This window comes from Quercus lobata, chromosome 6 (assembly GCF_001633185.2).
Source record: "Quercus lobata isolate SW786 chromosome 6, ValleyOak3.0 Primary Assembly, whole genome shotgun sequence".
Lineage (NCBI taxonomy): Eukaryota > Viridiplantae > Streptophyta > Magnoliopsida > Fagales > Fagaceae > Quercus > Quercus lobata.
This window is the reverse complement of record NC_044909.1, coordinates 20,450,157-20,522,245: the sequence shown is the minus strand read 5'-3', so window position 1 is coordinate 20,522,245 and position 72,089 is coordinate 20,450,157. Positions and strand designations below refer to the sequence as shown.

At 35.5% G+C, this 72,089-nt stretch overlaps 2 protein-coding genes across 2 annotated transcripts; both read right to left on the bottom strand.

The window, feature by feature from the left end:
- Positions 1-5,506: 5,506 nt before the first annotated feature.
- Positions 5,507-20,077, bottom strand: LOC115994348 (tuberculostearic acid methyltransferase UfaA1-like). Its single transcript, XM_031118452.1, has 14 exons — positions 19,881-20,077; positions 18,079-18,181; positions 15,430-15,525; positions 15,301-15,356; positions 15,073-15,196; positions 11,561-11,623; positions 11,408-11,467; positions 11,145-11,306; positions 9,804-9,877; positions 9,359-9,452; positions 8,532-8,668; positions 8,381-8,461; positions 7,610-7,715; positions 5,507-5,822 (listed from the first exon to the last, which is right to left on the bottom strand). Exons 1-14 carry the CDS (start codon positions 20,021-20,023, stop codon positions 5,715-5,717), a joined length of 1,407 nt encoding a protein of 468 aa, XP_030974312.1. The 5' UTR covers positions 20,024-20,077; the 3' UTR covers positions 5,507-5,714.
- A 29,403-nt stretch (positions 20,078-49,480) lies between these two features.
- On the bottom strand, positions 49,481-66,947 carry LOC115950900 (tuberculostearic acid methyltransferase UfaA1-like). Its single transcript, XM_031068177.1, has 14 exons — positions 66,841-66,947; positions 65,893-65,995; positions 65,608-65,703; positions 60,150-60,205; positions 59,910-60,033; positions 55,856-55,918; positions 55,689-55,748; positions 55,427-55,588; positions 54,788-54,861; positions 54,615-54,708; positions 54,174-54,310; positions 54,024-54,104; positions 51,417-51,522; positions 49,481-49,645 (listed from the first exon to the last, which is right to left on the bottom strand). The coding sequence occupies exons 1-14, from the start codon at positions 66,921-66,923 to the stop codon at positions 49,538-49,540; spliced, it is 1,347 nt and encodes a 448-aa protein (XP_030924037.1). The 5' UTR covers positions 66,924-66,947; the 3' UTR covers positions 49,481-49,537.
- Positions 66,948-72,089: the final 5,142 nt, after the last annotated feature.

Here is a 72,089-nt window from a genome sequence, read left to right as displayed (position 1 = left end):
TTTTTTTTTTTTTTTTTTTTTTTTTTTTTTTTTTTTTTTTTTTTTTTGTAATCGACCTTCTGTATAGGCTTGTTTAAGCCCTTCTTTGTACATGTAATACCTCTTTATATTAATAAAAGTCGTTGTTGCTTTATTTCACATGTTCTATCTCTTTATTTCTGAAATGGTTACATCGTGAATAGACATACTATCTTATGAATTCTTTTTATTTTTACATTTTGACCGATGCCTAGGACCGATACCCCCACTAATAAAAGGAGCTTGCTCCGTGCTTACTGAAGTTGGTCGGCGTAAGAATGCGATTTGAACAAATGATAATTTAAGGCCGAAATCCTTACTAGGAAAAAGAAAAGTGTATTACGATGGGTTTATTTAGAGTTATCTGGCGCAATAATGCCGACCCGAGAAAACGATACTTAGGGCCGAAAATCCTTATTAAAGATAAAAAATACTATTATAAATGTATTGGAGGTACTGTATACAAAAAGACCGACCTGAAAAATGGGTGGTATGCCCCAAACTTAAACGAGGTGATGGCAGAATGCCTGATGCCATGTAGGAAATAATCACCCGAGGATACCCAAAATGAACAGCACCTGTAGGTTGTTGAATAATAAGGCGTTTTGCCATCTTCCTAATGACTTTCGTAGCCTTAACCTTTTTCTGGTGTTTGGTCTGAGGATTGAGTAATTTAAAATTCTCCTTGAATAGTTGGTTTCCCAATGGGTTTGAGTTCGAAGACCATGCAACACCTTGGTTCTGTCCAAAACTCAGGTCCTTCAAGTAATTGGTTTACCCATAGGTTTGAGTCCGAGGACCATGCAATACCTTGGTTCTGTCCAAAACTCAGTTTTCCTTCCAAGTAGTTGGTTTCCCCATAGGTTTGAGTCCGAGGACCATGCAATACCTTAGTTCTGTCCAAAACTCAGTTTTTCTTCCAAGTAGTTGGTTTCCCCATAGGTTTGAGTCCGAGGACCATGCAATACCTTGGTTCTGTCAAAAACTCAGTTTTTCTTCCAAGTAGTTGGTTTCCTCATAGGATTGAGTCCGAGGACCATGCAATACCTTAGTTCTATCCAAAACTCAGTTTTTCTTCCAAGTAGTTGGTTTCCCCATAGATTTGAGTCCGAAGACCATGCAATACCTTGGTTCTGTCAAAAACTCAGTTTTTCTTCCAAGTAGTTGGTTTCCCCATAGGTTTGAGTCCGAGGACCATGCAATACCTTGGTTCTGTCCAAAACTTAGTTTTTGATAAGTAATCGGGAGAAATAACCCCTCGTCTATGGCATGAGACCTTGGTTTTGAGGGAATTAGCTCTTCTGCCGAGCCCCTAGAGCCATCTGTGTGGCTGACGCTACAAAGCGTAGCCCCTAGTAAAGAAACATAGCCCCTAGTAAAGAAACATAGCCCCTAGTGGAACTTTACGCTAGAACACAGCAACCGGCCGCTAGAAATGACAAGGGAACTATCTCGACCTACCGCCTATGCCAACACACAAGCCTTCCCCACAGACGGCGCCAATTGTAAGGACACGATTCCTAATGACCCGTAACAGTGTTGGGTTCGTACGTAAAAAGGCCCAAACAATATCATTTGTAGAGCGTAGGTTTGAAAAGCTAGGCCTTGGTCACCAAACGATGGGTTTTTCGTGGTATTCATACATGGTTTAAATCGTGTTCGCCTCGGGAGTCCTTCTCCTGGAGGCGGGCTGGGAGGCTCTGGTTTTTGGCCATTTTTCCCAGCCTCCTTTCTGGATTGCTTATTTTTCCTTTTATACTAGCCTGTGTTCCTTATCCTTCGTCCACGTGTAGGATCGACATTCCAAGACTAATACTTGTCCCATAAGCCCATACCCAGAGTGGTTGGGGGTGGTTGTAAAAGCTGGAGATTATGGCTCTGTCAGGTGCAGAGTATTAAATGGCAGTAAGGGCAGCTTTCCCTGGTCGTTAAACTATTCAGGGTGTCCTTCCCTATTGACATAAATATTTTTAGATTTTTTCCAGACTGTTTCTGTTCCATTTTTGTCCTTCCTTCCAGGGGGCCCTCGGACATGCCGAGGATTGATTCGTCCTCGGCTGTGTCCCAGGACTATTTTGTACTTGTATTACGTATCCTGGGCTATAACTCTCCTTGGCTCGGGCCTTGGGCCCCAATGAATAAATGGGCCAGGGCCTCAAATCATTAGACCCCACAATAGCCCCTCAAAACCCTGCTGTCCGACCTCTTGGTTGGAGAGAAGGGTTTTGGTGATGCTAAGCATTTATCATGGCTCGTTTAACTCTATCCTTCATTAATGTTGGTGTCCCTTTATCTACCCAGGAAACATTCCGAGCTACGAGACATTTCCTTTTGAATTCATTCATGATGCGTTCCTGCCGTTTGATTATCCAAAATGCGCCTTTAATGATTTTCCTTTACGAGACCATTTAAATTTCGACGATTATTATCAGTATGGGGAAGTGGAACAGGTATTTTCTCGTTTACAGATTTTCTTGGAAATCTGGACGGATTAAATACCTTCTGTTCTGCTTTCCATATAAGAAGGAAGGTAAGAGGTTATTTCTCTTGTACAGAGACCCTTTTAATCCTTCTGAAATCTGAAACCCTTAGCTTCCTCCAGAGTTTACTTTATCCGTTAGCTGCATCTTAACTTGTGATACATTCGAGATAGGAGTAAGTAATGAAGGAACCATACCCTTCCCAGAAATACCATGTTCTTGTGAAGCTCAAAATGGCTCGGTTAGGGCAGGGATGGCAGAGACTTAAGATCCTTCTTACCCTCCTTTCAGCCAAAATCCGAAGCAGGGGCTCGTCATGTCAAACTTTTGGTGTGACTGAGCTAGGGTCACCCATTATTAGTACCAGCCGCTCTCTTACGAGCATAGCTAACATGGCACCAGCGTGTTAGGAGTCAGGACTGATGCAAGGACAAAATATCCCTGCTTCTTCCTCTCTTCCTTCACTGGTGCCTCCTTTTACCTCTCTTTCTTCTTCTTTCCACCGCCAGATCCATCATGGAGCTTTTCCTTCTTCCTTTTCTTCTCCTCCTTCTTTCTCTTCATCTCCTTCCTCTTCTTCTGAAGAAGGTCCTCCTCTCAATATGGGCACTACTGGGGCAGAGTTTGGAAGGACTTCGTAAACGAGTTTAAAAAGACATCTGACTGTTTATTTGTTATATTGTTGTTGTTTGCTTTTTTTTTTTTTTTTTTTTTTTTTTTTTTTGTAATCCACCTTCTGTATAGGCTTGTTTAAGCCCTTCTTTGTACGTTGTAATACCTCTTTATATTAATAAAAGTCGTTGTTGCTTTATTTCACATGTTCTATCTCTTTATTTCTGAAATGGTTACATCGTGAATAGACATACTATCTTATGAATTCTTTTTATTTTTACATTTTGACCGATGCCTAGGACCGATACCCCCACTAATAAAAGGAGCTTGCTCCGTGCTTACTGAAGTTGGTCGGCGTAAGAATGCTGATTTGAACAAATGATAATTTAAGGCCGAAATCCTTACTAGGAAAAAGAAAAGTGTATTACGATGGGTTTATTTAGAGTTATCTGGCGCAATAATGCCGACCCGAGAAAACGATACTTAGGGCCGAAAATCCTTACTAAAGATAAAAAATACTATTATAAATGTATTGGAGGTACTGTATACAAAAAGACCGACCTGAAAAATGGGTGGTATGCCCCAAACTTAAACGAGGTGATGGCAGAATGCCTGATGCCATGTAGGAAATAATCACCCGAGGATACCCAAAATGAACAGCACCTGTAGGTTGTTGAATAATAAGGCGTTTTGCCATCTTCCTAATGATTTTCGTAGCCTTAACCTTTTTCTGGTGTTTGGTCTGAGGATTGAGTAATTTAAAATTCTCCTTGAATAGTTGGTTTCCCAATGGGTTTGAGTTCGAAGACCATGCAACACCTTGGTTCTGTCCAAAACTCAGTTTTCCTTCCAAGTAATTGGTTTACCCATAGGTTTGAGTCCGAGGACCATGCAATACCTTGGTTCTGTCCAAAACTCAGTTTTCCTTCCAAGTAGTTGGTTTCCCCATAGGTTTGAGTCCGAGGACCATGCAATACCTTAGTTCTGTCCAAAACTCAGTTTTTCTTCCAAGTAGTTGGTTTCCCCATAGGTTTGAGTTCGAGGACCATGCAATACCTTGGTTCTGTCCAAAACTCAGTTTTTCTTCCAAGTAGTTGGTTTCCTCATAGGATTGAGTCCGAGGACCATGCAATACCTTAGTTCTATCCAAAACTCAGTTTTTCTTCCAAGTAGTTGGTTTCCCCATAGGTTTGAGTCCGAAGACCATGCAATACCTTGGTTCTGTCAAAAACTCAGTTTTTCTTCCAAGTAGTTGGTTTCCCCATAGGTTTGAGTCCGAGGACCATGCAATACCTTGGTTCTGTCCAAAACTTAGTTTTTGATAAGTAGTCGGGAGAAATAACCCCTCGTCTATGGCATGAGACCTTGGTTTTGAGGGAATTAGCTCTTCTGCCGAGCCCCTAGAGCCATCTGTGTGGCTGACGCTACAAAGCGTAGCCCCTAGTAAAGAAACATAGCCCCTAGTAAAGAAACATAGCCCCTAGTGGAACTTTACGCTAGAACACAACAACCGGCCGCTAGAAATGACAAGGGAACTATCTCGACCTACCGCCTATGCCAACACACAAGCCTTCCCCACAGACAGCGCCAATTGTAAGGACACGATTCCTAATGACCCGTAACAGTGTTGGGTTCGTACGTAAAAAGGCCCAAACAATATCATTTGTAGAGCGTAGGTTTGAAAAGCTAGGCCTTGGTCACCAAACGGTGGGTTTTTCGTGGTATTCATACATGGTTTAAATCGTGTTCGCCTCGGGAGTCCTTCTCCTAGAGGCGGGCTGGGAGGCTCTGGTTTTTGGCCATTTTTCCCAGCCTCCTTTCTGGATTGCTTATTTTTCCTTTTATACTAGCCTGTGTTCCTTATCCTTCGTCCACGTGTAGGATCGACATTCCAAGACTAATACTTGTCCCATAAGCCCATACCCAGAGTGGTTGGGGGTGGTTGTAAAAGCTGGAGATTATGGCTCTGTCAGGTGCAGAGTATTAAATGGCAGTAAGGGCAGCTTTCCCTGGTCGTTAAACTATTCAGGGTGTCCTTCCCTTTTGACATAAATATTTTTAGATTTTTTCCAGACTGTTTCTATTCCGTTTTTGTCCTTCCTTCCAGGGGGCCCTCGGACATGCCGAGGACTGATTCGTCCTCGGCTGTGTCCCAGGACTATTTTGTACTTGTATTACGTATCCTGGGCTATAACCCTCCTCGGCTCGGGCCTTGGGCCCTAATGAATAAATGGGCCAGGGCCTCAAATCATTAGACCCCACAAAGCTATATTTGAAATTTGGGAGGGGGGGGGGTCTAAATCGGTATCTAATTTATTAGGTTGGTACTTCCAAAATATTCCATGGAATTTGAGTACAATCTCATACCATTCATAAGTATTTTATCCATGATTAAATAATTTGAAATTTGGGGGCTCTAAATCAATATCAAATTTATTAGGTTGGCATTTGCAATAGATGTCATGGAGTTTGAGAACAATCTCATACAATTCTTAAGTATTTATCCATGATTCAATTACCATTCTGAAGAAGCAAACAACGATATTAAACACTTCTAATGAAAGCAAATACATGGAAAGGAACCAATTATAGGTTGGCCTGACATTAATATGAAGGACTGATTTCTCTCTTTGGAACAGAATCAAGATCCTGATGGAAACTTTGATACGGATTGTTCAGCGTAGCAACATTGCTTGGACGTGAGAATACAACCTACAGTGTAGACATAAACCAAATATTTTTGAGATATATGACTAAGAATGTGCTACAGAGTTTTCAAAGATAGATGCAAGTTCATAAGTCAATAATAATAGCAATTTGCCTAAGTGGAAGATGTGTGGTTTCATGAGTGAATATATTTATCCAATGGTAAGCTTTTGTACAATTTAGCAATTTTTAACCACTTAGTGTGCGTTTGGAACACATTGAAAGTGTGCGTTTTTATGTTTTGCTGAAAAATGGTGGGTCTCGTGCACTGTTCACGGGATCCGTAACTACAGAATTCAACAAATTTTACTTTAAAATTGGATTCTATGGTACTATTTACACATTTAAAAATTATTTTGCTACAATGTTTTCAGTTTTCAGTTTTCAGTTTTCAACAGTAAGCAGTATCCAAACAAACTCTTAAACTCTTAAATAAAACTACGACTAATCAAAATGTGTGGCATTTTTTATTGATAAACTCTTCAAATTTAGTCTTTATCATTGAGATAATAAAATGGAAATTTTCTTCTTAAAAAATCAGAGGAAGATTCACAAAGTTTCCTAAATATGAGTTCATTTAGAATTCAATTGTGACACATTATTATTTAAGTTTCTCCATAATCTTAGTTAATTACAAATATACCTTCATATAATTAAAAGTTATAAAATCAATTTATATATTTAATAACAAATGAACATTAGAAAACAATCTAAAAAAAGAAATTTAAACATAAAATTGGATTGTCAAAATTAAATTGAAAAATAAGAAATAGTTGCGAAGCATTAAAGTTATGACAACATCTAAAACGTTTTTCTATGCATCTTGATGGGTTTTAAAACTTTGTATAACATCCAACCCAAAAAAGTAATTTATTTTTTTATACGTTTATATGTGATTTTATAATAATATTTTAATGTTACATAAAATTAAACTCAATTAGAATTGGTTTTGTACGTGGGAGATGAAGGTTTATTTATTTATTTATCTTTTTAAGTGAGGGAAAGGATGATTGTCCCTCCCGGCCAACTCCACCTATAATTATGGTGTCAATAGTGGTAAGAGGAGTGAAGGGAAGAAATGAAAGTGGTGGTGGGAGGCGTGAGAATGGGGGGGCGTGGGGGGGGGGGGGGGGTGGGGTGTTTTGTGGAAGGAGGAGAGGTGAAGGTGGCAATTTATCCAAGTGGGTGGGAGATGGTTGTATTGATTGTTGACAATGCAAGGGAGGAGAGAGGAAGGTGGTGGTGGGGTGTGGTGGTAGGGAGAGTAGGAGGAAGGAGGAGATGGTGGTGGCAATGATGATGTGGAGAGTGGAGATGGGGAGAGGTGGTGGTGCTACTGGTATAAGCAGTGTAGAGGAGGAGATTGATGTTGGGAAATTAGGGAAAAAATAGTGGCAACAATTAAGCATATTGTGGGAGGGAGGTGGTAGTGATGGTGGTGTGAAGTGTCCAGGGAGATGATGGTGCTGCTGATGTAGAGGAGAGGGTGAGAGAGATGAGGACGAGGCACATGCTTGTTCTAGAAAATAGTACTTTAGGCTTGAAGCATGAGCCATTTTTTACAAATTTTATATAATTTCTTGATCATGAAAATTATTTCTATTAACTATTTTAGTTTGGATCAAATATTTTTTTATATAAATATTTTCTTAAAAAATACTTCGGTAAATGGCACTTCACGCTGAAAGAAAAAGTAGCTTTAGTTAAACTTTCCATGAATCTTAGCAAAATTCTACATGAGTCAATATATTCTTTTAATTATAGCATAATATCACTGTAGGCAAGAAACATACCTGATAATTTCCAAGTGTACGTGACTTAAAACCAGCTGCAGAATAATCAAAGTAATATTCCCACGTTCGTATGAACTTTTCGTCAAATCCAAGAGCAAGAATTTTGCTGAACACAGAAATTAAAGCCCACACATCAATTAAAAAAAAACCATGTGGTTAGCTTGATATCATGATCAGTTTTGCAAAGTGCGTACAACAATCATAAATTTGCCACGTTCCCCATAAAAAGCTTCTTCCTTTTCTATTTTCTATAAAGTAACAAAAATATGTCCATGTCCTAATCTTCAACCTGTAACAAAAATAAATTTTGAAATATGTGTTTTCCAAAAATTGATTATTTTCTGTCTAACATTAATTGCAAGTTACAAGGGAATACGGCTATTAGTTTAGTGAACTCCATAACGGCCTTTTTGCACTTTCAAATTTGCCCTACATTGTAGAAAGAAATTGTAAATGCTCTAGGATGGCTATGTTTCTTTAGCATATAAAAAATTCTAAGCATGTCTCGGGTGGAAGGCTAATGGAACACGGGAGTGCATGATAACAACAATGGGTATTGTTAAAATATTAAGAGCCCAAATCTCTTATATATCTTAGGCCGAATTGATAATATATTTTTTCTGCAAATAAAGAACCTAATTGAAAAACTTACGGTTTTTTTCGCTAGTCTAACCACAACTTGGTGAAGAAATTATTTTAGTATTAGGAGGCGTCTTTCTTTGAGACAAGAGAAGTAAGAGAAGAACCATGATATATTAACTGTATTCTTACCTCTGATTGTCCATAAAATTTTTTCTCCAACATTTGAGTGTTTGATAGTAATGAATCCCTATGTTCTCCACGTGTTCCACGCTACACTTACAAAACTTTGAATTAATTTTCTAGAGAAAAATAGTTTAACCAAATAATAAAATAATAATACCAGAGTCTGGATGCGTTAGCCATGGCTGATGTTATCCTGCTTAATGAAGGTAGGCATCCACCAGGAAATATATATTCCTTTATAAAATCCGAACTTCGCCTGTACTCGTCGTAACGTTGGTCTGGTATTGATGTGAACTATATAAAGAAGAGACAACCACAAACCAACTTCAATGGTTAGAAGTATATTTAAATCAAACGCATAGAAGAGTAATAAAGACCAAGACATTATAATAAAACTGGGAAAAAGATATATATATATATATATATATATATATAGGACATCATTTGTTTAATTACCTGCAGAACAAAAAGCCCGTCTTCTGCTAATAATGATTCACAGCAACCAAAAAACTCTTCCATATATTCATGGCCGACATGTTCTATCATCTCACTGAAAAATTAATGTTATCAAAAGATTTTGTTTTTATTTTATTTTTACTTTTTTGTAATGATTAACGTTAGATTATGTTCAAGTTAGCTCATATTTGTTTTTGAGCCAAAGAACCATATGGATGTAGCGTAGTAGGGTATATATATATAGGACATCATTTGTTTAATTACCTGCAGAACAAAAAGCCCGTCTTCTGCTAATAATGATTCACAGCAACCAAAAAACTCTTCCATATATTCATGGCCGACATGTTCTATCATCTCACTGAAAAATTAATGTTATCAAAAGATTTTGTTTTTATTTTATTTTTACTTTTTTGTAATGATTAACGTTAGATTATGTTCAAGTTAGCTCATATTTGTTTTTGAGCCAAAGAACCATATGGATGTAGCGTAGTAGGGTATATATATATAGGACATCATTTGTTTAATTACCTGCAGAACAAAAAGCCCGTCTTCTGCTAATAATGATTCACAGCAACCAAAAAACTCTTCCATATATTCATGGCCGACATGTTCTATCATCTCACTGAAAAATTAATGTTATCAAAAGATTTTGTTTTTATTTTATTTTTACTTTTTTGTAATGATTAACGTTAGATTATGTTCAAGTTAGCTCATATTTGTTTTTGAGCCAAAGAACCATATGGATGTAGCGTAGTAGGGTAAGTGGAGTGGAACATCATGAACCGATATAATATATAAACATTAATTTCAGTAACTCCAGTTTCTCATATAATGGATTAATTGCTTCTCACTCTTGTAGACGTAGGCACATTGCTAAACAACATAAAATCATTTTGTTATTTTTCTTTCTTAACCTTACTTAAACTGATTATATTCATTACGGATTAAAATAGTTGGTGGAAAAGGAACTCACCAGGATATAATTCTGTCATATTTGTTGGTATCGGGCAATTGGCGGTAATCACAAAGGAGAAATTTAATGCGGTCCTGAAAGTAAAGTTGATTAAGGTTAATTTTGAAGTAACTAATTGACCTTGAGAAAAAGAATAATTTCATAAGATGTGCCATATTTAACCAGATGGTTTCTTGCTAGGACAAGAACCAATTATTATGTGCAAATTGTAAACCTAAACAAGGCAAAACAGATTTATATATTCTTTGCTATGTGCTTGTTAAGTATGTGTCAATGACCACAATAAAACAACGATCGTGATTCTATTCTTTTACCTCAAAAAATGGTCCTTGATTTAGTTTTTTGTTTTCATGAATTTAAGATTATATATATAGCGCAACATCATTAAAATTTAATTCCACCAAATAAAGAGTGATGACTCTTTTTAAATGATGTAGTACAACATTTAGATTTAGATTTATTAACTATCATATTTTTACCATAAAATAGGTCCAATATTATAAAGCATTGATGATCATTATCTATATAACAAAAATAAATGGATAAAAATTGTTAGGTATACACATGTGAGTGAAATCTCACATTAAATAATGATGGGAAAGTTGAATGGATAATATACTGTAGTCAGTTCCAAACTCAAAGGCTTTAAGCCTTTTGAGTTAAATGGTATCTTTATATGTTATATTAACTAATGTTTCCCAATGTGTTCTTTGCCCAACAAATGATATTAGAGCACATGAGGTTGTATGGGAAAAGTTGCAAAGTTATCAACATTGCTTTTACAATTGGAGTGGAATGGTATATCGCACAAAGCCCATAAAACTCACAAAAATGATTATGGAAAAAGAGCCAACAAATGAATATTGCTATTAGTGCTAATGTTGTAGTGTGAGGTTCTATGGACTTGAAAGTGCGGGCCAAGTTCCCATGGATAAATGTGCAAGGTTGACACATGGTTTACAAAGATGGAGTAAGACCCATAAATGATGCATTGATAAAAAGAAATAAATAAATAAATAAAATAAAATAACCCATAAGGCAAGGGGGAGCAAGTAAGGCCCATGAATCATGAATGACCCATGAAGAAGTTTTGAAGCCCACAAGGAAGAAGAGACTCACATGTAAGGGGTTGAGGGATTGTCAAGTATACACGTGAATGAAATCTCACATTGAATAATAATAAAAAGAATGAGTAATTAATATATAATATTTGACCCAAACTCAAAGGTTTAAACCTTTTAAGTTAAGTGGTGTCTCTATATGATATACTAAGTACAATCAGAATTTTATTTTTTATTTTTTACCACCTTTTATGGTAAATGTCATTCATCAAATTAATACCTGAAGGCCAGCATCTTTCACTTTCTTTTCCGCAAGTTTTAGTTGCTCTTTAGACAAAGTGATGCCAGTGTATTTGCATCCAGTTCGATTGACAACTTCAATAGCAAAGCTTCCCCAACCACACCCAATTTCAAGAACTTCATGCTTCTCTTCAATTCTTGCCTAAGTTGATCGAAAAAAAAAAAAAAAAAAAAAAAAAAGGAGATCAGTTTAGGGCCGGAAATTTTTAAAAAATTTGATATAACCCAGTAGAAAAGTCTCACCTTTTCAATCAAAGTAGACATTTTTCTCAGCTGCGCAACCTTTAAGTCCTCATCTTCCTTCTAAGAAATATTGTCATAAAGGTGAATTTAAGTTAAAGATAAAGCTTAAAAAGGATGTCATTATATCATGAAAAGGTTAATTTTGATCCTGACCTTAAATACAGCGGTGGAGTATGTCATTGTTTCGTCCAGGAACAGAGCGAAAAGTTCATTACTCTAGAAACACAAACAAAATGAATAATAAGCTTATGCTTGATATCAATTATGTCACTAATCATGTTTGAATACTATCATTCTATCATACAACGAATTAAAAAGGTTATCATTAATCTAAACGTATAGTCTCAAGTGTCAGCATGTGAATTGAACTCACAAGCCCATTAATTAGCTTTAGCCTCCGTTTAGATTGTGCTAAAATGAAATTCTAGTGCATTTGTGTCTATGTCAGTGAGTCCCGTGTACTATTCACGGGACTCACAAGTTGTCTAATTCAGTAAATTTTTCTTCAAAACTGAGTTCCACAGTACTCTTCACACATTTAAAAATTATTTTGCTACAGTGTTTTCAATTTTCAGTAATAATCGGTTTCCAAACAAACCCTTAGTCTAGTATTTTTTGCGCGCATGAGAACCCTAAAATTTTTAAACTGATCAAAAGCAAAACGCCACTTAGCTGACTTTCACAAAATAGTACTCCAACATAAATTTATGGATAAATTTTAGTTAGTTACAAAATTAATTGTAACCTAAGGTTACAACCTTACTTTATATCTTTTTATTGGAGGTGACTTTTGACAAATCCACCATTGAATTACATTTTCTTCTTACATCCTTCATACTTGCAAAATTTCTACAAAATTAAAGATCAATAGCTATGTCATCGATAAATTGTTAAAATTGCAAGTTTTTATAGTTTAAAATTATGCATAAAATATTATCTTATAAATCATATAGTAAATAATATCCGATTGACACAAAATTAACATCCGATTGGCACAAAATTAACATGTATATTAAAAGCATAAAGAATATGTATTCTAATGGTTAGATTTACAAATTATGTAGTAATAATAATGATATTGAATAAAGTTGTAGCGTTAAGCTACAACCAATTTTGTAACTAAACTTTTTCCATTGGTGTTAATTTGGATTTTTGTTAGAATCCCTCTATATTCTACACCATTTTTCATCTATTCATATTTGTTATTGAAATTTTCAGGACGTAGGTCAAAAGCCAAATCACGTATATTCTTGGTATTATCTTTCTTTTCTTTCTTTTTTTTTTTTTTTTTCTTTTTGTGTGTGTGTGTGTGTATTTTTATTTTGGGTTTTCTTCACTTCTCTTATATATTTTTTAGATATGGCAAAACCAATAGAAAGTTGTTGACTCGACCCGAACCCAAAATTTTCGACCCAAATAAAAAATGGGCCAACTCATGACCCGCCCTTTTTTACGGGCCAACTTGACCCGGCTAACCTATGACCTAACCTATTTTTTAAAATTATTTAGACCACATGCCAAAGTGCTAGCTATTTAGTAGCCACCTGTGGTAGTGGTCATGTCCCAATTTATTAAAAAAAAAAGTTAATTAAAAGGGAAAAAAATACAAAAGGAAAAAGCTTTTTTAACTACATGTCTACACTACTAAATGTGTAACTAGAACCCAAAAAAAAAAAAAAAAAAAAAAAAAAAAAAAAAAAACCTAAAGTAAAGGAAAAGTTCAAAAGTCCAGTGAACTTTGAATCTGAAGTGTGTAAACTTTAAATATATAATTTTTAGTGCTCCTTAGAATCTACTTCTCTTTCAAGTTGTAAAATTGTAATTATAAGCATTCTGGTTGTGAGTTTTTAACATGGAAGATTTTGTGTTATCATGATTGTAACGAATTTTAGTCATGCTCAAAACTATCAAATTCGAAAGGATATGGAGGGCTTTATCTTTTTTGTTTTGTTTGTTTTTTTCCCCTCACATGTATAATAGTAATACAAATAGTCTAATAATAAAGGGTTCCCAATTAATGAGGAAAAACGAAGGGTATTAGGTGCAATTCCTTTCCTCGATTTATTCATACATTCTCCCTAAAAATTTGGCATATTTTATTTGTTTTGTTTTGTTTTTTTTTTTTTTTTTTTTTTTTTTTTTTTATGTGAAAATATGGGTCAACCTGACCCATCCACAACACGATTTGCCCAACTCATTTTCAACCCGTTTCAAAATGACCCGTTTTTTTAACTCAACTTGTTCTCGACTCGCAACCCGATTTACCCAACCTGACCGTTTGTCATATCTAATATTTTTTGAGATCATTCTAAAATTATAATATTTTCACAATTAATCTTGTATGGTAGTTTTATCTAAATGGACTTTCTCACAACAAATTGGTATCAAAATCAAGGTTCACTACCTATACCTTTGGATTGTTCCCTTTGGAAAATTTTCTAATTGGTTCGAGGATCTAATTAGTGGGAAGAGAGGTGTCAAGAGAGTTCTCTACAAAAACTTTGGCAAATTCATCTGAATCCTTTGGTAGTCAAGAGACTTATGACTATGGTTTTTAATACCAAATTTGAAGTAGAGAAATTTGATAGAATGAACAGGCAATTCGAAGTTATACATATCTTGATACAAGAGTTAGATACTGTTTTGGAAGACAAACTTGAAGATAAAGACAATGGAGTCAATACCTGTTCCACTCAGTTTGGGCTATTAAGAGCAAAACTTGTGTTTCAGCTTGGATTGCTTTTGCAATATTTTTTTTTGCCAAAAAATAGAAGAAGAAGAAAGGAGCAGGGTGATGGCAACAGGACTAGGCCATGTGGTGGTAGGAGAAGTAGCAAGCGGAGCATATTTTTGAGCAGTGTTGTTGAGAAATTTGAAATGAAAACTGTGTTTGTGTTGCATGTGTTGAGAGAGAGAGAGAGAGAGAAGATGAGAGGGAGAAGTGAGAGAACAAGAGGGAGAGGCTCAAAGTTAAAAAGGGAGAGAGAGAAAGGGTGAAAGAAAAAAAAAAGTTTTAAATTTAATATGTTGCCATAATAAACTGCTATCTATTGCTACAGATAGCAATTTACTGCAAATGATTGAAAAAAAAAAAATTATTTTAGCTTTAGCATCACTGATAATGCATGCTTTTTGCCTTTTTGAGTGGCAAAATAATTTTTTTTGTTAAAATACCACCATCAATGTGGATGCCCTAAGAAAATCAAGGAGAGAGATAAAAGTGGAGAGATTCGGTCAATTTGAAAATAATAAGGCATTTAAAAAGTAAATAAAAAAAACATTAGGAATTTATGTGATCAGCCTTTAGCCTACATCCATGAGTTTAAATGAAAGGAAAATTTCATTAACAAATTTGGAGAATACAAAAATGGTGTAGATACACTCTCACATAATCTAAACTCTAATACACCCAAATAACTTTCCTAGCCAAGACTAGGGTTGTACCTAAAACAAATGGTAGATTTTCTTTATCTTAAAATTTCTGCATAACACTCTCAAAAAGATTTCTCTGTAATTTTAACTAAAAACCAAACAAAACAAAGGCAAATAAAAGCACCCAGATCCAAGGTTGTGTCATCCATAAAATAAATTAAAAAAAAAAAAAGAAAAAAGAAAAAAAAAAACCTCAACTAGAAACAAGGAAGTTAAAGGCCATAGTCTTATACCAGCTCGTAATGACGAGAGATGTTCCTGCGTGCCTGTGTAAGAGTATTTTGCCTTGAAAAATGCTTAAGAAAATAGCCTGCAGATCCTATAGCAGCCGTGAATATCAATGGTGTCCACCAACCCCTATAGTCACAAATAAATAAATAAAAGTTGAGCAATTGAGGAGATGATTAATTATAATATGATTATCCAAGCTTCTAGCAAAGTCTGGTAGTTGCAATATGTACCTTCTCTTATTCAATTTCAAGATAGAGGACTTTGAATCTCTGCTAGCAATAAGAATCTGCAAAACATGTCAGCAAGGTAAATTCTAAGGAGGTAATTTTGGAATTAACTCAAACTCTAATCAATCTTACCAAAAAGAGGTTTTGAAGACCTTCATCTCCATCTTTGAAAGAAATATCTCCATCAATAAATGCATCAACAAGGCCTAAATCGGCCCGTGTCATAATCTGATCAAAACAATATAGCCCTCGTCAATGGTGTTGAGGTAGTATAATAAAATGCCAATATAATTTGCAACCAATTAATTAACTTTGAAAAAAAAGTTCTTGCTAATTTCAAAAATAGTTATATTATGTTGCAACTTGCAAGCATGGTTTTAAAAACCAGATTGATCAAAGAATCGGAAATTAAAGAGAGTGGTTACTAAGTTTCTAGTCCTACCAGAATTTGACTGATGGTTGAACTGGTGAAATCATTAATAAATAATTAATAATTTTTAAATTATAAAAATAAATAATGAGATATATAATAAATTTATAACTAGTAAAATAAATTTGAGTGCTAAGTTTAAGTAAAATATTTTTTCTTTTTTCGTCTCTTTGCATTCCAATTGTTCTGACTCGAGACTCTCCATTAATGTAGTACTACTTGCCTAGCATAACGTCACTATTTTTTTTTTTTTTTATTTATTTATTTATTTTTATTTTTTTTGTAGACTCTTAGAGCCACTATTACTTACCATTCAAAGAAACCAAACAATAATTGATAAGTAATAGTGGGCCAGAGGCTCTAGGAAAGTAGTGCTACAATTATTTGTAGCACTACTTTCCTAGAATAACGTTACATTAATAGTAACGTTATTCTAATGTTTGTTTAATATATTGTATATTAAAAAATTACTATTTTGTAATGTTGTATATTAAAAAATTAAGCATTTATTATATTTAAATTATATTTATGTTAGTGAGTGCCCTTAGGGCACTCATTAATAATCCACTTTAAGAAAGTTTTGATACCACTTTTATGGGAAATGAAAAAAGCTATCAAAATATTAATTACTTTTTTTTTTTTCATTTTCCATAAAAACTTTCTTTATATGGATTATTAACGAGTACCCTAAGGACACTCGTTGGCATTTCGCAACAATTATAGCCCTGTATAATATAAGAGAAATGCTAACTAATGTTCTTAGAGTATTAGTTAACAATTCATTTAAAAAAAAAAAAGTTTTTATAGAAAAAGAAAAAAAAAACAATTAATGTTTGGTAGTTTTTTTTATTTTCCATAAAAGTGGTGTCAAAACTTTCCCAAAATAGATTATTAACAAATATCCTAAGAACACTCATTGGCATGACCCATAATATAAATACAAAATAATAAAAAAATTAATATTTTGTCAGTTTTTTTTTTTTTTCTATAAAAGTGGTATCAAAACTTTCTTAAAATAAATTTTTAATGAGTATATTAAGAACACTCGTTAGCAAAACCTATAATTGTTTTCCAGCAAAAAAGGACGTGCCTATCAATTATTGTTTGGTTTCTTTGAATGGTAAGTAATAGTTATTCTAGGAGTTTACCAAAAAAGTAGTAACGTTATTATAGGAAAGTGGTACTACATTAACGGAGAATCTCGAGTCAGAACATTTGGGAATAGAAAGAGACGAAAAAATATTTTACTTAAACTTAGTTAGTGCACTCGTTAGCAAAACTTATAATTGTTTTCCAGCAACAAAGGACGTGCCTATCAATTATTGTTTGGTTTCTTTGAATGGTAAGTAATCGTTATTCTAAGAGTTTACCAAAAAACTATTATAGGAAAATGGTACTACATTAATGGAGAATCTCGAGTCAGAACATTTGGGAATAGAAAGAGACGAAAAAATATTATACTTAAACTTAGTGCACTCGTTAGCAAAACTTATAATTGTTTTCCAGCAAAAAAGGACGTGCCTATGAATTATTGTTTGGTTTCTTTGAATGATAAGTAATAGTTATTCTAGGAGTTTACCAAAAAACTAGTAACGTTATTATAGGAAAGTGGTACTACATTAATGGAGAATCTCGAGTCAGAACATTTGGGAATAGAAAGAGACAAAAAAATATTTTGCTTAAACTTAGCACTCAAAAGTCAAGTACTCAACATTCCCCATCGAATTATTAAATCCACCTACCTCCGCCACCTATTCAATTCTTTTTACTTATTTGTGTGTTTTTTTTTTCTTAATGACCCAGCGGCCAGTGCCCAGCGCCCTCATTTTTTAAGCTTTCCATATCCCCCTCCTTTAAATTTCGAATCAGCTTCTTTTCCATCTCTCAAACTCTTTCTTTCCCCTGAAAATTTCAAGAATCAGTGATTTGAAAACGGCCAAGTAAGATAATTCACTTAAAAAAAATATCAAGATCATCCTCTAATATTTACCTCTGCTTCTATCTCCTTCTTTCTCTCTCTCTCTCTGCAAAAATATGTGGTTTTTATTTTTTTCATTTTTTATTTTTATTTTTTAAAGAAAATGTATGTTTTTTTTTAAGTTAATCAGAACTGTTCAAGAACTGGTTCAGCCATACCGGCTTTTGAATTTCACGGTTGAACCACCAATTCGCGGTTTTTTTTATTTATTTTTTTTTTTATGCAATTTTTGGTTTTTAACAAGAATTAAACTGGATTGATATTCAGTTTTAGATTAAACCGGTCGGACCAGCTGGTCCTAACAATTTTTAAAACCATGATTACAATTGATTACTCTTATAAAATAATTCCGACATAGAGTAAGAGTACACACCTTCCAATAAAACTGAGGATTTTGAACTTTAAGAACTATTTTCAAAGGACACTTTTTCTTGTCTCCTTCAAAGGTAAATATTGTGTCCCCTTTCTCCAATAAACTGTAATACAACAACGCATAGTATATCAATCTTTATTTATTTATTTATAAGATAATATAGACAGAAAACAAAAGCGATGGAACCATAGCTACATCCTCAAGTTCGACCGAATTGTGATGGATCTTTCGAATTGAATCGGATGGAGCTCTTGACCGAACAAATCACATGTTTAAGAAGAAGATCTCAAGCCATCAAAGGACCCAAAAATCAGGTGGCTTAGGAGGCTCTATTAATTAAGTCAGAAAACTAGTGGAGAAGAATAGATATAAGAATGACAAAGCTCTATACAACGCATATGGAGCTTGCCCTACATTTTTTTTTTTTGGCTAAGTGAATGAGTATTTATAATGCATAGGTTGGGGAGAGGATTTTGGCAGGAAGGGACATATGAAGGCCTAAAAAATTTGTTGTCATATCAAGTCGGTTAAAGAGATTTGTGTCAGGGTGGCAGCCCAGTTAATGTTCTAGCTGGTTGTTCTGTCCAGTCAATAGAATCTTGTTAAGCTAAAGGCGACTTGTAGATAAAGATGGCAAAATTCAATACAACCCATAAGCTTGACACGATACTACATGAAATTAGAAGGTTATGGGTTGAGACTTAACGGCTTTGTGTCATATTTAGGTTGACACGATTAACCCGTTTAATAAACATGTTATGTTTACGTCCAACTTATGGAACCCGTCACTTAAGTATATAAATTTATTAGTTGTTGTGGTTTTTTTTTTCTTTGACATATTGTGATTAATTCTTTGTAATATTGAAATTTGCTTTAGTTTTAAATGATTATTTTTTATGCAATAACTCATTAGTTCTAAATTTTATATTAAAAAATTATTTTTTTATAGGAAAAAAATTTATTTGTTTGTTTTTTTATAGTTCAAACCAATTTGGTTAATAAATTTTTTTTTTTTTTTTTTTTGGCTTTGATAAAATCTAATAAACAGGTTAACACGACTAACCAGTTTAATAAACAGGTCGTGTTAGAATTGAGAAATTTTATCTCATTTAATAAACTTGTTAGGTTAGTATTGACCCATATAGTTTAATATTCATGAGTCAACATGACATGAACCCGACATACCAACATGAATTGCCACCCCTACATCTAGATGTTGATCAACTCTCTGTGGGTCTCTGAGGCCCGACCACCTAAAATTTGATTGTTGACACAGTGGGCATTAAAGGTATTTTTCTGAGATGGTAACAGTAGTTGATATTAAAGATTTGTAGTACGATTGTAGTCAAGTAGTGTTTTTGGATGGCATTTGGTGGTGCGTGCCAAATATAAATAGCAAGGTGGTGGCAACATAGTTGGAAAATCGGGTGTTGCTATTGGTGTGGAATTTAAGATGTGTTTGGATCCCGTTTATTTTGTTAGAACTGAAAAATTATTGCTAAAAGTATTGTAAATAAAGAAAAAAATTAATTGAAATAGTACAATAGAGCTCATGAATAATGCCAAAAGTTCAGTAAGACCTATAAATAATAGCAAATATAAGTTGAATAGTGAAATAATTTTCATTTTTCATCCTAACCCAAACGCACACTTAAAAATAATCTGAATTGTAATTCATTGGACAAAATTCCAAACTAACTCTTGCATGATAGACCACGTACAATACTGATTTTCAGAGAGTGCATATATGCAAATATAGAACGAATATATAAAGAGAATATCTATGTTAAGAGTAAACTCACATGAAACGTCCAGCTGAGATATAAGTTCCAAGGAACCTAGTGACAAAAAGGCGCACCCCTGCTTCTATGAGAGATGGTTTCATGTGTGTTGGCCTGCTTAGAAGAGCATTGGTTTCTCCAATCAAACTATCTGCAGCAGCCATTTCAAGGCTCTTGGCAAAGAGAAGTAGAAGTTACAACTTACAAGCGATTGGCAAAGAGATGTAGAAGTTACGAGTGATTGGCAAAGAGAAGTAGAAGTTTACAATTTATAGGAAGGGAACGTTAAAAATTTAAATTATATCAAATTACAATTTAAAATTTGTAAATTGTTTAAATTGTAATTTGATATAATTTAAATTTCTAGGTTCAGGATACTTAAAATTTTATTCTACAGGTCAAAACCAAAAAAAGTAAAACATAATTTATATATATATTTTTTGGTTTCAGTGCAGGGAGGTTTTTGAAACCCCTGGGCTCCAAGTGGAGCCAAATGATATGCTTGAATGAAAAGTATATATATTTTGATGAAAAATGAAAAGTATATATAGAACCTAGATAAGACAAACAAAAAATTATAGATGGGATAGTCTGACCTTGACTAGCCTTCTTTTTTTTTTTTTTTTTTTTTAGGAACTTGACTAGCTTTTAACCTAATGGCGAGACAAATAGATTAACAGTAACATGTTATATATATGTCAACTAAGGAAATTTTTATAATAATATAATTAAAAAAAAAGTGTAAACTCTTAAAAATAAAACGGAAATGTTTAGTCTACGTTGTTTTTTTTGTTTGTTTGTTTGTTTGTTTTTTTTTTGCTAAACAAAAATAGGACCTTTATGGTTGTATTATGCCACCCAGGTTAGTATAGACCATATTAGGGACAGGACCACAAGGACCACTGAGGTATCCGCCAAGGCTTGAACCTGTGTTTCCCTTAAATCCCTCACACAGCAACCCACCAACAAGAGCCCGCTGGCAGCGGGAATTGAACCTGGGCTGCTTAGGCGGAGCGAACGAACCTTACCAACTAAGCCAAGCCCTTGTTGGCAATGTTTAGTCTATTTTAATATTACTTTTGAGTTAAATTAAATAAAGGGTAAGGTTTAGCTAAATTTTTTTTTTTTTTTTTTTTCTTAAGAAGGTTTAGCTATAAACTTGATTGAAGCCTAAGTAAGGGAGTCAATACCGTATCGAAAGTTATTTCGGCTCGGCCCAAAAAACGAAATATTTTAGTATCGATTAATACCGATATACCATTTTGAAATTACCACCAATATGCGTATATCTTATATCTAAAAGCGCCAATGTCCCTACAGTGTTTTCACACTGTTCATACAGCATTTTTCACTATTCATCTACAGTACCATTTTGGTGAGGCACTTTTTTTTTTCTTTTAAGTTTTGAATAGTAGCTACAGTACCAAGCGGCACTATAGTAGATACTTTTTTTTTTTTTTCCAGTCTTCCGTTTGTCTCTTTTTTTTATTTTATATATATATATATATATATATATATATATATAATTATTATATTGACATAATAAATTTCACAATATTTTCACAATTATTGACGTGTCAATTTCTTATAATTCGTGAGCCACTTTTTTTTTCCCCAAGTTTTGAACAGTAACTACAGTGCTAAGTGGCACTGTAGCTACAATAGCTACAGTTTTTTTTGAGTAATCGGTCTATGTCTTTTTTTCCTTTTAAATATTTATGTAAATTGATATATATATTGTTATACTGACACAACAAATTTCACAATACCTTCACATTTTTTAACGTGTGCGAATGTGCTAAAGCACTATAACTACTGTAGCTATAATAGCTTTTTTTTTTTTTTTTTTTAAGTAATCAGTTTTTTTTTCCCTTTTAAATATTTATGTAAGCTAGTATATATATTATTATAGTGACACAAAAAATTTCACAATATTTTCACAATTATTGACGTGTCAATTTCTTACAAGCCGAAATAAAATAATAAAATATAAGATTGTGACCAACCACAACTAAAAATAAATGTTTTGAGAAGATGTTACAACATTTATTTTGCAGTGCTTTTGGTTTATTAAACTAGCACGGTAAATACAGTGCCTAAAGTTTTTTTTTTTTTAGTAATAGGTTTGTGTTTTTTATTTTTTTTTGAAAATATTTATGTAAGCTAGTATATATATTATTATACTGACACAACAAATTTCACAATATTTTCACAATTATTGACGTGTCAATTTCTTACAAGCCGAAATAAAATAATAAAATATGAGATTGTGACCAACCACAACTAAAAATAAATGTTTTGAGAAAATGTTATAACACTTATTGTGTAGTTTTTTTTGGTTTATTCAACTGGCACGGTAGCTATAGTGCCTAAAGTTTTTTTTTTTTTTTTTTTTTTTTTTAGTAATCAGTTTGTGTTTGTTTTTTTTTCCCTCTTTTTCTTTTAAATATTTATGTAAGTTGGTATATATATTGTTATACTGACACAACAAATTTTAAAATATTTTCACAATTATTGACGTGTCAATTTCTTACAAGTCGAAATAAATAATAAAACATGAGACTGTGACCAACCATAACTAAAAATAAATGTTTTGAGAAAATGTTACAACACTTATTGTTATCACAATATTTCACAATTGTTGAGATCCCAGTTTCTTATAGATCAAATAAAAAAATGCTAAGTCCACAGCATTTTAACATTAATTTCTACAATGCCTACAGTTTTTTTATTTTTTCCTTTAAAATATTTATATAAGCTAGCATATCCATTAACTATATAAAAAGAGCCAAAGGCTCATGAATAGTGTTTTTTTGGTTTATTCAATTAGTGAGGCATACTTTTTTTTTTCTTTTTTTTTCTTTCCCTTCAAGTATGCCAGTTGGTTTGAGCTTTTTTTTTTTTTTTTAAGATCTTTATATGTTTACTTTGTACTTGCAATGCAAGTTTACATTGTAAATACACAAAAGTGGTTAATGGTAAATATTGTACAAATTTTGTAAATGTGTACAAAATTTGCCAATTTTTGTCTATAATATAAATTTACATTGTAATTAAGTACAATGTATGCATAAAGATATTATGAAAATATTGTGCCGCATGTGTCAATTCCTTATGGGTCAAAAAAAAAATATTATACCGATATCTTGCTCAACAAAAAATCTCGTGACATTTTGTTGTTATTACAATATATTCACAACTATTGAGGTGTAAGTTATAGGTCAAAATAAAATAATAAATATTGGACTGGGATCTGTCACGGTCTTATACGAATGAGATTAACTTTTTATGACATAATTATCAAAATTCTTAAAATTAATGTCTCTTTTAATTAATGTAAATCTCTATGTATTTAAAAATTCAAATGATTTATATCTTTATTTTGTAATACAAATAAAATCTAAAATTGATCCTAATCATTACTTTTTTTTCCCATGGTTAGCACGTGCCTTGCACGTGCTGCCCTGACTAGTATAAATATATATATATTTTTAAAATGATAAATTTATATGTCACTCATCTAATCAATAACAACAATAATAATATATACTTTAAAATGTAAATATATTTTAGTGTGTACCATTGTAGTTATATAATATATAAAAAATATCCCTCTACGTGACTGTGGGTGGGTGAGTACTGGAGTGGCAGGTTAAAAATAAGTCCCATCAGTTTACTTAGCATTAATAATAATAATAATAGAGATAGTCCCATCACATTTCAAATTAGTATCAGATTTTCATGTGGGCTTGGGGTCCTAAGCAGATAAAAAGAGGGAAAACTGCAAAGTGAAGGGTAAAAGCAAAAAGTAAGAATAATAAAGGAGAGGAGGCAACCACAGGTAGGGGTGTGCATGGGTCAGGTCTGGTTGGGTTGGGTTGGATCAGGTTAAGGGAATTTTTTTTACCCAACCCACCATGGTGGGTTAAAAAAAAAAATTCAATCCAACCCAGCTCATCACATAAGTCCAACCCAACTCACGTGGGTCGGGTTGAACCCATGGGTTGGACAACTTTTTTTATTACTATTATTATTAAATTGAGCAGAAAAAAATATATCACACCTGCCACTTGAATTGATAAACAAAATATACATTAATATATGAACTAATATTCCAACTCAGTTATACATTAATATATGAACTAATATACATTAATATTAACTTTTATATAGGATAGGAGGAAAAACTGGTTATTTAAAAAAAAAAAGTTATTAATTATATAATATATTTTAAATATATATTAAATATATGGGTGGGTCGGGTCAGGTCGGGTTTGGAATTCTATGACCCAAACCCAACTTGACCTGCTATCAAAAAAAAATTTGTAACCCAACCCAACCCACCAAGCCTTAAAAACTGACCCAACCTGGTGGGTTGGGTTGGGTCAAGTCGGTGGGTTGGTTGCACACCCCTAACCATAGGTGAATTAATTTTTGAGAAGAAGAAGCTTCAGAAGCTTGGGTGATCAACAACGGCAACGAATGGCATTCCAGTGTTGCTTCTTGCCTTAACTGCTTCTTCTTCTTCTTTTACTTCTTCTTTTCAGCCTTCCCCTTTCTCAAAATTTACAAAACAAGTCTCTCTTTTCTTAAAAGTTTACAAATAAATCAAAGATTTTTGCTTTAGTCTGAAATGCACTTACCTACGGGAATTCGGTATTTATCCGGTAGGGCCAAAACAACTCCGGTATGGCCGGTATTTAATCCGGTATGAAATGAGAATGTACCTATACCAGTGAAGGTATCGGTATAGAAAATTCTGGCCATATCGGCCGGTACGGTATGAAACTAACTTCCTTGAGCCCAAGGCTACAATCTTACTCAATATTTTTTTATTGGATGTGAATTTTGACAAATTCACTATTGGGTTACATTTTCTTCTTATATTCTCCATACTTGCAAAATTTTCAGAAGGTCAAAGATCCATAATTATGTTATCAATCAATTGTTTAAAGATAAAATTTAGTTACAAAATTGGTTGTAACTTTAGACTACAATCTTATTCAATAAAATAAAAAATTACTACATATTTTGAAAATCTAACCATTGAATTGTATTTTCTTTACTCTCTTAATACACATGTCAAATTTTGTATCAATCGGATATTATTTACTATATGATCTATAAGTTTATATTTTATACATAATTTTAAACTACAAAAACTTGCAATTTAAACAATTTATTGATGTCATAATTATTGATCTTTAATTTTCTAGAAATTTTGCAAGCATGAAGGTTATAAGAAAAAGATGTAATCCAATGGTAAATTTGTCAAAATTCACCCCCAATAAAAAGATATTGAGTAAGATACGTTGTAATTTTAAGTTATAACCAATTTTGTCCATTTTTTAAATTGCAAGTTTTTGTAAAATAAAATTATGCATAAAAAATAAGTTTATAGATCATATAGTAAATAATATCCAATTGGCACAAAATTTGACATATATGTTAATCGCGTAAAAAATATGCAATCCAATGGTTATATTTTTAAAATATGTAACAAGGTTAATTTTTTTAAAAGATGTAGTTTTAAACTACAACTAGGTTTGTAACCAAACTTTGTACTTAAAGTAATCTAACTTAAAATAAAAATGACTTTAAGTTAAATTATTAATACATCATGTACAATTATATTTTTTTATTATTATAAAAAGCCAAATATACTATATGCATTATGTGAGGACGCGATTTGTAACGACCCGTAACAGTGTTGGGTTCGTACGTAAAAAGCTCCAAACAATATCATTTGTAGAGCGTGGGTTTGAAAGGCTAGGCTTTGGTCACAAGACAGTGGGTTTCCGTGGTGGTCATACATAATTAAATCGTGTTTGCCCTAAGAGTTTTTCTCCTGGAGGCGAGCTGGGAGGCTCTGGTTTTTGACCATTTTTCTCATCCTCTCTCTTGGTGCACTAACTTTTACATTATATAGTCCTTCTTGGTTGATCTTAGCCCTCCACTTGTTGGTCAGGCAGGTACTTACTTCTGTATCCGTCCCATCAGCTGTCCCCTCTTACTTTCTGTTAGTTGTGGTGATCGAAGTTACACCGTCTAAGCGTCTTTTCTCATTAACACGATCAGGATGCTGGCGAGTGCATTTAATGCGGAGGGGACGTATTTTCCTTGATCCAATTTTGCACCGTACCTCCACGTGAGCCCCATTCCACTCACATCCCCTTCAAGGGGCTGTTCAGGGATAGCCTTCATCGAGACGTTGCTCTTCCCATTGAAGTCTTGAGGTGCTGAGGATAGGGTCGTCCTCAGCTGTTCCCCTTGACACCTTGGCCTTTGATCATTCGTCCTCGGCACACGACCTCCTCGGCACGGGCCCTAAGCCCGGATAGAGCGTGGGCCGGATCATAAGCTCCCCGACCCCACAATAGCCCCTCAAAATCCCGCTATCCGACTCTTTGGACGGATAGGAGGGTTTTGATGACATTAGATATCTGCCAATGCCTGTCAATCCTTGTCACCTATTGGTTCCCGAGACTTTTCATCTGCCCGAGACACGCTCCTAGAGCCCTTGGAAGGCGAAACGTGGCCTCATTAAATACAGGTGGCTTTGTGTTTCTCACGTTCTATGACATGATGAAGATCGAACGGTGGTGATCCCTTGGTCTTTATGGGCGGGAAAATTGGTGCAGTTACCCTAGAAAGTATAAAAGATTTTTTGGAACGAATCTGTCTCTTCAGTTTTGCACTTAAGAGTTCTAGCGCGTATATTCTAGATTCATCTGAACTTTCGCCCAAACTCAAGTCTATCTCCAGTACAAAAAGCCTATCCGAAGCGTCTTTCTTCTTTTATGTAAGTTCCCTACCTCCATTAACTCGTGTTTTTTCTTTTCTGGGTTTATTTTTCTTTGGTTCCTTTTCTTCTCCCGTCGCGGGTTGGGTTTGTTTAGTAAATCATAGAGATGGCTAAATTGAGACTGAGGAAATTAGTCGATACTGAAGAGGCAATGAATAAGTTCATCGTCGATTATAAGATTCCTTCCAACGTAAGTCTGAGGCATTGTAAGATGGGGGAGTGGCACTATAAGAGGGAAACGGGCGCGGTAGTAATTCCCGTCCTCGCCTTTGTAGAGGGGGGTATAAGAATCCCTATGGGGCCGGTAACGAGGGGTTACCTCAGGCACTTCCGATTAGCCCCCACCCAGTGCGCCGGCAACATGTTTAGGATTCTGGGTTGCGTGGACGAAAAGATGGGGTTAAGACTGACCCACCATGATGTGAACTGGTGCTACAATCTCCAAAATTTGAAGGGGAAATCCTACTACATGAAGACGAGAGATGAAAGGGTTCGATTAATCCAATGCCTCCCTGATTCCAACAAGGGATTAAATAAGGATTTCCTTATCGTCTCCCGCGAATGGCATGATGGCAATCCATGCCCCATGGTAGAAGGAGAACCAGGTGGGGTATAGGGAATGGAAAGGTGTTGAACCTTTGAGCCATTTCTAATCTGATGTGGTTCGGTAACTAACCATGCATATGTGTTTTTCTTTTGTAGATCCACACGCTTATCAACGGCATTTTCACTTAGTTAACCGCGTGGACTTGGAGACCGTTCTACAAGCGGCAGTTTTTGTAAATGACGAAGATGGTCAAGTCCGAGCCGCTCACAAAGTATTAGGGTACCCTCCTGTCCAAAAGTCATCGACGCTAGGCACGTGATCAGCGCCAACCGTCCTCGGCTTCCAAAAATTACCGTGGTCGAGACAGGATTTCTAATCTCCGAAGTACCATCTGTCCCAAAGAGCATCCCACTGGTGGGCCCCTCCTTGTCTCATCAAATAGCAGAGGACGAAGGCGAGTTAGATAGGGCCGAGGAAGGGTTTGGGGTGTTTGACCTAGCCAACCAATCTGAGGATCCTTCTAGTGATATAGGTGACCCAGCCTTGTCCGAGGCAAAATTGTCGTCAGTAGGCACATCCTCCCAAGCCGAGATGGGACTCAAGAGAAAGCCCCCGACCACCCTGCTCGAACTCCTCGAGGGTCAAACAGGGAAGGGTGCGCAGGGGACGACACAACTCAATGCTCCCTCCCCACCACCTCCGCCCCAGGCTATCCAGACTAGGTCATCCTCCTCAAAGTCACAGCTACAATCCCCTCGCCCCAAACTTCCTGCTTCTCCCCCACCAGCTCTGCCTCCTCGGCCGGAGAGCACTGATTCAAAGAGGAAAAGGAGTCCCAAGGGTAAGGAGACCGTGAATGGGGGAAAGTCCCAACCTTTTAAGGAGAGGGAGGAAGCCCCGCGTGCGAAGCAGTTAAAGATTGGACACCAAAGCAAGGGTAAGGAGACCAAAGTCCAACCTTCCCAAGGCAAGGGGAAGGGAATCGAGGCCCAATCCTTGCCAAGCGCCTGACTTCCCGCCCCAATGCTCCACGGGGGTCCACTGCTGGAAACCGCGTCCATGAGGGACCTTGGAGATGGCGAGGGTGGTTATGTGGTAGACGCATTAGAGAGAACCATGCTACTTCCCACCGACATGGATGGGTTGAAGAAAATGAGGATGCAGGAGGTCTTCCTCAGTACGAAGAGGTACTTGGGCATGGTAAGGCTCTTTGAAACCTAAAACTTTATTAACTCTCACTCCCGGTTTGTCATTCACGATGTATTTATTTCCCTTGACAGGCTCTCCAGGCCACCTATAGGATGGAGGAAGAAGTGAACAAGAAGAGTAAGGCGGCCGAGGATGAACGCTCCAAACGCTTAATGGCCGCACAGACTCTCCAGTCTTCTGAGGAGGACCTCGCTAAGGCCAAGGCTGCCCTAACAGATGCTATCCGAGAGAGGGATAACGCCTCGGCGGGTTTGGCTGGCGCTCAAAAGCAAGCCGAAGATCAAATAAAACGTCTGCTAGAAGCTGAGGATCAGTTGCGAATAGCCAAGGAGCTGATCGAGGTTTAAATAAAAGACTGGTCGCAACAGAACATGATAAAGGTGTGGCGGAGTATGCCCGTGACGAAGCCATAAGGGCCAAGCGGGAGGCCGAGTTTGCCAAAAACGAGGCTGAGGCTGCCAAGGAAACAGCCGAGGATGATGGTTATAATGCGGGTGTAGTTGAAACCCAAGCCATCCTTAAAGCCCAGATTCCTGGAGTATGCAAGCTTTACTGCTCCCAGGTTTGGGAAGAGGTCTTGAAGCGAGCTGGGGTGAATGCTTCATCTGATTTGTGGAAAGCGGAGAACATATTCTACCCTACAGCCATTCGTGAGGCCACCTCCACCAGCTCTGCGGCTGTGAGCGACCAACACGAGGAAGAGGTCACTCAGTCGGAAACCGTACAGGTCGGCGCCTCTCCTAGCGAGCCGCTTAAAGAGGGAGAGCTTCAGGATGTGATTGAAACATGTCAGCGTACGGATCCCGAGGTACCCAAAGAGGTTGCTGAGCCCGTGGTTGGCACTCAGATGCCTAATGTCGAAGAGCTAGCCATACCTGCCTAGCCCCTACAGGCAATTCCCCTTGTTGTGGTCCCACAGAGCACCGACGCCGATCCTGCTCAGCCTTCCCCAGAAGGAACTGCCCTCCAAGGCACTGAAGCTGATCCCGTTCCTCCTTCCCAGGACGTGGCCGATGCAAAATGAAAGAAGTAGAAACCTCGGCCAGGCTTCGTACTTGTTTTTAGTTTAACGATTAACTTGTTTCTTTGTTATTTTGAAAACTTTGTAATCTGCTAGTAGATTGAACTTGTTGAACAAGTATATGAAATTCTTTTCTTCCTTTTTCCTTTTGGTTACTTGTTAGTTGCCTTTGCCGATGCTTACTATTGTTTATGAGTTTTGAACTAATTATCTTAACACGTATGAATAATTGGGCATGTGATATACTTAGAATCATGTTTCAAAATGTTAGCTTACCTGTACCTGTAGAGCCTTGAACTCATGTCTGACCCTCATTCAATGGAGATATAGGCATCATCTGAGATGTCACGTATAGTGTAAGGTCCTGCTTAGTACCCAAGTTTCTTTAAAGTAGTTGGATTCCCAAAGGTTTGAGTCCGAGGACCATGCAATACCTTGATTCTGTCCAAAACTTGATTTTTATTCTAAGTAGTTGGTTTCCCCATAGGTTTGAGTCCGAGGACCATACAATACCTTGGTTCTGTCCAAAACTTGATTTTTAAGTAGTTGGTTTCCCCATAGGTTTGAGTCCATGGACCATGCAATATCTTGGACCATGCAATACCTTGGTTCTGTCCAAAACTTGATTTTTAAGTAGTTGGTTTCCCCATAGGTTTGAGTCCGAGGACCATGCAATACCTTGGTTCTGTCCAAAACTCAGTTTTTCTTTCAAGTAGTTGGTTTCCCCATAGGTTTGAGTCCCAGGACCATACAATACCTTGGTTCTGTCCAAAACTCAGTTTTTCTTCCAAGTAGTTGGTTTCCCCATAGGTTTGAGTCCCAGGACCATACAATACCTTGGTTCTGTCCAAAACTCAGTTTTTCTTCCAAGTAGTTGGTTTCCCCATAGGTTTGAGTCCCAGGACCATATAATACCTTGGTTCTGTCCAAAACTCAGTTTTTCTTCCAAGTAGTTGGTTTCCCCATAGGTTTGAGTCCGAGGACCATGCAATACCTTGGTTCTGTCCAAAACTCAGTTTTTTCTTCTAAGTAGTTGGTTTCCCCATAGGTTTAAGTCCGAGGACCATGCAATACCTTGGTTCTGTCCAAAACTCAGTTTTTGATTAGTAGTTGGGGGAATTAACCCCTCGACTATGGCATGAGACCTTGGTTTTAGGGGAGTTAGATCCTCGGCAAAGCCCCTAGAACCATCTGTGCGACTGACGCTATGAAGCGTAGCCCCTAGTAAAGAAACATAGCCCCTAGTGGAACTTTACGCTAGAACACTACAACCGGTTGCTAGAAATGATAAGGGAACTGTCTCGACCTACCGCCTATGCCAACACACAAGCCTTTCCCACAGACGACGCCAATTGTGAGGACGCGATTTGTAACGACCCGTAACAGTGTTGGGTTCGTACGTAAAAATGCCCAAACAATATCATTTGTAGAGCGTGGGTTTGAAAGGCTAGGCCTTAGTCACAAGACAATGGGTTTCCGTGGTGGTCATACATAATTAAATCGTGTTCGCCCTAGGAGTTTTTCTCTTGGAGGCGGGCTGGGAAGCTCTGATTTTTGGCCATTTTTCCCATCCTCTCTCTTGGTGCACTAACTTTTACATTATATAGTCCTTCTTGGTTGATCTTAGCCCTCCACTTGTTGGTCAGGCAGGTGCTTACTTCTATACCCGTCCCATCAGCTGTCCCCTCTTACTTTCTGTTAGTTGTAGTGATCGAAGTTACACCGTCCAAGCGTCTTTTCTCATTAACATGATCAGGATGCTGGCGAGTGCATTTAATGCAGAGGGGACGTATTTTCCTTGATCCAATTTTGCACCGTACCTCCACGTGGGCCCCATTCCACTCACATCCCCTTTAGGGGGCTGTTCGGGGATAGCCTTCATCGAGACGTTGCTCTTCCCATTGAAGTCCTGGGGTGCCGAGGATAGGGTCATCCTCAGCTATTCCCCTTGACACCTCGGCCTTTGATCATTCGTCCTCGGCACACGACCTCCTCGGCACGGGCCCTGAGCCCGGATAGAGCATGGGCCGGATCATAAGCTCCCCGGCCCCACACATTATAAAACAATTTAAAATAAATGATGAAACTGTTGTGAAATAAGAGAAAATATCTATACTATTTATAAGAAGATTTTTCCATTGGAACTAAACTTTTATATGGTTCAAAGATACCCTTATTAATGAAGGGTAACTTCTCTTAGAAATAATGTCATAAATGTCAAACAAATAATAGATTTCATTTTGAATTAAAAAAGAGGACTCCTAAAATTTAGGATTTTTTTAATTCTTTTTTCATCTGAATAAAGTAAAAAACCCCCAATTAAAAAATAAATAAAAAACATAGAGAACTCTTATTTTTCCTAGCCATGACTTTTCTTTATATCACTACACCACATTTAAACACACATTAAAAAAAGAAATTATGGTTACTAATCTCTAAAGTTTATCCTTTTTATTTGTTAATTTTTTTTTTTCAAATTATAATAGTTGCAAATTATTAACCTTCACCAAATAAATAAATAAATAAAAGAGCCTCTGAGGCTAGTATAAAACTAAGTGAGAAGAGAATAAGGAATATGTATTGATAAACTCTTGTATTCAAGTAATCATCCGTAATCATCCATAATCTTGAGTTGATCTCTCTTAGATCAAAATAATTAAAGTAAAGAAATCCCCCCCCCCCCCCAACACACACACACATGGATAAAATTTCAATATTGAGTACAATTATGGATATATGCCTCCCCTAAAGACATTATACATTCCAAGTAACCCTTTCATTGCCCAAACTTTACACATTCCAATCAAAATTTATTTCTAACACTCCCCCATGGATGACCTCTTTCTAAGAATATGTCTCATTAAAACCTTTCCAAAGAAAGACCCCATGGGAAAAAATATTGGCTCAGGAAAAGGAGTATAATATTCTTGTATCACTTCGAGTGCCTTAGGATTGCCCCATTAAAACCTTGCATAGGAATACCCAGAGGGAAAAAACCTTAGTGAAGGAAAAAGAGTACAATCAGCACATAACCTTCAAAAAATTTACTCCCCCTTATGAGTAAATAGAACTTTCACTGTTCATGGCAAAAAGATCATTAAGTTGACACATGCCAATGTTGTGCACTATCTTCTTAAAAGTCGTAGTTGGTGATGGCTTAGTAAATATATCAGCTAAACTATCACATGATTGTATCTTCTTGACATCAATATCACTGCTCTTTTAGAGCTCATGTGTTTAAAAGAATTTTGGTGCAATATGCTTGATTCTGTCACCTTTGACATAGCCTCCTCTAATTTGAGTGATACAAACAACATTATCTATGTATAATATCATTGAGCTATTTTTTATTGATGATAATCTACATTTTTCACGAATATGTTGAATTACCAATCTTAATCAAACACATTCACGACTCGCTTAAAGAATTGCCATAATCTCTACAGGATTTGAAGTAGCAGAAATTATCTGCTTAACAGATCTTCATGAAAATAGCAATATTGCCACAAGTAAATAAATATCCTATTTGTAATTGGTCTTTGTGTGGATCATAAAGATAACCTGCATTAGCACATCCAACTAACTATGGATTTGATCCATTTGAATAAAATAATCCTAAATCAATCGTCACATGAAGATAACATAATATATGCTTAATTCCATTTCAATGTCTTTGAGTTGGTGCAGAACTATATCTTGCTAGTAAGTTAACTGCAAATGCTACATCAGGTTGTGTGTAATTTGTAAGATATATCAAAGCACCAATTGCACTAAGATATGGTACTTCAGGACCAAGTGTTTATTCATCATCTTCTTGTGGTCAAAAAAGATCTTTCTTGATATCAAGTGACCGACCTACAATTGGAGTGCTCAAATGATGAGTTTTATCTATGTAAAAGTACTTCAGGACCTTTGTACGTTGATTGATGAACAAGAATTTCATTTGAAAGATGTTTAATTTTCAGGTCAAGACAAAATTTTGTCTTACCAAAATCTTTCATCTCAAATTTATTCTTTAAACAATTTGTTGTTTTTGTCAACTCTTTTGGAGTCAATATGTGTTTAGCAGTTAGCTTGTTTTTCCAAAATATATATATATATATATATATATATATATATATATTTACATGAAATTTAGCAATATTCTACATGAGTCAATATGTTATTTTGTAGCATAATATTACCGTAGGCAAGAAACAAACTTAATGATTTCCAAATGTACGTGACTTAAAACCAGCTGCACTATAATCGAAGTAATATTCCCATGTTCGTATGAATTTTTCATCAAATCCAAGGGCAAGAATTTTGCTGAACACAGACATTAAAACCCCACATCAATTTTTTTTTTTTTTTTTTTTTTTTTTTTTTTTTTAATGCATACATGTAGTTAGCTTGATATCAATATCAGTTTTGCAATGTACGTCCAATGATCATAAATTTGCCACGTTCTCATAACAAACTTCTTCCATTTCTATTTTCTATAAAGTAATAATAACATTTGCATGTCCTCATCTTCAACCTGTAACAAAAACATGTGCATGTGTTTTCCAAAAATTGATTATTTTCTGTCTAATATTCATGGCAAGTTTCAAGGGTATACGGCTATACGTTTAATGAACTTCATAAAGGACTAAAATTAGTAGAGCGGCCATTTTGCACTTTCAAATTTGCCACACTTTTTTTTTTCTTTTTTTTTTTTTAAGTAAACAGTAATACTTATTAGAACACACATGAAAATAGTAATATTAGTGCTTTAAAATGAGTTTATAATATATTACATAACCCGAGTACAACTATAAAAGGGTCCAACCTTTGTAGTTGTAAACTAGGGTTATAAACAACGGACACCAAACACACACAACTAATATGGGTAAACATCCTCTCTTTTTTTTTTTAGTAAACAGTACTACTTATTAAAACACACATGAAAATAGTATTACTAGTGTTTTAAACTGGATTTATAATACATTACATAACCAGAGTACAATTATAAAATGATTTAATCTTTGTAATTGTAGACTGGGGTTATAAACAAAATTTGTCTTTGTAGAAAGTAATTGTCAATGCTCTAGGATGGCTATGTTTCTTTAGCATATAAAATAATCTAAGCATTTTTCCAATGGAAGGCTATGGAACGCGGGAGTGAATGCTAACAACAATGGGCGTTGTTAAAAATATTAAGAGCCCAAATCTATTATATATCTTAGGCCACGTTGATAATATATTTGTACAGCAAATAAAGTACATAATTAAACTCCTCTGGATAGGTGTGTCCACATTTTCTACTACTCCTTTTTATTGTAATAACTAGAGTGTCATTCATATTACTCACAATAATGTCTTCCATGAACGGACTAAGCACATTAAGATTGATTATCATTTTATCAGTTATCATCTTGTCCATAATGCTTTCAAGCTGACTTCAATCTCCTCTCAAGATCAACTTACAGATATCTTCACTAAGTTACATCCTAAGGGATGTCTTTGTGCTTTAGTTGACAATCTCAAGTTGGTCTCACACCCACCTTGAGTTTGATGAGGGCTGTTGACGTGTAATAGGCTTATGGGTTTTACTTGTCTTGTTTAGCATACACACTTATACAACACATTTGCCTACTATGTAAAGACAGTCTTATATATGTCATTATTTAAAAAATACACTACATTAATTCAGTATTTTTAATACATTCGAAAAACTTATGTTCTTTCTTCGCTAGTTCAACCACAACTTGGTGAAGAAATTATTTTAGCATTAGGAGGTGTCCTTTGGGACAAGAAGTAAGAGAATAATATGATATATTAATTGTTCTTACCTCTGATTATCCATACAAATTTTTCTCCAACATTTGAGTGTTTGATGCTAATGAATCCCTATGTTTTTCGGGTCCTGCACGCTACACTTAAAAAAGTTTGAATTTATTTTCTCGAGATAATAGTTTATAACCAAACAATAAAATAATACCAGCGTCTGGATGCGTGAGCCATGACTGATGTGATCATGCTTAATTAAGGTAGGCGGATGCGTCAGCCATGACTGATGTATCCGCCTACCTTAATTAAGGTAAACGATGGCTGACGTATCCGCCTACCTTAAGGAATATATATTTTACCGGGAAATATATATTCCTTAAAAAAAAAAATCCGAGCTTCGCCCGTACTCGTCGAAAGGTTGGACTGGTATTGATGTGAACTAAAGAAGAGACAATCACAAGCCTAGCAATATAAAATGGCCAATTAGTCTCACATACATAGCAATATAAAAAGGCCAATTTGCGCATGAAATTATTGACGGGAGTGTATAACGAGTGTGAATTGATATTTTCTGTATTTAAATTATTCCCATAAAAGAATTATAAAGATCAAGACGTTATAATAAAACTGAGAACTTTCTCAAAAAAAAAAAAAAAAAAAAAAAAAAAAAAAAAAAAAAAAAAAAAAACTGAGAAAGAGATAGGACTCCATTTCCATTTGTTTACTTACCTGCAGAACAAAAAGGCCGTCTTCTGCTAAAAATGATTCACAGCAACCAAAAAATTCTTTATGTATTGGTCAACATGTTCTATCATCTCACTAAAAAATGCTATCCAAGATTAGATCGTGTTATTTTTGTAATGATTAAGGTCGGGTTAAAAAGTTTGTGGCAAAGGAACTCACCTGGTTAGACTTGGCCTAAAGAAAAAAAGAAAAATTTCATAAGATGATTTCATACGTGATTTTTATATACCACAACGCAAAAGAGATCTATAAATTCTTTTTTATATATGTGCTTTTTATATACTTACTTTTATGGTAAATGTTATTCATCAAGTAGTACCTGAAGGCCAGCATCTTTCACTTTCTTTTTCGCAAGATTTAGTTGCTCTTTAGATAAACCGATGCCAGTATATTTGCATCCAGTTCGATTGACAACTTCGATAGCAAAGCTTCCCCAGCAACACCCAATCTCAAGAATCTCGTGCTTCTCTTCAATTCTTGCCTAAGTTTATTGGAAAAAAAAGGGCGACTAGTTAAGGGCAGGAAAATCTTTTAAAAATTTGACATAACCCAGTAGAAAAGTCTCACATTTTCAATCAAAGTAGACATTTTGCTCAGCTGCGGTGGAGTATGTCATTGTTTAGTCCTCATCTTCCTTCTAAGAAATATTGTCATAAAGGTGAACTTAAGTTTAAGCTAAAGCTTAAAAAGGAAGTTATTAAATCATGAAAAGGTAAATTTTGACCCAAACCTTAAATACAGCGGTGGAGTATGTTATTGTTTTGTCCAGGAAATGAGCAAAAAGTTTATTACTCTGGAAACATATCAAAACCAATTATTAGCTTTAACTTAATATTATAGTCTATATATATTATCTCACATTAGTTGTATGTGTTAGAATTTCGATTCTTATAATTCCAAATTACTATTACAAAGATTAGAATTTTTTGTAGTGATACTTTAGTTATGTAATATATTATATAAGCTTTTTAAAAAAAATTTATATACTACTTTCGTATTTATGTGTTCTAATAAGTATTATTGTTTCCTCAAAATAAAAAATAAAAATAAAATCGAAACTTCTGAATTTTTTTTAACATTTTAATATTGTGCCACATTAAATTGGTTGGCTTCACAATTTTACACCTTAGAACTTACTTTTTAATTAATTTTTTAGTTCAACTTTTACCGGATATCGATAGATAGAAACTATCGATAGATACATCAGAAACTATCGCTACATAAGCTAAACAGACTACTCCTCTCGCCAATCACTCAAGAGTTGACCAAACTTTTGCAAGTTAAATTGGCCTTATGCAAGCGTTGATTACTTTTGTGTGGACCCCGCAATTATATGACTAAAATCATCTCTTATTATTAGGACAAAATGGGCTTCTGCCCTTTTGGGAAAAATTAATTAGCCTTTTGCCCTTCTTTCCAAACTAAATAGGGATATACCCTTCTTTTGAAAATCGAATTTTTCAAAATCGATTTAAGCCCTATAATGACATTTTCAAGGACCTATAGTGACGTTTATAAAGACCTATAATGGCGTTTTGTAACTTGATATCCATGAAATCGAGTTATAGGCAATTTTATTGCCTATAACTCGATTTTATGGATATCAAGTTATAAAACGTCACTATAGGTTTTTAAAATGTCACTATAAATCCTTAAAAACGTCACTATAGGGCTCCAGAAAATTTTTTTTTTTTTTAACTCGATTTTGAGAAACTCGATTTTTAAAAGAGGGGCATTTCTCTATTTAGTTTGAAAAGAAGGGCAAAAGGCTAATTAATTTACCCAAAAAGGGCAGAAGCCCATTTTGTCCCTTATTATTATTCCTACTCCATATATATACTCAATAGCTTTAATAGCCCAATTGACTTATAACAATTTGGAGGTGGAGTTTGCCACCTAACTTTAAATGGACCGTACTCAATCCAACTCTTATTGTTATTCCTACTTGCATGATTTGCAATTCTATTAATATCTTCAATGGTGTGTATGAGTAGTGTAGTTAAGGTTTGTGGTGGTTAGAATAGTGTAAGTTAGAGTAACTTTGCCTATGAATGGATTTTATTTATGAATTTGAGTTTTGTGAGTAGTTCTTTGATTAAATTATATGCAAGGAGTAGTTACAACAATAATGCATGGTTTGTGTTTGATAAAATGCGTAGAAAAATTGTTTTATGTGGAATGTTGTGCTAAATGGTTTACTTATTTAGAACTATTTTTGAAAATTATAATAGTAGAATTAGGTCGAACTCAATGACATTTGCTTGCGTATTTTTTGTTTAGGCTTTGCAATTTTTTAGTCATATGGCACCTTCTCTTGATAGTGTAATTTCGCAATTAAATTTTATGTTATTCTTATTCAGTAACTATTAATTAGGTTGGAAAGAATTGATTCCTTAACATCAGCAAGATTTATGAGGAGAATTAATAAGAATTGAAGGAAGAATTTTATATATAATGATAACGGAGAAAATTTTGATAGAATGTCTATTCAAAGTACATCAATTAAAGATGTAAAAGATATTAATCAATCTTTGATGTCTTTGCATCCATCTAGTGTTAATATTATTTGTCATCCAATTGTTAATATTGATGGTTCAATCAATATAGCTTCAAACATATTGAGTAAATGCTAGCAAAACTCCAAGTATTAAACATATCCCATATCTACATATTACTTCAGTTATTTGTACAACAAAAATTGTCAAGTAGGTTTTTTGTTTTTTGTTTTTGGTTTTTTTTTTTTTATAAAGAAAATTTCCAGGTAGGTAATCATTTATATAGGGGAAATATTAATATATAGTTTCATATCAGTCTAAATAAATATTGTGGGGCCCGGCCCAGAAATAATGGGCTATTCCAAATTCAGGCCCGTCCGAGGAGCGTCCTGTCCGAAGAAAAACCACATATGAAGCATTACTCAATCCCAATAAACGCCAAGGAAACCTGTCCGAGGAGTAACTCCTCCTCGGACATCATGAAGCCCAGACGAGGAACTCTCCCCAGCCATTTCAGTTCATCCTCCCAACATATAAAATGAATAAAATCCAAAATATCTCATGGAGAGCTACCACCACATTAATTGCGCCCCAACCACCCTCTTGACCGCATTAATGAGGAAAAGACCCTTGAACAGTACCGCCTTGGCCTCTGCAACTCACAAAGGGAGAGATGAGGGCGTCTGATGGGACAGGTACTCAAGTAGATGCTTAGATGATCAACAAGTGTAAGGTTGAGATGAGAGGAGGGGAACTATATAATGTAGTGGAGTCCCTCAAAGAAGAGGACGGAAAAACTGTATTATGAACTGAAGAAATAGAATTACACGTGAGAGATCCATTCTTGTGCTTTTGTTTTCTACAAATAATATTGTCCATGTACCAGACCGAATAGGCTCACTGAGACTAAGTTCTTTGACCCATCCTCTACAAATATTTATTGTAGGTTGCGCTTTGGGCCAAGGCCTGATCAATAGAATTTGGGCCAGGAAAATCGTGCAACTACAATTGGCGTCGTCTGTGGGGAGAACTAGGGCATCAGCTAGCACAACGGTCGAGCATGGCAGAACTAGATCCGCACCAGGAGAATCCTCACCAAGCTAACTCCCAATAGACACAACCCGCCGAGTCCCAGAGGCAAAATAACCCCGTCAACCCAGGCCACAGGGGAAATCGTGAGGGAAGTGCGCATACTATCCGGACAAGCTAGAGTCACACTCAGATAGGTAGTCACGTGTCCCAAAGGTGAAATAGTCACCAGGCCATGCAGCGAGAGATAGACGATCTGAAGAGAAAGCTACGACGGGTACAGCGAAAGCGATCTCCTTCAGACTCAGACGAGTCTTCTAATGCAGAGGATGCGAGTTACCGACGGAGATCAAGGACCCCCCCAAGTGAAACATTTTCCTACGAAAAGGAACCACGCCCTGTGCGGAAATATGAGAGCACATCCAGCAAGGGTTCGGGAAACGATGCCATGAAGAAGGCGTTGGACCAGGTTTCAAGGTCCCCCTTCACGTATAGAATTGAAGGGGCTAAGCTGTCTCGACGGTTCAACCAACCGGCATTCGCCATCTATAACGGTTGAACAGACCCGGTAGAGCATGTGAGCCAATTTAACCAAAAGATGGCGATCTACTCGCAAAATGAAGCCCTTATGTGTAAAATCTTCCCGTCCAGCTTGGGATCAATGGCGATGAGGTGGTTCAACGGCCTGAAGACAAATTCCGTAAGCTCATACAAGCAGCTCACTTAGGATTTCTGCTCTCACTATATCACCAACACCAGAGTCCCCAGGCCCTTCGGTTCGCTATTGTCCTTATCCATGTACGAGGGAGAGACTCTGAAAGCATATTCGGATAGATACTGGGAAGTGTATAACGACCTGGATGACAACCATGATGCTGTCGCTATCAGCACATTCAAAAGTGGGCTCCCTACCGACCATGGCTTAAGGAAATCCCTCACTGGTAAACCGGTTGCCAACATTGATCAGCTGAGGGATAGGATCGACAAGTACAAAAGAATGGAGGAAGATCAGCTGCAAGGGAGGGGAAAGGAGAAGGTTATCCCCCCCAAAGCAAATGATTTCAGGACGGAACGGCACAACCCTGGTCAGCCGAGGAGAGATTTTTCGCAGCAGGCTGGGCAGAGCAACCCGCAAACAGTGAATACCGTATTCAGAGAGCCAGTACAACAGGTACTGGAGAAAGTAAGGGATGAGCCCTATTTCAGGTGGCCGGGAAAGATGACTGGAGACCCTTCCAAACGTAACCAGAACCTGTACTGTCACTATCATCAGGACCATGGGCATACTACTGAGGACTGCAGGAATCTATGGAATCACCTAGATCAGTTGGTCTGAGAAGGAAAGTTACGTCACCTGCTGCACCCATCGAGTGGCCATCCCGGCCAAGCAACACAAGAGCCTCGAAAGGACGTGTCCTTAAGACCCCCCACCGGGACGATACATGTCATCCTCGCTGCACCAGGAAGAACGGGGCCACCCATCCCCAGGGTGTTAGCTGTTGATCGGCTCCCCTCCGAGGGCAGGCAAAGGGAACTCAAAAGGTCAAAAAGGGGAAGCTCTTTGATACTGGGATTCTCGGATGAGGATAAGAGAGGAACTATTCAACCTCACGATGATGCCTTGGTGGTCACGCTGAGGATTGGGGGCTTCGACGTGAAAAGGGTGATGGTGGATTCGGGAAGTGCAGTAGAGATAATGTACCCTGATCTATACAAGGGGCTGAACCTGAAACTAGAAGATTTGGCAGCTTATGACTCCCCCCTTCTCAGCTTCGAGGGAAGGATGGTTACGCCAAAGGGGCAAATCCGACTACCCGTACAGACTTAGGGGAAATTAATACTTAAGGCAACTATTCATAGTTTTAAACAGAACCTAAGTCCTGCATGGCTCCTCGGACCACAAACTTAGGGGAAATTATTACTCATGACAATTTTTATAAGTTTTAAACAGAACCTAAGTCCTGCATGGCTCCTCGGACCACAGACTTAGGGGAAATTAATACTTAAGGCAACTATTCATAGTTTTAAACAGAACCTAAGTCCTGCATGACTCCTCGGACCACAGACTTAGGGAAAATTATTACTTATGATAAATTGGGAGATTATTACTTAAAGGAAATCATTTTAATACGTGCGTGCAGTCTGGCACCATCGCAACCCTTAAACGTGCAGCCCACAAACCCATTTTATTTTAACCGTTTACCCGTATTTACGTAATTGGAAGTGTTTAAAGAAGAGCGCTACTGACATACATCCATAGTAAGCAAAACGAACATTTTATATTAATATTCCGAGTACATTAGAAAGAGAAGTCCTTACAAAAGAAAGGAAAAATAGGACGACTCTCATTTAAAAAAAAAGGGAAAGAGTACAAAGAACAAAAGCCTAAAAGGCTAAGCCTTAGCGGGAGGATCTTCTTTCTGCTCGGGCTGAGGAGGAGGAACCTCGATGGTAGAGTCTGCGGCGGGATCCTTCGCCATATCAGGCACAAGGACGGCATCAGGCGCCGCCAGGTCCTGCTCTGAAGCCACTTGGGTGTCATCAGGATTCTCTCGGATCTCCTGAGGATAGAAGATGTTCTCGGGCAGTCTTAGTGCCGAATCCGCAGGAACTCCTGCAGCATCGAGAGCATGAGCCTATGAAATACTGCAGTAATCCCTGCACACCTCAGGGATCTCCTCGGATAGCCTGGCCTCCGTCTCTTCGGCCCCGAGCTGGCGAGCAGCACTTTTCTCAGCCTCTGTAGACTCTCGGATCAGCTGGGCCTCCTCTTTGACCCGCCGCAGCTCATCCTCGACTTTTTGCAGAGCAGTCTTGAGGTCCTGCACTGCCTGCTTCTCGGTGGCGAGGTTAATCTGGATCGTGAACAGCTCTTTGCGCTGGTCCTCCGCCTGGGTCTCGGCACTCTTCAAACCAGCCTCTGCAAATTTGCGCCGGTTCTCCGACTCCTTGAACTTGTCCATGAGTTCACCGTGATCGTGCTTGAGGGACCCCAAGGTTTTCTCCATCTCTGCCCGAGCCTGGTTCTCGACCTCAGCCCGACTACTGTTACCGCGGCAAAATTCCTCAGCCACAAATACCTGCTGAGTAATCTACAAACGAAACAAGATTGCTTTAATCTAATAAGGTCAAAAAAAAAAAATTAATGAAACAGTAAAAGGATTACTTACCATCGCGAGATCCCTTTTAAGGGATAGGAAGATCTCGGGCTGAGAAAACTGCCTATAAGCCTTCATGTCCCGAGGAAGGAGTAGGGGTTGCTCTAAGGCCTCGGCCACGTACCCTGCTCGGCCTCGATTGTACTCTCGGACTGAAGCATTGTAGGGGATGGCAACCCCATCCAGCTCCAACCTGGGGCTCCATACACGCGGGGTAACACGTACCTCCGCAAGGTTCTCCTCGTCCCGACTCTCCGAGGAGTTGCCCCTTCTGCTCCTTGGCGCGCGAGTAGTTTTTTGCTGCTTGGTCGGCTGGGCAACCACCTCGCCCCCTTCAGGAGTGTCAGCCGGCCTTTTCTTCTTTAAGTCCGGATTAGCCTTAAGGCCAAGGTCCGAGGTGTCCAGAGGGGCCACAGGAGGGAGGGTTTTGACCTTTGGTGGAGTTGGTCCCTTCGATGACTGTCCTTTCGATGACTGGCCTTTCCCTCGGAAGGCCATCAACTTCTTTAGAGTTTTTCCTTTTCCTGCCATGGGCTCTGTCTCTTCGTCCGAAGTGTCGTCCGAGCAGAGAACAATGGAAGGAACGCCAACTGCAGAATGCCGGTCTCGCTCTCCTTCAAGATCGGAAAGTTCCACCAAGGGGGTTTGCTGAACTTCCTCCTCAAAATAAAACTCGTCTATCTCTTCCTCAAGGGAAAGACGAGATGACTCAGCTTCCTCTTCAACCTGAACGGCAGCACCAGGCTCATTTGGCGGAGGTAGCTGCTCTGCTAAGTAGGGATCTCTGACACCGGGCAACACAACTGGTGGCAGATCGTGATCAGCTAGGAACCCGTCCTTTGACACGTCAATCCTAGCCAACCTCGGACTGCCAGCCCTTATAGCGTGACCGATAGCCTGGAAAGAGTTGCTCAGAGGTTGATAGCCCAAAACCAGATGGGCCGCACGCAACTGTCCGTCCTCGGAAACGTAAATCTCTGACCTAAGAAGGTAGTTCAACGCTGGCACGTTCACAAAGTTCAACCGAGGAGCGACGTGAACTTTATCTGCAAACAACCAAGAAAAGTGGGGTTAGTACATGAAATTTTTCAATTACAAAGAAAGCAAGAAAAATAACCCCTCAATACTAAATCCTTTCCCAAAAAGGACCGATCCTAAAAATGCCGCACCTGGGTTTCCTGCCCGAGTTGGACAATGAATACCGTCGAACCACTCCCCAGAAGCAATAAGGAAGTCATTCTTCACGGTCTTATTGGATATTGGGAGACAAGAGATCAACCTAACGTCCTCATTCCGGGATTTAAGATAATACCCATCATCCCCGAGGCGGTGACATTCGTACAGATAAGCCACATCGTGCCAAGTAAGGCCTAGATTCATCCGCTCGTCTAAGACATCTACACAGCCTAGTATCTTGAACATATTCGGGGCACACTGGTACGGCGTCAACCTATGGTTGAACAGGTATTCCCTTGTAATCCTACGCATGGGAAGTGTCATCCCTCCCTCTATGAAAGCAATCATGGGGATAACAACTTCTCCCATACCTCTCTCTGTTAATACTCCTTCAAGAGGACAGTACTGCAGCCCAACCCCCGGGGGAATGTGGTATTTAGCCCTAAAGGCCTCCATAGCGGCTGGAGTTTTTACTAATTTCTCAAATCTACCCATCTGAACTGAACTGAGGAAACGAAAGTAAAGACTGAGAAGAAAAGTAGAGTCCGAGGAGGGAATTGAAACAGCGAGATGAACAAAATGTACTGGTACCTTCGCAGAACGCTCAATGAGATGCCTGGGAATCTCTCGTGGACGAAACGCTTCACAAAAAACGGCTACGGTGGCGTAACGGACGCAAGTGTTCGTATATCTCTGGGGTTCGATGGAGTTCTCTGGAAGCCTTTGAGGTTTATGAAATGCAGATAAAAGAAGAAACTGAACCCCTACGACGTCTTATATAGCCAGGAAGAGAGAGAAAAGATCACTCTTGCCTAAAAATACGAGAAAAAACGATGGCCGTTCGATCTACGCCACACCGTTGGATGAGGGAACATAACGCCTCCAGAAGTTAATGGCCGCGCCTCGTAAATTGTAGCGCGTCAAAAGTAACGGTCCGCACGCGCGCCACACGCTCTCCTTATTTCCATCCTCTCCCAAACATCAAAACCCCGTTTTTCTCCTCGGAAGGAGATAGAAACCGGAGTTTTGAGGGGCTATTATGGGGCCCGGCCCAGAAATAATGGGCTATTCCAAATTCAGGCCCGTCCGAGGAGCGTCCTGTCCGAAAAGAAACCACATATGAAGCATTACTCAATCCCAATAAACGCCAAGGAAACCTGTCCGAGGAGTAACTCCTCCTTGGACATCACGAAGCCCAGACGAGGAACTCTCCCCAGCCATTTCAGTTCATCCTCCCAACATATAAAATGAATAAAATCCAAAATATCTCATGGAGAGCTACCACCACATTAATTGCGCCCCAACCACCCTCTTGGCCGCATTAATGAGGAAAAGACCCCTGAACAGTACCGCCTTGGCCTCTGCAACTCACAAAGGGAGAGATGAGGGCGTCTGATGGGACAGGTACTCAAGTAGATGCTTAGATGATCAACAAGTGTAAGGTTGAGATGAGAGGAGGGGAACTATATAATGTAGTGGAGTCCCTCAAAGAAGGGGACGAGAAAACTGTATTATGAACTGAAGAAATAGAATTATACGTGAGAGATCCATTCTTGTGCTTTTGTTTTCTGCAACAATACTGTCCATGTACCAGACCGAATAGGCTCACTGAGGTTAAGTTCTTTGACCCATCCTCTACAAATATTTATTGTGGGTTGCGCTTTGGGCCAAGGCCTGATCAATAGAATTTGGGCCAGGAAAATCGTGCAACTACAAATATTAATAAACTATAAGGTTTTTTTTTTTTTTTTTTAATTTTACAGTTCGATGGTTGGATTGAAGATATTTGAACCTTAGATGTATTTGTTGGAAACAATAGAAGTTGCTAAATCAAAAATTATCAAAGAATTAAAGAAGATATAAATGCATGCATTGCATGGGTTAGCAACTACTTATTAATATTGTAAAATACTTTATAATACTTTATGTATCGAGTGAAAAAAAAAAAAAAAAATAAAAAAAAAAAAATAAAAAGACACCATATTGTAGAAATCTATTGACTATACTAAAAAAATAACATATTGTATGATATATAAGTGTGTATAGTATGAATCATAATGTTTTGTAAAATTGTATGCATCGATCAGATGATATATAAATATGTAGGTTTAAATTGGGGATTTTTTTTTTTTTTTTTTGGGGTTAAAATTTGTGCTTTGGTTTGAGCCCAATAAGTTGTTTGACTTATTTTTAACACAAAATTATTGCGCTACTTGATTGAACTTAATAAAATAAAATGTCTATGATTTCTTTTTCTCCTTCTCTCTTTTGCATTTAAGTGTATAGGTTGGGTTGGGTGAGTGGAGGGTAATATTTTTTAACCAATCAACTAATGGTGGGTTGGGAAAATTCCAATCCTTCATCGACCCATCAATCTATAAATCTAGCAGGTTGATTGAAAATCTTAACAATTTTAACTCGATGGGTTAAGCGGGTTGGGCAAGTTGACAAATTCAATAGAGTTGAAATATTTTTTGAGAGACTAAATCAAATTATTTCAATTAAATTGGATAATAGTTTTTCCCTCTGATAAAAAAATGAAAGAAAATTTTGTAATTTTATTAAAAATAATTACAAAGAATGACTGAAATTTTATTGCACTAAAAAGAAAAAACATTTCAGAATATGAATTTAGACATGTACGTAGAGAAAAATAATTTTTTAAAGAAAAATTGAAGAGAGCGGCTAAAGTTTATTAGGAAAGAGAGATGTGAAAATGAAAAAATAAATAGAAAGAAAAAGAGATGAGAGAAATAAAGTGAGAGGGTATATGAGTTAGATTTTTGCAACGTGACATATATATATATATAGGCAAGCGGATTGAGTTGTAGCGGATTAGAAATATCTCAATCCATTATTCAACTTGACCCGCTAAATTATCCTACCCACCCAACTTGACCCGCCTCACTAAATGGACCTGCATAGGTTAGTTGGATCAGGTGAGTTGTTTTGATTTTCCCATAGACATATACAGATCAGAATTGGGGCTTTTTGCACCCTTTTCCTTCCGTTTGGTGAATCAACCTTTTGGCATTACCTAAATGACATATAGAAAATGACTCCGTGGATTGACTCCCTTCTTAATCTCCCAATGAACAAAATGAGACCTTTGCTTGCTTCACCACCAACAAACAGGCCCACCGAGATGCTCTCATGGATCGGGTATGGGCTGGATATTTGGTCTATTATATCAAGAAAAAAATAGGGTATAATATTATTTTGGTACTTATACTTTACCAAAAGTTTCGTTTTCATTCCTAAACTTTAAGTTTATTTTTTGTCCTTAAATTATATTAAAAAAAAAAAAAAAAAGTTCATCTTTCATTCATAAACTATTGAAAATATTTTATTTATGTCTTTAAATTTTACCAAAAGTTTGTTTTTCATCCCTAAACTATTGAAAAAAGTTATTTTTTCATCCCTATATTTGTCTCTAAACTATTGAAAAAATTCTTTACAAAGTTTAGGGATGAGAAAAGAAACTTTTAAAGTTTAGGGACAAAATACAAACTTTTAACAAAAGTGAGGGACCAAAATAGTATTTTACCCAAAAATATATGTTCACACAAAATAATTTAAAATATCAAACACTATCGTGGTAACTAAATCAAATTTTGTATTTGCATAATGTTTTATTTTTATACAATATATATTTAAATTTAAATTCAATAAATTAATTAATTATTTTATTTTGATATTAATTAATTTTTTTATCTTTAGTTTTATTTTTTTCTACAATCGTGATTCCTAACATTGTCTGACATTGTTTTTTTAAGTATATATTGGAATCCTACTTCATTTTGAAGAATTTGGACATGGTGTACTTACCATCTCATCATGTGAAATCAAAAGTCAATAAAGGTAATTTTTTTTTTTTTTTTTTTAAAGAAAAAAGAAGCTGTACGTTTTACCCTTTTACATTTTTACTCAATCAATATTTATATATCGCATAAGGATGATAATTGCCTGGTACAGTACAGCCCTATCTTAGTCCCATTCCCAAATGCTTACATATTTGTGTTCAAATATATATTAATTTACTTGCTACGACTTCCTTCTAGACTTATCCAAAGACCTCAAATAATTAAAACAAGGAATATTTTAAAGGCCATAGTTATGTATACCAGCTCATAATGACGAGAGATGTTCCTGCGGGCTTGTGTAAAACTATTTTGCCTTGAAATATGCTTGAAAAATTAGCTTGCAGATCCTATAACAGCTGTGAATATTAATGGTGTCCAACAGCCCCTAAAGCTTTAAAAAAAAAAATATATATATATATATATATGGGGGGATGATTAATCAAATTATCATAATCCAAGCTTCCAGCAAAAGTCTAGTAGTTACAATTTATATCTTTTCTTATTCAAGGTTTATGTTTCATGATGATTAATGGCTTTTATCATCATTTTTTATATTTGAGACATACACCTAACACCCTACGTGTTACGATTGGACCCCTAATTAACAAAAATTTCAGCTTAATTAGTTTTACTTTGAACCAGCTTCAAACTCAAATATACGTGAAATAAATATCAAAAGTACGCTACAGGAAATAAAGTAATATAAATAGTAGAAAAGAAATGCAAACCACACAATAATAGCAATATGTTTTCGAAGAGGAAAATTCGACTATTCAAGTTGATAAATTTCTTCGTGACACAACATCGAGACTTTCACTAGTGGAATAGTTGTAGTATAGGTTTACAATAAGCCCTCCAAACTCTTGCTCACAACTGACTACGTCGAATCTTTTCTTCAACCAGTCTCCGGTATGTGTGCGTTGAGTGACCAATTGCAAGCCACCAAGCCCTCTTGGATTTATGGTATTGCCCTCTAATGATTTCCAACACCAACAACAGTCAACAATCAATATGGTGAATAAGGTGATGGATAAAAACCTTCTCTCATTGATATGGAAATGGTGAGAGGGAAAGGAAAGAGAGAAAAACTATGTGTATCAGTGTATGACTCTCTCAAAGGATATGTTTCTCTCTCTCACTCAAAAGAGTAATATGAATATTTCTCTCTCTGTTTCCTTAGGGTTTTTATGAATAGAAACAAATCGAATCAAAAGGGATTGAGCTAGCCAAGAGGATAAGAATGCATAGTTGTTTCTGTCCTCGACAAACTTGCAAGAATCTCACAAGTTGCTATGTAAAAAGCATCCTTCTTTATCATCCAATTGTATCTCACGAGAGCAAAATGCTCTTCACGACAACAATGACCAAGGCTCAAATACTTCCACTCAATTACATAGCAATCCTAAAAATGCAATGAAATGAGAGAATTACAAAGAAATTTGGCATGGAATTAAGCCAACAAAAACATAAACTTAACAACATTGGTGTAAGCAAAATTTGAACTAAGCGCAGCCTACTAAAATCTCAAACCAAACTCATTTAATCGCACCAAAATAATCTAGTCGCATTCTAATGCACATGCATTCCCCATTTGTGCAAAGAGGAGGAGGCCAAAATAAAATTGCCTCTAAATATTTGAAAGCCAGATAAAGTATATATTGCATTTACATACTGTTTTCTCTGTAGCATTTTATTCTTAGATAATGAATAAGTCGAATAAAGTAAAGAAAGATGCCATAGGATTTAATTACAATCGCAAACCATTCTTAAGTATTTGATCCATGATTAAATAACCATTCTGAAGAAGCAAACAACCAAATTAAAAAGACTTCCCATGAAAGTAGAAACATGAAAATGAACCATTATACGTTGGCCTAGCATTAATATGAAGAATTGATGTCTCCTTCGGGAACAGAATCAAGATCCTGATGAAGACTTTGATATGGATTGTTGAGTACAGCAACGTTGCCAGGACGTGAGAATACAACCTACATTGTAGATAGTAACCAAATATCAATGAGTTCTATGACCAAGTATGTGCTATAGAGTATGATTTCAAGATAGATGTGTGGCAAATTCATGAGTAAATGATATACCATTTTACTTCAGTGGGAGATGTGTGGTTTCTTGAGTAATATAATTATCAATAGTAAAGTGTCAATACAATTTTTGCAATGGTTAATATAACTCAAACTCTTAAATAAAATCGTGACTAATGTAGATGTGTGGTACTTCTGATTGATAAACTCTTCAATCTAGTTTCTATAATTGAGCTAATAACGAGAAAATTTTCATCTTAAAGAATCATAGGAAAATTCATAAAATTTCCTTAAATAGGAGTTCATTTAGAATTACATTGTGACAAATACAAATAATTTGTTCCACATTTTGTGTTTTATTTTATACTCTACGACTCATAACCTACCATATATTATTTTTACTTTCTTCATAAAATAATCAAAGTTTAAAATGGTAAAAAAAAAAAAAAAAAAAAAAACTTGGCATATCATAAGTGGTGAAATATAAAGTGAAACAACAACAACAAAAGGGACGGAAGACTTGTGTTCTATTGTGACCTATTATTATGTTCAAGTTTGTCCATTATCTTAGTTTATTACAGATATACCACTATATAATTAGAATTATAATAAAAATCAATTATATATATTTAATAACAAATTAACATTAGAAATCAGCCTAATATAAGAAAGTTAAATGTAAATTTGAATGTTTAAAAGTAAATTGAAAAATAAATAATTATAGAACTATTAAAAGTATGACAATATCTAAAATGGTTTTCTATGCATCTTGATGAGTTTTAAAAAATTATATAGCATCCACTCAAAAATCAATTTATGTTTATATGTGATTTTATTTACATGACATTAAGGTCAAATGAAATTAGTTTTATGGGAGAAGAATTTTTTTTGTCTTTTTGAGTGAGGGAGAGAGGCAGGGCTACATAAATGAGGGGTTCTTAGATAGGGTTGGGGAGGGGGGTGGGGAGGGTTATCCCTCTTGTTGGTGGCAGTAGTTGTGAAGAGTGAAGGGAGGGAATGAAAGTGGTGGTGAGAGGAGTGAGGGAGGAAGCGAAGAGGTGGTGGTAGCAGTATATGCAAGTGGGAGTTGGAGATGGTGGTATTGTTGGCAATGTAAAAGAGGAGATAGGAAGGTAGTGGTGGGTGAATGTGATGGGGATGAGGATAGGTGGCAGGAAGTGATGGTAGAGAGGAATAGGAGGAAGGAGGTGGTGGTGGCAGCAGTGTAAGAAGTGTGGGGAGGAGGAGATGGGTATTAGGAAATTAGGTAAAATTGATAAATACAAAAAACAGAAACAAAAGCAAAAAAAAACAAAACAAAACAATTAAAGCAGTCATAGAGGCATGAATTAATCTATAATGGGAAGGAGGTCACATTGATGGGACGGTGCTTGGGATGTGGAGGAGAGGGAGAGAGAGATGAGAAGGTGGCACGTGCTTGCTCTAGAAAATGGTTTAGGCGTAAAACATGAACCATTTTTTACAATCTTAATATAATTAACTTCTTGTTGATCATGAAATTTGATTCTATTAACCATTTTAGTTTGTATCAAATATTAAAAAAAATATGACATATTTTCTCAACTAATAATTTGGTAAAGGGTAATCAACACAAAAAGAAACAACGGTCTTAATGACAGTTTACATGAATCTTAGCAATATTTTTCATGAGTCAATATGTTCTTTTGTATCATAATAATACTTTAGGCAAGAAACATACCTGATAAACTCCAAGTGTACGTGACTTAAAACCAGCTGCACAATAATCAAAGTAATATTCCCATGTTCGTATGAACTTTTCATCAAATCCGAGAGCAAGAATTTTGCTGAACACAAACATTAAAGACCCGACATCAAAATAAAAAAACCTTGTAGTCAGCTTGATATCATGATTAGTTTGACAATGTAGAATAATCATAAAATTTCCATATAATAGTTTTAATTACACATTCCAATAGCAATCTTATTCTTTCACATCTCCTCTTTTCTACTATAAAGTAACAAAAACTTGTGCATGTCCTAGTCTTCATCAACCTATAACGAAAATAAATTTTGAAATATATGTTACCAAAACTTGGTTATTTTTTGTCTAACATTCGTAGCAAGTTTCAAGGATATACGACTATATCTTAAGTCGACCATTTTGCACTTTCAAATTAATTTTCCTTGGCATTTGTTTACTTTGAAGAAACTAAATGACAATGCTCTTGGATGGGTCTGTTTCTTTACCATATAATAAAGTGAAATATCTCTACAATAATTTCACAACACTTTCACAACAAAATATACGTAGCAAGTTGTTATGGGTTGTTATTGGTGAGCAAAAAAATAATTTCAATAATTGATTTAAATTAAAACCAATAACAACTTATCACCTAGAATTTGTTGTGAAAACATTATAGACATAATACTTCTCTATAATAAATTCTAATCATTTTTCCAGTGGAGGGCTAGTGCAGCACCATGATAACAATAACAATGGGTGTTGTTAAAAATAGTAAGACCCAAATATCTTATAATTCTTAGTCCAAATTGATAATATTAGGATATATTTGTTTTACAAATAAAGTAATCCTAATTTTACTTCTAGTACAAGTGTTAATCTATTTAGTTTATGGTTTGTATATATTTTTTGATGATTTTGTTAGGTTCATCTTTATAGGTTGGCAAACCGTGAACAAAAGTTGGTTTGGAATGATTTTTTGAATACTATTTAGTGTACAAGATTTATATTAGAACAAGCTAACTAAAGTGTTTGGAGCCTCAACACTTGGTTCAACACTTAGTTGATTGATTTAGAATCACAGGTTCAAAATCCAAGCCCATCAAGTAGTCCAATCTCTAGTATTTCGCGACCTAATTATAGTATAAAAGATAATATAGGATGACCGAATAGATTTTTGGAGAGCTGCGTATTGTGTGCCTAGGGTTTTTGTAACCGTGTTCTCTCATACCATGAACTGAAGAGGAATATTTCCAAATTAGTGATTAAGGTGAAGTTGATACACACATTCCATTTATAGAGTTACTATTGTGAAGAATCTTTAAGAGCGATCTTGAAGTTACAAATAGGGTGTTCGTGTGAACAGAGTTCATGGTAGAAGAGTCCAAAAATTTGAAGTTACTTGTGATCATGTCAGTAAGTATTATTACTTGGTATAAAAATTTCATTTTATTTAGTGAATATGTTTCCTTGAGGGTTGGTAGTGAACCTCCAAAGAGTTTTTCCCTTCTAGGGCTAGCTTTCTCTTCATATCCATATTACCTATGTCTTTTATTTTTCACTGTGATTATATTTGCATTATTGGTGTGTGCTATGATTAACCACGAACTCATCTTGCAATTAAGCATAATTGGTTATATCAATCAAACTTGGCATAAAATTGCTTAACATGTATCAATCAGGGTCTAAATTCCCAACATATTTTATTATAATACAAAAAATGCAAGTTAAGAGTCTTTGTGATTCAGTGATATTATCTCATTCTTTCATGGAGAACCTATATCAGGGTCTAGATGGTCTTTGATGATTAAAAATTTACATATTTTGCTTTTGCAAAAATTTGACATGGGTGCAACATTAAAAATTCTCTTTAGAGTCTATATAATGACAAAAGAATGTAGATATATTATCCTCTAAAAGAAAACAAGTCTCGAGTAAACAAGCCTTGAGCAGAAAATATCTCTGGTTCATGCTTTATACTTTATAGAGTGAGAATCTCACAAGAGGTTGTTACGCGCTTTTGGGGCCCACATGTTTGTGGGAGGCCCACAATAGCGTAGGAAATAATTTTTTAATTACTAAAACAAGTGATAATAATTTTGTGGGAGCAGAGTTCTGGACCTCACATCCATGACGATGAATGTAGCTATATATGTAGCTACTCCATAAGATACCACCTCCCAAACAAGTTAGCATTTAGCCATCTTCAAATAGTACATCAAATTAAGTACAATTCATGCATTCAGTATAATGTATCCATTGGGTCGTTTGATTTACAATTACAGACCTTTTTCTTTTAATTCATGTTTGATTTACGAAATCTAGACAAGAATTCTCTTATTTGCTTTTTTGATAATCAACAAGAATTCTATTATTTTCTAAGATATTAATGGGATCATAACGTTTGGTTAGCCAATTATGCAGCACATTCTAAACTGTGATAATTTATGTGTTTTCGCAAGTCTAACCACAACCTGATGAGGAAATTATTCTACTGTCAGGAGAAGCTTTTCTTTAGGACGAGAAGTAAGAGAACAGTAAGATTATTTTTCTTTTATTTTTTATTTTTTTGATAATCAATATAATTATGATTATTTTTCTTACCTCTGGTTTTTCATAAAATTTCTTCTCCAATATCCAAGTGTTTGGTAGTAATGAATCCCTATATTCTCCACGTGCTCCACGCTGCACTTAAAAAACTTTGAATTAATTTTCTAGAGAAATAAATAGTTAAACCAAACAATAATTTAATACCTGAGTCTGGATGCATTAGCCATGGCTGATATTACCCTGCTTAATGAAGGTATGCATGCACCGGGAAATATATATTCCTTTATAAAATCCGAACTTCGCATGTGCTCGTTGTAACGTTCATCTGGCATTGATGAGAACTAAGAAGAGACAATCAGAAACCAGCTTCAATGATTAGCGGTATATTTAAATGGGCAATTACTCTCACATACTCACTAGTGTACATTGTTAGTACATACCCCTCGGTTTATATTTTAAATGTGAATATCAATAAAAATTGTATACATCGCACGAGAACTAATGAACGTGTGTAAGGAGTATATAACGAGTGTGAAACAATATTTACCGCATGCATTTAAATTAAACCCATACAAAAATTATAAAGACCAAGACGTTATAATAAAACTGGGAAAGAGATATATAAGACACCATTTGTTTAATTACCTGTAGAACAAAAAGCCCGTCTTCTGCTAATAATGATTCACAGCAACCAAAAAACTCATCCATATATTCATGGCCAACATGTTCTATCATCTCACTGAAAAATGCCATCAAATATCATGTTATATTTGGAATCATTAGGGTCTAATTAAATATTTATTGGAAAAGGAACACACCAAGATATAATTCTGTCATATTTGTAGGTATCGGGCAATTGGCGGTAATCACAAAGAAGAAACTTAATGCGGTCCTGCAAGCGAACTTGATTAAAATTAGTTTTGAAGTGACTATAGAAAAAAATAATTTCTTAAGATGTGTCATATTCAACCAGAAGTTTTTGTGCCGGGAGAAGACCAACTCGTGATTATATGCAAATTGAAAAGGGTCGTGATTCTCTGCTATGTACTTTTATATATGTGACCCTAATAAAACAAGTGTCGGGATTCTCTTCCTTTGCCTCAAGTTTTCATGAATTTAAGATTGTATATGATTACTCCACAAGTATAAATACTTGTGGGATGTAGGAAGCCAAAGATTAGAGTCCATCTTTCTAAGAATCACGTACATATACACTTAAATTAAACTATATATACTATATCTAAAATAATAATAATTATAATAAACTCCAGTGAATAAAGAATGATGACTCATTTTAAATGGTGTGGTACTATCTTTACCTTTACATTTAAAATAGATCAATTTTAAAGGGATGCAACGATATCAGAAACAATAAATTTTACCTTCCTATATATTCCACTTGTATTGATATTAATGGTATATTCTTTTATGGTAAATGTCATTCCTCAAATTAGTACCTGAAGGCCAGCATCTTTCACTTTCTTTTCCGCAAGTTTCAGTTGCTCTTTAGACAAAGTGATGCCAGTATATTTGCATCCAGTTTGATTGACAACTTCAATAGCAAAGCTTCCCCAGCCACTCCCAATTTCAAGAACTTCATGCTTCTCATCAATTCTTGCCTAAGTTAATTGAAAAAAAGAAAAAGAAAAAAAAAAAAGAGGGTTAGTATAGAGCAAGAAAAGCTTTAATATTTGACATAATCAAACAGTAAAGTCTCACCTTTTCAATCAAAGAAGATATTTTTCTTAGCTGCGCAACCTTCAAGTCCTCATCTTCCTTCTAAGAAATATTTTCATAATGATGAAGGTAAGTTAAAGCTAAATCTTTAAAAGGAAGAAGTTGATGCATTGTTTAACAATAAATTATCAAAAGGTTTTGATCCTGACCTTAAATAAGCCGGTAGAGTATGTCATTGTTTCGTCCAAGAACAGGGCAAAAAGTTCATTACTCTAGAAACAAAACAAAACGAATTACAAGCTTATACTAATTAATATCAATTATGCCACTAATCAGGTTTGAATATACTTGATGAGTCTTATTATTTGTGCAAAGTGAGAGTGCCAAAATAAATAAAGAATGTTGTGGCAAATTGCTTTACAGAAATCAGAATTTTCTCTAGCTTTTTTTATATTTGTGAGTGAGACTTATTTAGCTGGATTGGGATTTGGGTTCTTGAAAGAGCATCTCCTCACCATCTTTTGTATATCCATGTTTGTTATTGTAATTTTCTCCCTCTCGTCGCTTGTGGATGTAGGATAAAGGTCGAATCAATTAAATTCTTGGTAAGTCCTCAACAAAACCTTTGGCAAAGTACTCCATAGAACCTTTGACAATTAGGACTGGTTTTTAACTCCAAATTTAAAGTAAAGAAATTGGATGGAACGAATAATTTGAAAATGTGGCAATGTGAAGTTATGTACGTCTTGATCAAATAAGAGTTGGATGTCTAAGACATATTTAACTCTTGTGGATCATAACATACCATAACTTCGCATTGCCACTTGACGTAGTTGTTCATTCCATCAAACTTCTCTATCTTAAATTTGGCATTGGAACCACAGTCCTAACTGTTGAAAGTTATGTAGAGAGCTCACCTGACATATTTATTGCCAATAACTATTAGTTTCACAAACCAATCAATAAAATCTCTAAAGAATAATTAATCTAAATGCCTAGGTATTGAACTTTGGTTTGTTGTAAAAGCGAAAGCTCATTGATTAGAAAAATCTTAGGAACAAAGAAAGAAACCCAAAAGAATAATAGACTCAAACACACTATAAGATCACCAAGGATTTATGTGGTTTGACATTTAGTCCACATCCACAAGTGTCAATGAAGTGAATACATCACTAAAAATTTGGAAAGTGCAAGATAGAGTAGAGGCAATTTTACATAATCCAAAACTCCAATACACCCAAATAACTTTCTTTCACAAATACATAGATTAGGGGTTGCACTAAAATAAAGAAAAAAAAATTATTTACTAAAATTGCTACATAACACACCCAAAGAGATTTCTCCCTAACTCAAACTAAACCAAACCAATGATGCACCTCACACGAGAAAAACTGCATAGCACCACAAAGATCCAAGATTGTGAGACCCACACAACCACACTCATTGTCCACAAGCAAAGTGGCACTCACGAATTTAGGAGTAGCAAAATCAACCCAAACCGACCCGATTATTAATTGGGTTAAATGAGTATAATTGAGTACCCAATTAGACCTAAGTATGACCCAAGTATCATTTCTATAAATTACTAAACTCTAAAATACTCCAAAACCACTAAAAAGACCAAAATACCCGTGAAATCTCAAAAATGACCAAAATACCCCAGAAACCTTAAAAGATGATCAAATTACCCCCAAAACCTAAAAAATGACCAAAATACACCCAAAACCTAAAAATGACCGAAATACCCCGAAACCTAAAAAATGAGCGAAATACACCTGAAACCTAAAAAATTACCAAAATACCGCCAAAACCTAAAAATGACCGAAATACCCCCAAAACCCAGAAAATTAACAAAATACCCTGAAACCTATAAAATGATTGAAATACCCCCCCTAAACATAAAAAATAACCAAAATACCCCCGGAACCTAAAAAATGACCGAAAACTCCCGAAACCTAAAAAATGACCAAAATACCCCTAAATCCTAAAAAATAACCCAAATACACCCCCCCCGAAACCTAAAAGATTATCAAAATACCCCTAAAACCTAAAAATGACCAAAATAGCCCATAAATCTATAAAATGACAAAATAGTCCCAAAACCTTTATAACGATTGAAATACCCCTGAAACCTATAAAATGACAGAAATGCCTCCAAAACCAAAAAATGGCCAAAATACCCCCTAAAACTAAAAAATGACCAAAATACCTCTGAAACCTAAAAAATTACTGAAAATTACTGGCAATGTGAAAATTATGCCAGTATCGCATAAAATACCTCTGGGTATTGCCTATGTGATACCCAAAGTGGTATCACATGTAGCGCCACCCATGCGGGTATTGCCTATGTGATGCTAGGCTAGTATAACATATGCACACAATGCTAACCTCCAATCAAAGTTTAAATTATTACCACGACCACCTACATGGACTGATCAGGTACCATTATACAGATTGAAAATAGTATCCCACAATTGATCCAATTAAGTCCTAATTGCTTATGGAAGAATACTAATCCAGCGATTTTAGTTCCTAAAGTTTCAAATGAGAGTTATTAGTCTTTAAAATTTTTAAATTGGTATTATTAATCTTTCATTAATTTTTGATAGTTTTTTTTTTTTTACTATGTGGTTAACAAAAATAATTATGTCACTTTCATAAGGTGATGTGGCAACATTATTAACATTAAAAAAATTCTTGCTAGTATCACTCATGCAAAAATTATATGTTGTACCCAGCATTTTTTATGCCAGTATCGCTCATGTGAAAATTATATGTTGTACCCAACATATATGCCGGGTACACCATATACAAGCTCTCGCTCATGACCCAACAAAGATCCAAACCCAAACTTGTTAAAAATGAGTCCTCCCCAATTCACCTGATTATGCCCCAACCCGCCCCTCCCAGCTGCTCCCTCTATCTTGCGGTCCAAAAAATCCCGCCCAAAGAGAGAGTCGATCCTTTCCCTCCCAGGCTTCTTCTCTCGCCTGAATTAGTTTTCTCTTTTAAGCCATAGAAAATGATAAGAACAAAGATGTTTTACAGTTTTAAATTTTTTATATTTTTAAATCTATAATTCAGTTGGTGCACTGACGCTTAAGAATTATCTTGATGTGTCATTAGTTCAGCTCAGACATTCATTTTGGTGGCAAAATATGTGTTTGCCTTTGTTTTTCTCATTTAATTTTTTTGCTATTTCGTTTTCTTTATTGGATAGAGGTGCACAAGTACTAATTAGATTAAGATTCTGTACAATCAATTAATTTTTTAGTTCCCTCTCAAGTCTCAACCATGTTTGGAATTTGGGGTTTTATATATCACTTGGATATGTAGACAAAAAAAAACTATGAGACATAGATGGTTCTAGCTATGGTGAAGAGCTGTAACGGAATGGGTTACTTTGGGTTTCAATTAGTTGAATTGAGGAAGATCCGTTTCTAACAGGTTTGGATCTTTGTTTGGTCCGGGTAATACTGATTATATGGATTTTTTATTTTGTTGAAAAAATTGTCATGTCATTAAAAAAAAAAAAAAAAAAAAAAAAAACCCACATCATTCATTCATTAGCCACATAAGTAATGAGACTAACTGTAGTTAACATTTATTTTTTAAACCTTAAGAACCAATAGCACTTATTTGAAACTTTAAATCTTTAAGGACCAAAAGTACTTATTAAATCAATTTCATAGACTAATGATGTATTTTGCCTTATTTTTTAAAATTAATTAATTTTAGCTTCTTTTTTGTTTGCCCTCTTAAACTACAATCCTGATTCCTAACTCTGTCTAACATTGTGTTGTGTTGACGTATTTTATGGAATCCTTCCTCATTCCCAATTGCTTTCTCTGAGAATTTTAAAAATAGTTCTTACTTTCATGGGTCAAACCGTCCTATGCAACATTGTGAACAGTGCTTTGCATGACAATACACCCACGTGTACACATTTGCATGTTTTCAATTTGTGTTTACGTAAATTTTGTTTCAATCGGTGTTTACGTAAACTTTGAATCTATTAGACTTATCCAAAGACCTCAACTAAAAATAGGAAACGATAATGAATGCCCTTAAAGTATTAGATAATAATTTATTTAAAAAAAATTTTATGGGAAAAGAAAAAAATTAATATTTTGACAATTTTTTTTCATTTTTCATATAAATTTTGTCAAAATTTTTCTAAAATAGATTTTTAACTATTTTTCTAAGAGCACTCGTTACCATAATCCAATAAAAATAAAGAATTTAAAGGACATAGTCATATACCAGCTCATAATGACGAGAGATGTTCCTGCCAGCTTGTGTGAGACTATTATGCCTTAAAAAATGCCTGAAAAAGCGCGTTAAAGATCCTAGAGTAGCTGTGAATATCAACGGTGTCCACCAGCCCCTATAGCCAAAATAATAATAATAATAATAAAATGAACAATTTAGGAAATAATTAATCATAATATTTTTATCCAAGTTTCCAGCAAAATCTGGTGGTAGCAAATTAGCAACATATACCTTCTCTTATTCAATTTCGAGATAGAGGAATTTGAATCTCTGCTGGCAATAAGAATCTGCAGAACAAATAAATTATATGGTTGTGCCAAGTAGTTTCACCAAATTATAGAAAAAAAATTTCAGACTTTTAAATTTAAAAAATATATATAATTTTTCTTCTCTTATAATTTCTAAGTTGATAAAAATCTTAATTTGATGACAATCCAAATTCTTCATGTAATCCATCAAAATATTAATAACATCATGCTTTTTACGGTATAACAGGAAAAAAAAAATTGTAATTAACAGTAACAACTTGATTTTTATGGTATTTGATTTTAAATAAATTTCTTCTTTTTTTGCTTATATCAACTTTATCACAACTTTCATTGGGAGGATATACACAAAGGGAGGAATTGATAATAAATTTGTTATCTATTTTTCTTTTCAAATATATTTTTTTTAATTTAATTTTTTTGGATAAATATCAAATTTTTGGATAACGAAAAAAGAAGAAGCTAATAACGTTAATTAACAACATGATTTTTATGGTATAACAGAAAATAAAAATTTGTAATTAACGTTAAAAATTTGATTTTTATGGTATTGGATTTTAATTTAAATTTCTTTTTTTTTTTTTTTTTTTTTTTTTTTTTTTTTTTTTTTTTGCTTATATCAACTTCTTCACAACAACTTATAATTATTGTTTTAAATAGAAAAAACTTTTTATCAAATTTTGTTTTTTGGTTGAAGTTTACAGTTGTTAAAATTTTGTTTGTTGGATAAATATAGGAATGATTATGGATAATAGTTTTATTATAACATAACTCTCATTTTTAGATTTTCAAGTTACTATAAATAATAAGGGCAGATTCATGATTTTTTTTATTAATATTTTGAACGTATCTATAATTTTTTTTTTTTTTTTTTTTCAGGGAGTTTCCTTGAGGTTTTGATTCTTTTGAAGCACTCAATCAAACAATACCCTTGGTATTGAGTTTTTCTCAAAAAAAAATTTGAAATTTATATTGAATTCAAGGTTTTTCATTTAAATATGCACTTGAGCTTGAATTATGCAAACTCTCTTTATATACTTTTAGGCATCTCCTTTTATATTAGTTGCATACTTATCTACCATATTCCATTTAATTAATTTTGGACTTATATATGATTTTATTTGTGGGGCCCGAAATCTGAGGCCCCAGCCCACTTTATGTTAAAAGCCCAAAAGCCCAGGCCGAGGAGCCCTATTGCTAAGAATGCGCAATGAAAACTCCTTGAAAGTCCAAGGATGTGGCCGAGGACGACTTTATGCCCAAAAAGCCTGAGGAAAAGGACAAAATCAGTACAAAAGCAGTATAAGGGAGAAGGCTGCCGACACCTTAATGTGGAGCCCACTGCCTGACAAAACTATACTCATACCATGTTGTCCAACTTTTCCCAACCACTCTGATGTGAGGATTGACAAGATAAGTAACCACCCAGAACAAGGAGAAACGGACACGTAGGTGAAGAACGGGAAGGATATACTAGTATAAAAGGGAAGCTTGCTGCATTAACAAGGGGAGGCCCAGAAGTGAGAGAAAAAGGGAGAAGAACGAACTCATAAAAAAGAAGGGTGGCTAGGACGAGACTCTCCTCGGACTAATTCCGAGGAGATAGATCTTCACGCCACACCCGTGTAAGGCTCAGTCATTCAGGCCAAACTCACCTTCGTATGGGCTCCCATGAAAAACCATGACTAAACCGCTGCCCGACGACCAAGGTCCAGCCTTTCTAAGCCCACTCTCTACAAATCGTATTGTTTGGACCCCTTTACATACGAGCCCATCCCTGGGTCGTTAGAAATTGTGTCCTTACAATTGGCGCCGTCTGTGGGAAGGCTTGCGCGTTGGCGCGGGTGGCGGTGGAGTCGACCCTCTAGCAAGAAGAGATTCGTGAGGTTTCCTACATCTCCGGCAACACACAGCTGTTGCTCCGACATAAACTTCTGTTAGGGGCTACGCCTTGCGGTGCCAACGGCGCGGGTAGCTCTAGGGGCTTTTGGCCACAAACCAGCTCTCCCCGCCCTGGTCTAGGGGCTTACATTCGAAACATAAACGAATGTAAAAAGAAATATCACAAGTTTTGGACAGAACCAAGGCCTTGCATGGTCCTCAGACTCAAGCCTATGGGGAAACCAAGTACAAAAAAGAAATATCACAAGTTTTGGACAGAACCAAGGCCTTCCATGGTCCTCGGACTCAAGCCTATGGGGAAACCAAGTACAAAAAAGAAATATCACAAGTTTTGGACAGAACCAAGGCCTTACATGGTCCTCGGACTCAAGCCTATGGGGAAACCAAGTACGAAAAAGAAATATCACAAGTTTTGGACAGAACCAAGGCCTTGCATGGTCCTCGGACTCAAGCCTATAGGGAAACCAAGTACAGAAAAGAAATATCACAAGTTTTGGACAGAACCAAGGCCTTGCATTGTCCTCGGACTCAAGCCTATGGGGAAACCAAGTACGAAAAAGAAATATCACAAGTTTTGGACAGAACCAAGGCCTTGCATGGTCCTCGGACTCAAGCCTATAGGGAAACCAAGTACAGAAAAGAAATATCACAAGTTTTGGACAGAACCAAGGCCTTGCATTGTCCTCGGACTCAAGCCTATGGGGAAACCAAGTACAAAAAAGAAATCTCACAAGTTTTGGACAGAACCAAGGCCTTGCATGGTCCTCGGACTCAAGCCTATGGGGAAACCAAGTACGAAAAAGAAATATCACAAGTTTTGGACAGAACCAAGGCCTTGCATAGTCCTTGGACTCAAGCCTATGGGGAAACCAAGTACAAAAAAGAAATATCACAAGTTTTGGACAGAACCAAGGCCTTACATGGTCCTCGGACTCAAGCTCATGTGGAAATCAATTAGTTAAAAGCAAAATTACGTTACATGAACCTTAGAATCTATCCTGGAACTACCCATTAACAGTTGGGTAAATCCCCATACTGAATGGATTCCCCAGTCTACCCTCGAATCCTCAGTACCAAAGGGATTGATGCAACATAGAGCAATATGCTACCAAAAACACGATTGAGGTCTCTCACTGCTCGACTATACTCTCGGATGAATTATTTAGAAGTTTATCGTTTTCGGACATTCGTCTAGCATGCATCGCACAGCGCTCGGCCATTATCCCGGTTAGTTCCAAGAGTTTAATTTATTGAGAATTACCATTATTTAGTTTATTGAGAATTACCATTGTTATGCTTGATAATGTCAGTAAGTTTAAACTAGTAGGAATTTGTTTTAAGGCATTTTTTCTGCTTCAAGTATCATTAAAGGCAAACGTGTATTCAACATTCAGTCACAAAGTTATTGCTGCTAAAAGGAAAAATATTTAGAAGGAAATAAACTCATCTTTTATTAAGACAAAGAAGTAGTACAGTGTACAAAGAAAAGCTGGAATAAGCTTATACTAAGGCTAACTACGTAAGCGAAAAGAAAAGATACAAGAGAATAAAGAGAAAGCCGAGGAAGAAGCACAGAGGAGAGATTGGCTGCTGTTCTAAGATGTCATCTAAGGAAACTATTCCTCGACACTTCTACATGCCCATAACTCAGGCAGCCAAAGAACCCAACTTAGGGCATGCACCGGTGAAGAAAAGGTGCAGGGAACCTGACCTCAGGCTAACATCATCTACAGAAACGGTGCTGAGAGCCGGAGGTGGAGGAGCCCCCGTAGAACCACGTCTGCGACAAAGCAGACGGCGCTGATGGCAGAAAACCCTACTTCTGACGCGTCGAGAATCTGACACGGCCAGTACCTGCTTCGGATTTTGGCTAAAAGAGAGGGGGATATCATTCCCACCTTACCAAAACGGAAGATCACCTTGAATCTGTGCCATCCTTGTCCGTACCATACCACCTTGAGGATTCGGTGCCTCTGAAGCGTGCGAAGACCTTTCACCTCCATCCACGCCTCAGACATCTTGCTTTGAGGCAGAGTGGCATTAGAAATGAAGATCACGAATATGAAAGAAGAAGTATGATTCTGAAGAAAACAGGAGAGTTCATGTGCAAATAGAGTGACCCCCTGCCCTATTTATACACAGAAGTAAACCGGTGGCATTTAATGCATGCAAATTTCCAAGGGATGCTACGAACAAAGCAGACTCAGCTCAATTTCCAACCTCATCCTCAGCCGTAGGATCGGAAGATCCTCGTGAAGGCGCACCTTGAGTACCGAAATGTCAGAGGATCCCGCGTGAGCGAAAAATAAAGGAGTGGCCCTTATCTTGACACGCCTCCCATGTAAATGAAAAAATATAAGTAATAATGGGGTACCGGATTTGAACAAGCCATAATGTGGGCCTAACGTCACCAAAACCCTCCTCCCCAACTAAAAGTCGGGCAGCAGGATTTTGAGGGGCTATTGTGGGGCCCGAAATCTGAGGCCCCGGCCCACTTTATGTTAAAAGCCCAAAAGCCCAGGCCGAGAAGCCCTATTGCTAAGAACGCGCAATGAAAACTCCTTGAAGGTCCAAGGATGTGGCCGAGGACGACTTTATGCCCAAAAAGCCTGAGGAAAAAGACAAAATCAGTACAAAAGCAGTATAAGGGAGAAGGCTGCCGACACCTTAATGTAGAGCCCACCGCTTGACAAACCTATACTCATACCATGCTGTCCAACTTTTCCCAACCACTCTGATGTGAGGATTGACAAGACAACTAACCACCCAGAATAAGGAGAAACGGACACGTAGGTGAAGAACGAGAAGGAAATACTAGTATAAAAGGGAAGCTTGCTGCATTAACAAAGGGAGGCCCAGAAGTGAGAGAAAAAGGGAGAAGAACGAACTCATAAAAAAGAAGGGTGGCTAGGACGAGACTCTCCTCGGACTAATTCCGAGGAGATAGATCTTCACGCCACACCCGTGTAAGGCTCAGTCATTCAGGCCAAACTCACCTTCGTATGGGCTCCCATGAAAAACCATGACTAAACCGCTGCCCGACGACCAAGGTCCAGCCTTTCTAAGCCCACTCTCTACAAATCGTATTGTTTGGACTCCTTTACATACGAGCTCATCCCTGGGTCGTTAGAAATTGTGTCCTTACATTATTTATTTATAAAAACTTAATCTTACACCAAATGCATTCATTATATAACTTAAAGTAAAATGTTACTTTGTTTTAAAAAAATAAAGTAAAAGATTACTTTATTTTTATTATCTACTTAATTTTAATTAAAATAAAAATTACTTTTTTTTTCATTAATTTACACGTGCTTTTTTATTAAGTCATGCATCGCAATGGGCATAATACTAGTAAATATATATATATATATATATATATATATATATATATATATATATGCGCCTCTGTGTGTGTGAGCAAGGCAAAATCTTAGGAAGTAAATACCAGAAAAATGCTTTGTACGTATAGGGACAAACTAGCTCTGTTTGGAATTAATTCAGACTCAAATCAATCTTACCAGAAAAAGGTTTAGAAGACCTTCATTGTTATCGTTGAAAGAAATATCCCCATCAATATATGCATCTGCAAGGCCTAAATCAGCATTTGTCATAACCTGTTTAAAACAAGATGGTGAGAAAATTTTGCTGTATAATATAATAAGATTTTGAATTTTAAATGCCAATATAATGCGCAGCCTATTATTTAATTTTGAAAAAATTTCCGGCCAATTTCAACAATAATATGTTGCATGCATGTGACCCGTATAAAAATATTCCAACATATATAGATTAAGAGTACATACCTTCCAATAAAACTGCGGATTATTAACTTTAAGAACTATTTTCAGAGGACACTTTCTCTTGTCTCCTTCAAAGGTCAATGTTGTACCCCCTTCCTCCAATAAACTGCAACACCACAAGGCATGGTATATCAAATATTAATAACATGGGTTTTGTCAGCATAGTTGAAAAATTGGGTGTTGCCACTGGTGGTGGAAATTAAAAACCATCTGGGTTGAATCCTTCACACAAAAATTTCATAAAATCCTATTGAGAAACGTTCCGGAAAAGGAATTCCAAAACATATTCTAATGGTCCTATTATTTGAAGCTGGAATTCAACAAAAATGGCTACGGTATCCTTTGTACAAACAATAACATCCATTTTAATTCATTCTAGGGAGAACTTAAACTAAAGCCCCATGGTCAATTACAAAATACCCTCACTAATATTATGAACACAACTTTTCCACCATTTTTAAAGTGGTTGATTGTAATTTGCAAGTGATAGACACAACTAACACTCAAAAACCTATCGTTTTTTCTCCACTATTCACAATTGACCACTTTAATGATTATAATTTTCTGTATAAAGAAAATATTGTGTTCGTAGACCATAGAATTATCAAAATCCTTACATAATCAAATCACATAACCTTAACAAAAAGGAAAAGGCTAAAGAATCCAGAGAAATTAACCTATAACAACAGCTCGGGGGCTGAACAAAAAACATACCCAGAATAATATTTGAAACCAACAAATAAAACAGCTCTTGCATGATGATAAATTTTCAGTGTCCTCTCGTCAAGTACCAGTCCTAGAACCCAGATGATCATAGACTATACATACTATAACTGAATTTCAGAGAGTGCATATATAAAATGTGTATTTTATATACATATACACATTTTATATGTATATACACACACACATACTGGCAGGATATCTAAGTTAGAAGTAGACTAAACTCACATTAAACATCCAGCAGAGATAAAACGTCCAAGGAAGCTAGTGACAAAAAGGCGCGCCCCTGCTTCTATGAGAGATGGTTCCATGTGTTTTGGCTTGCTTAGAAGAGCACTCTGTGCAGCAGCCATGCCTGCCTACCAACAAGTATATCCAGTAAGACACCTTCCCTTCAAACTAATGATTCTCTATAAAGAAATTTATAGAACTTAGAAAAAGACAAACAAAAGGTAGTTATGATGTTTAGCAGGGTAATGATTATTGTACACAGTATGTACATACACATATATAAAAGAGTCATTATGATGTTTAGGGCAATAATAAACTAAAGTTGATGCTTACCAAATGTAGTTATATATATATATATATATATATATATATATATCTTAATGTCTCTTTGTGATTCCAGCTATAAGGCCCACAACTTCAACTAGGAACGGAGTTATTGATGGACGTGCACCACCAGCCTCCAAGATTTTTTTTTTTTTTTTTTAAATTCTAGTGTGTATGTACTAATTTCATAAAAAAAAATAGAAAAAAAAATTATTTATATAAAATCTATAATAAACCAATAAGCGCAAAAAAGTTATCTCAATAAAAAATTACCAATAACAAACTTAAGCCCAACTAACCCAAAACAAACCCATGCAACTAACCCAAAACAAACCCATGCAAGACTAAAAAAAAAAAAAAAAAAAGGAAAATCTAAACAGTGTCTAGGAGAGGAGAACACCCACACGGCCACACAAAGATACCGAAGAAAAAAAAAAAAGAAACCCTAAGTGGAGCCTCTCCAATAAAAGAGCTAAAACAAAAACCATAGGCAATGTAAAGAGTGAAGCATTAAAAATTAAGCCCTGTTGTATCTCCAAATGAGGCAAACTGTTTTTACTCATCTACAAATCTAGAGGTTATTGTAGATTAGCAAAACAATTTAAAACTAATCTTTTCTCTTTCCTCTGTCCACGTCTTTCTATCTTTTATCTTTTATTAATATAGTAGTTGGGAATGAATAAAAAAGATTTAAAAAAATAATGAAAAAAAATATTATTTAAATGTGATAGAAAAAAGATAAAAAAATTTGTTAAAATGTGTATTTTAAAAAGTATATAGGAAAAATATAAAAATAACTGTTTATTTTCTAAATAATACAAAAATATAGTTAAGCTGTCGGAGGTGCTTTTAGAGACAAGAAAAGAGACTAAGATTTAGACTGAGACTTAAAGCAGGGAGGAGGAGCAGCAGCGCAACACAGCCCCAGATTTACTCTCTCTCTCTCTCTCTCTCTCTCTCTCTCTCTCATATATTTGATCTCTAGTGCAAAATACTGCTGAACTTTTATTAGTTTATTTGATAATCCGAGTTATGATTTCTATTTGGAACTAAACACAAATATCAAAGATTCAAAGAAAAAAGGAAAGAGGCAGAGAACTTTCTACTACACTTACCGGAAATAGCAGAGAGAGAGAGAATGCATCTAATGACTTAATGCTTCATCTTTCTTTCTTTAATAAAGGTTAACATTTAAAGTAACATTTTTTTTTTTTAAAGTTGCGTGTTGTGACTAACACATCCCATGTTTTGTGCATTTATTTATATATATATATATATATATATATATATATATTTATCTATTGTGCTTGTCTCTTAGTGTTAGTTGAGATTTAACTAAATTAGTTGATTTGCAGTGCTGCAATTATTTGTGCATTGTAGATTATTGAACATATATTGACCAGGGGCGGAGCTACATTGCTCCTTGGGGAGGACATGGCCTCCCAATTTTATTTTATTTTCTCCTACAACTAGTAATAGGATATAGCCCTACCAAAAAATTAGAACCGGCCCCCCAATTATTACTAAGATTTCTATTTAGTTCAATGGATTTTTAGGTAGCCTCCTCAATTATCCAAAACTTTATTACTTGTCCACCCCAGTTATTCCTAAGATTTATAGTTAGTCCAAAAGATAAAGACTATCAGTTGATCTTTTCAATTGTCCAAAAAATTGATAATTAATCCAATGGATAATAACTCACTCTCTAGCGTCATTGACAACCCATTTCCCAACATAATTTCAATTTTTTTTATTTTTTCACCTTTAGGTACCTATGGAGCTTTGTTGTAGTTGCTAGTGCCAGCCCATTGCCCCATTTTCTTTATTCTCAACACGAAAACTCCTACCTCAACCAAAATTATTAATCCATTTTTTGTCCTGGTGCAACATCATCTTCTTGACTCATTAAAGAAGTGAATATGCAAGTGCATTTTCTTCTCTTTCTCTTTTATCAATCATCATTGTTATTTTACCATTAGTATTATTTTTGTTTCTTTTTTCTACCATTATTTGTGTGTTGATATGCATATGGATGTTTAAGATTTTGTTGTTCACATTTTCGTATTGCTATCTTTATTCCATTAAAAATCATCGAGCATAATTTTGATGTGAACTGTTCTTTTATTGGATTTTTTTTTTTTTTTTTTGTATTTGTCTATAATAAACTATATAATTTTTGTATGTTCATTAATATTTAAGAATATAACAATATATCAAAGTTAATAATTTTGTATTCAATATGAACTATGGTTAATATATCAATACTAAAATTCGGCCTCCCCAAGTAAAATTTTATGTGTATTAGAACTTTTTTCCTTCTTCTTTGTGTGTGTGTGTGTTTGTTTCTTTAAAAAAAAAAGTAAAATTTTTTGGCTACGACCCTAATTGACCATTTATATTTAATTTGTAGATATCAATGGTCTTGTAGTTGAATTGACAACTTATTATATACAAATTAAATTAAATTAGCAACGTACTTTAATTATCTAAAAAAATAGATTTATAAATTATGAGAAAGTCAACTGTAATGATTATCGTTAGTTAATAAGAGAAGAAGAAAAGGCTGGGTAGTATCGTTAACTCTGGCAGAGGAGAAGAGGGGAGAAAAGAATTACTCGGATTTCAGATTGACAGCTAGATCCAACTCCACGGCCTGACTAATAAAGTTGTTCCTTTTTAAAATCTTTTTTTTTTTTAAGTTATCCTCCCCTGGTGTTTGGAAACGTGCTAGTAAAAAAATGAATACACTTTACCCCTACACAATGATAAACTTATTTAAATCCCCAAATCCACAACAAACACATTTTAGACATTAGACCAAAACTTGTACAAGTTTTATTATTAAAAACACCGTGAATGGTGCTGTTTTTCTTTGTCGTTTGCTTCCACAACCCCGAGTTTCGAGCTCACCCAACTAACGTCGCTTTTAGTTGGCAACATCAGAGTTGAAATAAGTCTGAAATGTTTTTGTGAAATTGGGGATTTAAGTGGGTTATTATTGTGTGTGAAAATGTGTATTCACTTCCTCAATCAATAGCTTTGTGTGAAGTTAATGGCATGCTCTCCATTGCTTCGGTTTTCCATTCCACCACTGGGCACCTATTTATTCGGTAAGGAAAATGTTTTTATGCAACCTAGGTTGTAGAAGTTTTTATACAACTTACTCTGTGGCAGTTAAAAAATTCATCCTCATGCACTTAAAGTCACATTATATTTTTAATGAGTTATATATTATGTGACTTAGTTAAATAATACATATAAATGATTTTTTTTAACCTCCACATAATGAGTTTCATGAAAATTCCTGCAATCTAAATTGCATTGCAACAGGCAACAACACTCTTCACGCCTAATAGAGAAATATGTGTCAAATATTGTATATAATTCGATATTGTAATTTAATAACCCAGTACAAATTAAGGGTCATATGTACATATATAGTGAAGTTTGGTAACATACCATATAATGCACGATCTACTAAAATATGATATTCTTCTTTTATTTTTTAACCTAAAATATGATACGTAATCGTTTGACTATGATATTAGATTAATATTTAGTTAATTTAAGTGAAGTTTTCTACATATGTTAAAAAAATAAATCCTAAACTTTGTACATAAATGGACTTTCTGAAAGAACACATAAAAGTTTAATGATTAAAAAATTAAAAAAATACAGCCTTACTTGTCCAAATTCAATTGGTTTATTAATGGATTCTCAACCAAAAAAAAAAAAAACAAAACAAAAGTTTTATTAATGGATTTCCTGGAATGACACGTGCAAGTTTTCTACAAATTGTTACACCAAATACAGCCTTACTTGTCCAAATTCAATTGTTTTATGAATGGATTCTCAACCAAAAAAAAAATTAAAAAAATGTTTTATTAATGGACTTTCTGGAATAACACGTTCAAGTTTTCTACAAATTGCTACACCAAATACAGACTTAGGGCTTGTTTGGTTTACTCCTAACTCAATACTCAATTATCATATCTCATTTATCGTATCTCAAACTCAATTCTCATATCTCATTTCTCATATCTCTATCTCTACTTTTTTTTTTAACTCTATCCAATTTTTGTTTGGTTCCAAATCTTGGGTGCATGTTTCAATTCCTAACTCAAAATTTTGACAAAGTGATGGAGCCCACACAGTGTGCATATCAAAATGGTAACACAGTAACACTGAAACCCTTTCTCCTTTCATTTTCGACCTCTCACTCAATCTAATTCTAGATGGTGTGATTCCCAGCTAACCCACTTCCACCACTACCGACAACCCACAAACCCACCACTGTACAAATCACAAAAAATCAAACCCATCCAAGATCCATTCACACTACCAAAACCTTCAACACCACAACAAATTCTTATATATTAAAAAAAAAAATGAGAAAGAAATTGTTAGAGATATATTAGCCCATTAGCATAGGCCCAAGCCTAATTCTACTTTGTGTGCAAGTCAAGTCTCCTACTTGTACTAGAAGTCTATTAGTCTAGGGTTTAGTCTACTATATATACACATGTTATAATTCATTATAACACGGGATTTGTACTACACTTTAATAGATTATTGATGTAGCCCTTTTAGGGTTTCCTCTGTGGATGTAGGCCGTTAGGCTGAACCACGTAACCCTCGTTTGTTATTGTGTTTTATAATTTATGCTTTCGCTTCCGCATCCATATTAGCATATTCAACATGGTGTATCAATGCTAATATTTAACAGAAATAAAGAAGAAGAAGAAGAAGAAGCAGCTGAGAAAAAAAAAAAAAAAAAAAAAAAAAAAAAAACCCTTTTTTTTTTAAAAGAAGAATACTTGCCCAATTTCAATTGCTTTATTAATGGATTCTCAAAAGTTTTATTAATGGACTTTCTGGAATGACACGTGCAAGTTTTCTACAAATTGCTACACCAAATACAG

Coding starts and splice junctions, on each gene's coding strand:
- LOC115994348 (XM_031118452.1), bottom strand. CDS start 20,023: ATGGCTGCTGCAGATAGTTTGATTGGAGAAACCAATGCTCTTCTAAGC. Junction 15,526..18,078: donor ATCCTCAGTTTTATTGGAAG/GTGTGTACTCTT, acceptor TGTTTTGATCAG/ATTATGACACGGGCCGATTT. Junction 15,197..15,300: donor TTGAAATTGAATAAGAGAAG/GTACATATTGCA, acceptor TTGTGACTATAG/GGGTTGGTGGACACCATTGA.
- LOC115950900 (XM_031068177.1), bottom strand. CDS start 66,923: ATGGAACCATCTCTCATAGAAGCAGGGGCGCGCCTTTTTGTCACTAGC. Junction 55,749..55,855: donor ACTCTACCGGCTTATTTAAG/GTCAGGATCAAA, acceptor AATATTTCTTAG/AAGGAAGATGAGGACTTGAA. Junction 54,105..54,173: donor GCTAATGCATCCAGACTCAG/GTATTAAATTAT, acceptor TTTTAAGTGCAG/CGTGGAGCACGTGGAGAATA.